Source organism: Triticum urartu, chromosome 5A (assembly GCF_056163025.1).
Source record: "Triticum urartu cultivar PI428250 chromosome 5A, HENAU_Tu73, whole genome shotgun sequence".
NCBI lineage: Eukaryota > Viridiplantae > Streptophyta > Magnoliopsida > Poales > Poaceae > Triticum > Triticum urartu.
This window is the reverse complement of record NC_141877.1, coordinates 413765420-413836906: the sequence shown is the minus strand read 5'-3', so window position 1 is coordinate 413836906 and position 71487 is coordinate 413765420. Positions and strand designations below refer to the sequence as shown.

Genomic DNA, 71487 nt, shown 5'->3' with positions numbered 1-71487 from the left:
AGGAGTGGATCACTAGACATCGGTCAAAGTAATCCTTAGTTACCTAAGAGGACTAAGGAAATATTTCTCGGTTATGGACGTAATAAATAGTTCTTCATAAAGAGTTACATCTGAAAGCACAAGTGCTCCCTGGGTGGTTTTGGTAATTAATGTCAACATATCTCTTGTTGGACTAACACTTTTACCTAGTATGTTTCAGATAAGTTCAACAATGGAGTGGCATGGACTAGAGGATGTGGAACCCCTTCAAGATGCTAAGTACAAAGGATTGGCTCAAGCTTCAAGATCAAGACTCTACATTTTCTATTTTAGTGGTCCAAGATCACATTGAGTCTATAGGAAAAGCCAATACTATCAAGAGGGGATGAGGTGTTGCTTAATGGCTTGCTTGCTCAAAGTGCTTAGTGATATGCTCCAAAACCCTCAACTACCTTCCCACATCCACATATGACCTAAACCAAAAGTCAAACTCGGCCCCACCGATTCTATCTATCCGGCGCCACCGAGTTTCAGATGTCATAGCCACTGCCACAAACCCTAGCAAATCGGTTTCACCGATAGGGATCTTGGTCTCACTGAGATGGGATTGCAATCTCTCTGTGTATGTCCATTACCAAAATCGGTCTCACCGAGTTTGAGCAATCGGTACTACCGAGATTACAATGCAAACCCTCTGGTTAGCTTATTACCAAAATTGGTCCCACCGAGTTTGTGTAATCGGTCTCACCGAGTTTGCCTGACCAACTCTCTGGTTAGCTTATTACCAAAATCGGTCCCACCGAGTTTGTGTAATCGGTCAAACCAAGATTACATTATGCCCTAACCCTAACCATATCGGTCCTACCGAGTTGCATCTCAGTCCCACCGAAAATCCTAACGGTCACTAAGTTTGCTGAATCGGTCCGACCGAGTTTAACCATTCGGTCCCACCGAGTTTGGCAAATTGTGTGTAACGGTTAGATTTTGTGTGGAGGCTATATATACCCCTCCACCCACTCTTCATTCGTGGAGAGAGCCATCAGAACATACCTACACTTCCAATACACATTTTCTGAGAGAGAACCACCTACACTTGTGTTGAGGTCAAGATATTCCATTCCAACCATATGAATCTTGATCTCTAGCCTTTCCCAAGTTGCTTTCCACTCAAATCTTCTTTCCACCAAATCCAAATCCTGTGAGAGAGAGTTGAGTGTTGGGGAGACTATCATTTGAAGCACAAGAGCAAGGGGTTCATCATCAACACACCATTTGTTACTTCTTGGAGAGTGGTGTCTCCTAGATTGGCTAGGTGTCACTTGGGAGCCTCCAACAAGATTGTGGAGTTGAACCAAGGAGTTTGTAAGGGCAAGGAGATCGCCTACTTCGTGAAGATCTACCGCTAGTGAGGCAAGTCCTTCATGGGCGACGGCCGTGATGGAATAGACAAGGTTGCTTCTTCGTGGACCCTTCGTGGGTGGAGCCCTCTGTGGACTCGCGCAACCGTTACCCTCCGTGGGTTGAAGTCTCCATCAACGTGGATGTACGATAGCACCACCTATCGGAACCACAACAAAAACATCTGTGTCGCCAATTGCGTCTGAATACTCCAAACCCTTCTCTTTACATTCTTGCAAGTTGCATGCTTTACTTTCCACTAATCATATACTCATTGCATGTTTGCTTGATATGTATTGTGTTTGTTAAACTTGTGCTTAAACTCCACTTAAACTTAAGAATATTAAAAACTACAACTTTTGGCACTTAGTGTCTAATCACCCCCACCCCCTGCTAGACACCTCTTCTCGATCCTTTCAATTGGTATCAGAGCTTTGGTTTCCATTGCCTTGGTTTAAACACCATTGGAGGAAGATGGATGTGTCTACTTTGGGGAGTCTTAGACATAGAGTGCCTATTCTTGATGGAGAGTATTTTCATGAGTGGAAAAATGAAATGCTTAAGATTTTCAATGAATATCATTTGAACAAGTACATTACTAGCGCTTGTGCACCTCATGTTGATCCTTTGCACCCTATCCTAGATGAAGATATTGACATGATTCGCAATCTTAGAACTGTTGACCTCATCATTAGAGGCTTGCCTAGAAACTTGATTAGATGTTTGCCTACTCTCAAGTGTGCCTACACCATATGGAGATTTCTTGAGGAACGATTTCCAGATTATTCCTTGAAAAATTTAGACGAAATTCTCCATAAGTCTATTGCCTTGAGTAAGATGAACTCTAGTGATCCTAGCTTTGGTGATTGTCTATTTGAGCTTACCAATCTCATGCGTGCTAAAGGAAATGTTGGAATCATTAGCGATATCATATCCGAAGCTATTAGAATTCATAAAGGTAACCATTGTGATGATCATTTATCTAATGAATTACCCTCTCTAGGAATTGATCAATCACAAGATGATGTTGAACATGGATACTATGATGAAGATGATGATAGTGACTATGATTTTGATGATGCAATGAGGCATTTTGGTCTTATGGCAAATCTTCGCGGCTACATGGCTGGAGGAAAGGAATGGGTCCTTGATAGTGGATGTACTGATCATATGACTGGAGATAAAGATATGTTCCGTGAGCTTGCTGAAAACGACGGCCCTCGAAAATATGTCACTTTTGGTGATAATTCAAAGGGTAAGGTGGTTGGCCTTGGTAAGGTGGCCATCTCACATGATAGCTCCATACAAAATGTCATGCTCGTTGAATCCCTTGGATACAATTTACTTTCAGTTTCTAGACTTGCGGATTTTGGTTTCAATGTCTTATTCACTGAAGTAGATTGCCAAGTGTTTCGTAGAGACAATCATAAAATGGTATTTACCGGTATACGTAGAGGAGATCTTTACATTGTTGATTTCACTAAAAAGGCTCAACCTAGAACTTGCTTAATTACCAAATCTTCTAAAGGTTGGTTGTGGTATAGAAGACTAGGTCATATTGGTATGCGAAATCTTGATAAGCTTATTAAAGGTGATCATATCCTTGGAATAAAAGATGTCATATTTGACAAGTATAGACTTTGTAGTGCTTGTCAAGCAGGGAAACAAGTTGGAGGAAGTCACCGCGCGAAGAACATCATGACCACAAGAAGACCACTCGAGCTACTTCACATGGATCTCTTTGGTCCAAATGCCTACAAGAGTCTCGGTGGTAACTCATTTGGTCTAGTCATAGTTGATGATTTTTCAAGATTTACGTGGGTGTTCTTTCTTGATGACAAATCGCAGGTCCAAAAGATCTTCAAAAACTTCGCTAGGAAGGCCCAAAATCAGTTTGACGTAAAGATCAAGAAGGTTCGGAGCGACAACGGAACGGAGTTTAAGAACGCAAATGTGGACACCTTTCTTGACGAAGAAGGGATTTCACACGAGTTCTAGGCTACATACACACCTCAACAAAATGGAGTTGTTGAAAGGAAGAGCCGGACTCTTATCGAGATGGCAAGAACGATGCTTGATGAGTATAAAATGCCAAAGCACTTTTGGGCGGAAGCGGTTGAGACAGCTTGTCATGCAACAAATCGCTTGTATCTTCACAAGCTACTCGGCAAGACGGCATACGAGCTCCTCACCGGTAACAAACCCCAAGCTGGATACTTTTGAGTGTTCGGCTCAAAGTGCTACATTCTTGATAAGCATCGTCGTTCTAAATTTGCTCCTAAATCTCATGAAGGTTTCCTACTTGGTTATGGCTCAAACTCTCACACTTACCGTGTCTACAACAATTTCACCCGAAAGGTTGAAGAGACGGTAGATGTGAAGTTTGATGAATCTAATGGCTCACAAGTAGAGCAATTGCCAATTGATGTAGGAGACAAAGACCCTTCGGAAACAATTCAAGACTTGTCCATTGGCAAGATTCGTCCAACAGAAGTGAAGGAGAGTACCTCGTCCGTCCAAGTGGAAGTTTCTACCTCACGACAAGGTGAACCAAGAGTTGATATGGAAGCATCCACAAGTGGGACACGCCAAGATGAAGAAAACGAGGAAGCGCACCAAGATGAACATCAACAACCTCCTTCTCCACCACGACAAGAGAACGACAACGTCAACAATGAAGAAGGCCAAGAAGAAGCACAAGATGAAGAGGATGTTTCACCCCGACCCAAGCAAAAGCTTTCACGAGTTCGAGCAAGAATTGCTAAGGATCATCCCGTCGAGCAAATCTACAATGATATCCAAACCGGGAGAATCACTCGCTCTAAAACTCGTTTAGCTAACTTTTGTGAACATTACTCATTCATCTCTAGCATTGAACCTATGAAGGTTGAAGAAGCATTGAGGATCCGGACTGGATAAACGCTATGTATGAAGAGCTACACAACTTTGAGAGAAATCAAGTGTGGACATTGGTCGAGAAGCCCGACAACAACCACAACATCATTGGTACCAAATGGGTGTTTCGCAACAAGCAAGATGAAGATGGACAAGTGGTTCGCAACAAAGCACGTCTCGTCGCCCAAGGCTACACACAATTTGAAGGTATGGACTATGGTGAGACATATGCTCCCGTTGCTAGACTTGAGTCCATTCGCATCTTACTTGCTTATTCTAATCACCATGATATCACCTTGTACCAAATGGACATTAAAAGTGCTTTTCTAAATGGCAAAATTGAGGAGGAAGTTTATGTTAAGCAACCTCCCGGCTTCGTCAATCCTAAGAAATCTAATCATGTTTACAAACTTCACAAAGCCCTTTATGCTCTTAAACAAGCTCCTAGAGCATGGTATAAATGTTTGACCAAGTTCCTTATTGAAAAAGGCTTTGAAATTGGTAAAATTGATTCTACTCTTTTTACTAAAAGGGTTAATGGAGAACTATTTGTGTGCCAAATTTATGATGATGATATCATATTTGGTTCAACTAACCCTCATTTTAGTGAGAAGTTTGGAAAGCTAATGTCGGAGAAGTTTGAGATGTCTATGATGAGTGAACTCAAATTCTTTCTTGGTTTGCAAATCAAGCAAACTAAGGAAGGTACCTTTGTCTCTCAAACGAAGTACACCAAGGACTTATTCAAGAAGTTCAATGTGCAAGAATGCAAAGGTATGACTACACCCATGCCTACTAGTGGACATCTTGATTTGACCAAAGATGGTGAACCGGTCGATCAAAAGGTTTATCTCTCTATGATTGGTTCATTGTTATATCTATGTGCCTCTCGTCCCGATATTATGCTAAGTGTGTGCATGTGTGCACGATATCAAGCTGCTCCTAAAGAGTGTCATCTTAAGGCTGTGAAAAGGATAGTGAGATACCTAATCCATACACCAAATTTTGGTATTTGGTCTCCTAAGAGGTCCTCTTTTGATCTTGTTGGCTACTCCGATTCGGACTATGCTGGAGACAAGGTTGATAGAAAATCCACTTCGGGTACTTGTCAATTCCTTGGTAGATCTCTTGTGTCTTGGTCTTCCAAGAAACAAAACTCGGTATCTTTATCCACCACCGAAGCGGAATACATTGCCGCTGGTTCATGTTGTTCTCAATTACTTTGGATGACCCAAACTCTTAAAGATTATGGGATATATGTGAAACATGTTCCATTGCTATGTGACAATGAAAGTGCTATTAAGATTTCTCACAATCCCGTGCAACATTCTCGAACTAAGCATATTGAAGTTCATCATCATTTCATTCGAGATCATGTTGCAAAAGGGGACATTAACCTTAAGTATGTTCGCACCGATAAGCAATTGGTGGATATATTCACTAAACCACTTGATGAGAAATTGTTTTGCAGGTTGAGAGGTAAATTGAACATCATTGATGCTTCAAACTTGGAGTAGGAACTCCATTTGATACATGCGGGGCATGAGCCTATGACCAATCCTCGATATTTCTCTTATGATGCTATTCATATGTCTTGGATATATTTGTACCTTGCATGTTATCTAACCCGTGTAGGTACTTGGTTGAATCTAAATCTATGAGATTGCAACTCACTCACATCTTGAGCAATCTCTACATCACCAAGTCTCTACACAATGGTGGTTGAAGACAAGGAAGCACGAAACCATTCAAACATATCCTTTGGCAAATTCTATGTTGAGTCTCATGATTGTCATTTTGGATACACAAGTGCTCTTCCTTGCAAAGCTAACCCATGTAGGTAGATGAACTCAAACTCCAAGTGGTGCTCCCAACCCTTGATGAACTACATCAACCTTGAGCAACCCGCACAAGTTCAACTACATGAGCAAGATCAACACCACCACCCAAGGTATGTTATTCCATCTTAGAGAAGCTTTACTCCAAGTCATGAGTCAAAGAAACTCGACAAGATGTGAATACATCAAAAGGCTTAAATGAAAAATGGTAACCCCATTTTGAGCTTAAACGATGAGTATGACCTATGATCAAGTGCTCTCACTTGACTCCTAAGTCAATATACTCTAACATAGGTGACTTTGTCGCCGACCATCTCTAGATGAAGTTCTAAAAAAACTTCATCTAGAACTTTTAGTTTCTTTTCTTTCCTTTTTGTTCTGCATTTTCTGCATCCAATTCATTGCAAATCTTTCAGTAAATTCCTTGCATATCCTTGTGAGATCTTACTTGTCTAGTGAGCCGAGGTGACAAGTGGTTTCACTCTAATGAACTCGGTCATACCGGTTTGTTCTCTTCGGCCCAACCGAAATCTTTCGGTGCAACCGAAGCACACAACTCGGAGTCACCGATTCCACCACAGGAAAACCAACTTGCCACTTATTCCTGATTTCTGTTTGCTCCAGCTCCACTCAATGATTCTTGTCCTCTACCAGCATCATATTAGACATGCTGCTTTGCTCTGTGACTCGAGGACCAACCCATTTGTATCACATGTCCAGAAGAGCCCTTCTTGGAAATTGATGTCAAAGGGGGAGAGAGAGATCACATCAAAGCTTAATCCTTCCTATAGGGGGAGAAAAAGAGAATACTCGGGGGGAGAGAGTTTCTCAACTAGGAGAAAGTAATATCATCAAAGACCCCTGATGCTTGGTGTTCAAGAGGAGAGATGTCACATGTCTTTAAGAGGGGAAAGACATGTTTGGTTGCTTGCTTTAGCTCAAGCTCTGTTGTTTCCTTTTTTGTTGCTCTGATTTTCTGTTCCCTATCTTCTCCCAATATCCCATGCAGATTCAGGAGGAGCAAGACATCTAAGGGAAGGAAATCTCTGATTTTATTGCATATCTTTACCTTTGGGGACATGTCTATATCCAATGTGGTACTTAGTACTCACTCTACATGTCATCCCAGTCTTGGTTCTCTTGTGGTTTCTCTTGCTTGCTCTGGTCAGTAGGTGTATCTGTGTTATTTAACCTTGTTTGCGCAGGTTCATCCCATCCTAAGCCAACTCAAGACCACAAGGTAAGTATATGCATTATAGTCATATGAATGAGAAGTTCTTGCTGATGTACATACTGTTTGCAAGAAGGACTCATGAGCATGAAGGTACATTTCTCACATTCACATCATTTGCTTTGATGCATATAGCCAAGATACATGTAACACATTGCTTACTCTGTCATGTTTACGCATTCACATGCTCCTATATTCAATATTCACATGATTGCATACATGTAGGGGGAGCCTATGCATGTTACATGTCTTTCCAAAGCTTTACTTGCTATTCTCTATATCTTTATCTAAAGCTTTGATGTATGTTGTCATCAATTACCAAAAATGGGGAGATTGAAAGCATAAGTGCTCCCTGGGTGGTTTTGGTAATTAATGTCAACATATCTCTTGTTGGACTAACACTTTTACCTAGTATGTTTCAGATAAGTTCAACAATGGAGTGGCATGGACTAGAGGATGTGGAACCCCTTCAAGATGCTAAGGACAAAGGATTGGCTCAAGCTTCAAGATCAAGACTCTACATTTTCTATTTTAGTGATCCAAGATCACATTGAGTCTATAGGAAAAGCCAATACTATCAAGAGGGGATGAGGTGTTGCTTAATGGCTTGCTTGCTCAAAGTGCTTAGTGATATGCTCCAAAACCCTCAACTACCTTCCCACATCCACATATGACCTAAACCAAAAGTCAAACTCGGCCCCACCGATTCTATCTATCCGGCGCCACCGAGTTTCAGATGTCATAGCCACTGCCACAAACCCTAGCAAATCGGTTTCACCGATAGGGATCTCGGTCTCACCAAGATGGGATTGTAATCTCTCTGTGTATGTCCATTACCAAAATCGGTCTCACCGAGTTTGAGCAATCGGTACTACCGAGATTACAATGCAAACCCTCTGGTTAGCTTATTACCAAAATCGGTCCCACCGAGTTTGTGTAATCGGTCTCACCGAGTTTGCCTGACCAACTCTCTGGTTAGCTTATTACCAAAATCGGTCCCACCGAGTTTGTGTAATCGGTCACACCGAGATTACGTTATGCCCTAACCCTAACCATATCGGTCCTACCAAGTTGCATCTCAGTCCCACCGAAAATCCTAACGGTCACTAAGTTTGCTGAATCGGTCCGACCGAGTTTAACCATTCAGTCCCACCGAGTTTGGCAAATTGTGTGTAACGGTTAGATTTTGTGTGGAGGCTATATATACCCCTCCACCCACTCTTCATTCGTGGAGAGAGCCATCAGAACATACCTACACTTCCAATACACATTTTCTGAGAGAGAACCACCTACACTTGTGTTGAGGTCAAGATATTCCATTCCAACCATATGAATCTTGATCTCTAGCCATTCCCAAGTTTCTTTCCACTCAAATCTTCTTTCCACCAAATCCAAATCCTGTGAGAGAGAGTTGAGTGTTGGGGAGACTATAATTTTGAAGCACAAGAGCAAGGGGTTCATCATCAACACACCATTTGTTACTTCTTGGAGAGTGGTGTCTCCTAGATTGGCTAGGTGTCACTTGGGAGCCTCCAACAAGATTGTGGAGTTGAACCAAGGAGTTTGTAAGGGCAAGGAGATCACCTACTTCATGAAGATCTACCGCTAGTGAGGCAAGTCCTTCGTGGGCGACGGCCGTGATGGAATAGACAAGGTTGCTTCTTCATGGACCCTTCGTGGGTGGAGCCCTCCGTGGACTCGCGCAACCGTTACCCTCCGTGGGTTGAAGTCTCCATCAACGTGGATGTACGATAGCACCACCAATCGGAACCACGACAAAAACATCCGTGTCTCCAATTGTGTTTGAATACTCCAAACCCTTCTCTTTACATTCTTGCAAGTTGCATGCTTTACTTTCCTCTGCTCATATACTCATTGCATGCTTGCTTGATATGTATTGTGTTTGTTAAACTTGTGCTTAAACTCCACTTAAACTTAAGAATATTAAAAACTGCAACTTTTGGCACTTAGTGTCTAATCACCCCCCTCTAGACACCTCTTCTCGATCCTTTCAACGTTGATGCAAGCTTTTACACCGATCCGGATGACTCTGAGTCTCAATCTGGATACATATTGAAAGTCGGAGCAATTAGCTAGAGTAGCTCCATGCAGAGCATTGTAGACATAAAAATTTGTGAAATATATACAGATCTGAATGTGGCAGACCCATTGACTAAACTTCTCTCACAAGCAAAACATGATCACACCTTAGTACCCGTTGGGTGTTAGTCACATAGCGATGTGAACTAATCACATAAAGATGTGAACTATTGGTGTTAAATCACATGACGATGTGAACTAGATTATTGACTCTAGTGCAAGTGGGAGACTGAAGGAAATATGCCCTAGAGGCAATAATAAAGTTGTTATTTATATTTCCTTATATCATGATAAATGTTTATTATTCATGCTAGAATTGTATTAACTGGAAACTTAGTACATGTGTGAATACATAGACAAAACAGAATGTCCCTAGTATGCCTCTACTTGACTAGCTTGTTAATCAAAGATGATTATGTTTCCTGACCATAGACATGTGTTGTCATTTGATGAACGGGATTACATCATTAGCGAATGATGTGATGGACAAGACCCGTCCATTAGCTTATCGTTATGATTGTTTAGTTTATTGCTATTGCTTTCTTCATGACTTATACATGTTCCTCTGACTATGAGATTATGCAACTCCCGAATACCGGAGGAACACCTTGTGTGCTACCAAACGTCAAAAACTAACTGGGTGATTATAAAGATGCTCTACAGGTGTCTCCGAAGGTGTTTGTTGGGTTGGCATAGATCAATATTAGGATTTGTCACTCCGTGTATCGAAGAGGTATCTCTGGACCCTCTCGGTAATGCACATCACTATCAGCCTTGCAAGCAATGTGACTAATGAGTTAGTTGCGAGATGTTGCATTACGGAATGAGTAAAGAGACTTGCCGGTAACGAGATTGAAATAGGTATGATGATACCAACGATCGAATCTCGGGAAAGTAACATACCGATGGCAAAGGGAACAACGTATGTTGTTATGCGGTTTGACTGATAAAGATCTTCGTAGAATATGTAGGAGCCAATATGAGAAACCAGGTTTCGTTATTCGTTATTGACCGGAGATGTGTCTCGGTCATGTCTACATAGTTCTCGAACCCGTAGGGTCCGCACGCTTAACGTTCGATGACGATTTATATTATGAGTTACCTGATTTGATGACCGAAGTTTGTTCGGAGTCCCGGATGAGATCACGGACATGACGAGGAGTCTGAAAATGGTCGATAGGTAAAGATCGATATGTTGGAAGGCTATATTCGGATATCAGAATGGTTCCAAGTGATTCGGGTATTTTTCGGAGTACCGGAGAGTTATGGGAATTCGCCGAGGGAAGTTAATGGGCCTTATTGGGATTTAGTGGAGAGAGGGAAGAAGGGCCACGAGGTGGCGCGCGCCTCCCCCCTGCCCAAACCGAATTGGACAAGGGGTGGGGGCGCGGCCCCCCTTTCCTTCTCAATCTCCCTCCTTTCGTTCTTTCCGACTCCAAAAAAGGAAAGGGAATCCTACTAGGACTTGGGAGTCCTAGTAGGACTCCCTACACTTGGCGCGCCCCTGGGAGGGCTGGCCTCTCTCCCTCCCTCCTTTATATACGTGGGCAGGGGGCACCCCAAAGGCACTCCAAGATTTGTCTTAGCCGTGTGCGATGCCCCATCCACAGTTACACACCTCGGTCATATCGTCATAGTGCTTAGGTGAAGCCATGCGCCGGTAACTTCATCATCACCATCGCCACGCCGTTGTGCTGACAGAACTCTCCCTCGTCCTCAATGGGGTCAAGAGCTCGAGGGACGTCATCGTGCTGAACATGTGCAGAACACGGAGGTGCCGTATGTTCGGTATTTGGATCGGTTGGATCTTGAAGACGTTCGACTACATCAACGCGTTACTAAACGCTTCCGCTTTCGGTCTACTAGGGTACGTGGACACACTCTCCCCGCTTGTTGCTATGCATCTCCTAGATAGATCTTGCATGATCGTAGGTAATTTTTTTGAAATACTACGTTCCGCAACAACAATATGGATCATCTAGTATACATTACTTAAGAAGCGTGAAGAGAGCAAGACTACAAAAATCCTAGCACTCAACGTTGATTGACCGATATATGAATTCCAGGCATTGCACCATAACTCCTATGTCTTTTCTAGTTGCACTTTTATGCCCAACATGGGAAATATGTACAAGTCGGGGGGGGGGGGGACTTGGAGATAATCTTGAATTTTATGCCAAGAAAAATCGCAGAGTACCCATACTGTAGTCGTAAACATGGGCAATGATTTATATAAGCTCCCCTATAGGATAATATTCTATTTTTGGCCAAAAAACCTGAACAAACTCTATAGTGAAGGGATATAATTAGTGAAAATAATGATAGCATTGTATAATTGGTTAGTGTCATTGAAACTTGATAATTGCGAGGAGGCACCAGCCAGTTTGTATGATGCAAGACAGGAAATCAAAATTTGCAGAGCCAAAAGAGAAGGATCAAGGGAGTACTAGTAGGAATATCAACAATTTTATGAGCCCGTACATGAGCCTGCGGTCTCTCAAATGACAACTATCCCAGTTATCAACCCGAAAAATATATTTGCACAAGTGTTAATATTTCAAAAGAACATCATCACAACAATGGATCTGCTTCTTTGAAATAAGCTCATTGTATTTCGAAGATGAAGCATGTACCTTGACAAAACCCTCAATGGCAATTACTACTACCCAAGAAAATAAGTAGCTAGGGAATTTTTTGTTTTTTCATAGATATTCATGACATAATTAAGTTCATACTGGTAAATCAAGAAGCGTAAAGAGAACAACACTTCAAAAATCACAAGACTCGATGTTGAGTGACGGGGATGTGAATTTTTGGCATTCTACCATGACTCCTTCCTCTTTTTGAGCTGAACTCTTATGACCCTTGGTCAGTGGCAGAAATATGTACAAGACCCCTGGGGGGAGGGGGGAGGGGAGCAGTGCCACCCGACCAACCCAACTTGGAAATAGTCATGAAGAAAATTTATCCGATTCTTCCTAGTCATCAACAATTTTATGCCAAGGAAGATCGACATTATTAAAAAGAAAATGTGCAAACAACCAAGTCACCACCATAAACCATGTTGAATATGAGACCATCATAGGTACCACGCAAAACACATTTGATCTCATAATGATATTGTAGATTGACCACCAGCCCAAATCCTTTGACAAATCTCCCTTTGATGATGTTGATAATTACTATGATAAATATCATAGTGCACCCATACAAGAAATCTTTGTAGACAATTACGCTTCAGTTACTGAGGAGAAAGTCATTTATTGCCAACTTATACACTCTCGAATTTCTAACGAACCAAACTAGAAAAGCACACCCTCAAAATATTTTTAAGATATTTGTTTAACCTGTAGATTGTACAAAACATTATCGGGATATTAGAGTATACTCAAACACATATAAATGCACTATTTATACGGCACGAACACACTCATCACCCCTCCCTTGAATTCTATTTTTCTCACCATGTTTACTTTGATTAGAGTTCAATTAAATGACCAAAGTTAAAAATTATAATAGATTTTTGAATTGTATTAAAATGACTATTTTCTCCAATATAGGTAAATTATTGATAATTTTTGAATTGTATTAAGATTTGGTAATGAAAGGAGGTATATGGAAGTACAAATATTTAGTATGAAAAAGGTTTGAAGATTAATGTTATGAAGAGTTTATACAGAGAACCTAAACTAGGATATAGAAATATCTAATACCTGATTCATATCAATAGTTTGAAGGGCCTCTCGCCGGGTAAATATGATTGCAAGGTTTTAATTTTTAAGGCAAATACACCAGAAGTACAACAAGTTGCACGTGATGACCACTTTAGTGCTTGATGTTGAAAAATACACAAAACTGGTGCAAAAACTTGTGTTTTGGTGCACGTACGGTTCAAAAGCCAGATGCGGCCGTGTACAGTGCCACCTCAACGTGACAGCGTGGCGGCGGGTCCTATTGTCAGTGGCTGGAAGCCTTTGGGCGGGCTGGAGTTTGGTCTTTTTTACAAATACCACCCTGATTTGATGCGGGCGGGCTGGAGTTAACTGAAACTCATCTATATGCGTACGCATTGCCCTGGTCTATGCGCCTCCTCTATTTCATTTCTCCTTTTCTCCAGCGATCAACTCGAGGCGGAGACGGCGCTGGCGACCCTCGAGCACAGACGGTGAGGTGATGACGGAGGAGCCTCGGCGCCGCCCGCCTGGCGAGGAAGCACCACGCTATGGCGAGTCCTTTCTGCCCTTTCCGACGCTTCTCTGACCCCTCTCTCAGCCCTGCCTGTGCCATGTTTTGGTTAGGGCAAAAGTTGTACTCGATCATGTCGTGGAGATAATTTATTTTTCGAGTTCTGAGTGTGGTATAACTAGCTATGGTTGCACAAGAGCATCGAGGCCCTGAAGATGTGATTCTTCTTAGGGTTTATCTTGGGTTTATAAAGTTGGTAGTTTTGTCATAGGATTTCATTCAAGATCGCCATGGGAAATAATTTCAGTGGTTAAATAGGACCATGAGATGTCTAGGGACATTCTTTTTCCCATATGGTTAGCAATGTGTGCACGGAATATGAGAGATTAATTCAAACTGAATGTACGCTTGTAACTGAATTTTTTTGGCAGTGTGTTAACTGAATTTTTGCACAACAGTTGAATGTAACTGAACTTTTGAACACATGAATTGTAGATAGTTTCGGTTAACAAAGATTGACAGAATAACCTATGGTTAGGGACAATCTTCTGCTCTTAAGGTTGACAATGTGTGCAAGGGATATGCGAGAATAATTCAAACTGAATGTACGCATGTAACTATTTTTTTCACAGCTAGTTACTGATTTTTTTACAGTGTATTAACTGTTTTTTTCGACAATGTGTAGTTAACCTGATTGTAACATGAATTGTAGATAATTTCAGATTAAACTATGTTTGGTAAACCAGATTGTAACAAGAATTTTATATAGTTTCAGTTAACTAAAATTTAATATGAACTCCTTTCTGGCAATAGTTTCTATTTACACTTTCAGTCAAGAATCATTTTAGATAGGTTTAGTTTACAATTTGTTTGTTTAATTGAATACACATTTATCTTTTTATTTGAAATGCATATTCATTTCTCTGTTTCCCTATTTATTGTGTGAACTGCATATGCATTTATCGGTTAGCTGAACGTGTGTGTTAACTGAATTTGCAGGACCTTTTGATGGTCTTTTTACTGTCCAGATACACCATAAAGGTTTCTTTTGTGGTAGTGGAAGCAATATGACATATCTTGACTATGAAGTGGACTTCTTTGACAATTGTGATAGTGACACTTGGTCTATATTGTGGATTGATGACTTCCTCAAGCAGTTGAGCTATGACAGAGGTGTTTCCAAGCATGACATATATTGGTGTCAACCTGGCAAGTCAGTAGCAGATGGTCTGAAGCAGATTACATGTGATGCTGACATACTGTTAATGATTGGTGCAACAATTGAGCACAAAAATTTACTCCTCATTATTGACCATGGTGATACACTGCAAACTCTTACTGGAGATGATGTCACGGCATATGGAGTTCCTGAATTGCCCAAGGTTATCACTCCAATCAAAGACAACAAGGGGAAACATAATGTTAGCTTTACAAAAGAGGCCATTTTCACAGAATTTGCTTCATCTGGTGAAGGTCCAAAACAGAAGAGAGCAAAAAGAGCTAGGAGGTTTGTTTCATTTGGTGAAGGTTGTAGTTCCTCAGGTACTGGTGTCGGTGATGAAGAAATTGACGAAGGATGGTTGAGCAGTGATACAGACCAACAAGATGCAGGCATTGAAGAAGAAACTGGTGAGGAATTTCATGACAGTGACTTTGAACCAGATGTGGGGGGTGATGACTTGTTTGATGAGAATGTGGACAAGGATGTGGATGGTCACAGAGAGAGGGAGTTCATACCAGACATAGAAGCAGAACTTCCAGAAGATGTACTTGATGACTCTCACCTGAATTTCTCCAAAGAAGAAAATGAGAAGTTAAAATACAATTTTAGAACATTTAACTCAGTTACTAATTTGAACGCACCCACCTTCAGGCTTGGAATGGTTTTTGCTAACATGAAGGAACTGAGAGTTGCAATAAGTGCCTAGAGTGTTAGAAACAGAGTGAAGTTGAAGAAGACAAGGAATACTGCAACTATATTAGTTGTAGTGTGCAAACCAGGATGCTCTTGGCAATTGAAGGCAGGCAAGGACAATAGGACAAACAACATCCTCATAAAGAAGTTTAATGGAGTACACACATGCACCAAGGCTTGGGATCTGAAGGTGTTGACTGCACCTTTTCTGACTAGAAAATTCAGAGAAGAGTTCAGAGACAATGAGAAAATGTCTCTGAAGAAATTTCAAGATAAAGTACAGGTTGAATACAACATGATTCCAAAGAGAAGCAAGCTAGGAAGGGCAAGGAGGGCAACAGTTAGGGAGATTAGGGGTGAAGATGATGAACAATACAAGTGGTTGTGCGATTATGGGCAGGAGCTTAGAAGAAGCAATCCTGGCAGCACATTTTTCCTTTGCACGAAGCAATTGACTGACGAGAAAAATAAAGTGACAAGAGACCATTTCTCCACTCTTTATTGGTCACTGGATGCTTGTAAGAGAGGGTGGCTTGCTGGTTGTAGACCCATCATTTTTTTGGATGGTTGTCATATAAAGACCAGGTACAAGGGCAACATGTTAACAGCTGTAGGAATTGACCCCAATGATTGTATATTTCCCATTGCCTTTGGTTTGTGTGAAGTGGAGTGCACTAGCAGCTGGGAATGGTTCTTGGCATCATTGAAGGCTGATCTTAATATATTCAACTCATCATCCTACACAATCATGAGTGACAAGCAAAAGGTCACTACTTGCTATTTCTCTTGACATTGCTTTCATTTGTGTACACTCGTTTTGTGACAACATTCATCTTAGTTAAGTTGTTTGCTTGGTAGGGTCTAATGAATGCTGTGCAGAAGGTATTCCCACATGCAGAACACAGATTTTGTGTTAGGCATCTATACCAAAATTTCCAAAAAGTGCATAAGGGTGAGCAGTTGAAGAATGATCTTTGGTCAATAGCAAGATCCACCAATGACATTGCATATCAGAAGAATATGGACCATATAAAGTCACATAGTGAGGGTGCTTACAAATGGGTTGAGAAACTGGCTCCAAGAACATGGATAAAGGCCTTTTTTAACTCATTCCCCAAGTGTGATATATTGCTTAACAACATGTCAGAGGTATTCAACAGGTTGGCTCCTCACTTCTCTTCCTTCGCATTCAAAAGTTTTTGCAACTAGCATTCACATTTTAGTAGTGCTAAATTATTTGTCTGCCACTCCTAATTAATTGTAGTTACATACTTGAGGCAAGAGAACTACCAGTTGTTTCAGCATTGAACAACATGCACATCAAGTTAACCAACATAATTGTTAGCAAGCAGAGAGAGTCAGACAAGTGGACAGGGAGACTTTTCCCACAGATCCAGAAGAAGCTCGACAAGTTCATTGAGTGGGCAGCTAATTGTATGGTCCAAGAAGCTGGTAAAGGGGTTTTCCAGGTAAAATCCTTTAACAACACATACTTGGTGGATCTCAACATGAACAACTGTGACTGTAAAAGATGGGAGTTGTCTGGAATACCATGTCATCATGCTGTTGCATGTGCTAGGCATGAAAGAATTGAGCCTGAAAGCTTGGTGCATCCATGCTATTCTATTGAGAGCTACAAGAAGGCCTATGCGTACAACATTATGCCATTGAGGGACAAAGGTCATTGGGAAAAGATGCATGGAATTGATGTGTACCCACCAGTGTACACTAAAGTGATGGGAAGGCCCAAGAAAAACAGAAAGAAAGATCCAGAAGAGAAGAAAGACAAGAATGGAGGGATAAAACTAACCAAGGCAGGGTCAACCATGCACTGCTCTATATGTAAAGCACCTGATCATAACAAGAAAGGTCACCACAAGCATGTTAATGACATTCAGAATGAGCAGGCAGCAAAACAAGTAGAGGAAGATTTTGATGACCCTAGCCTCATTGCTGTAATGCCTTCTTTCCTTTTCATTATTTTATTCTACAAATTTATTTCATTTAAGTACATATCAAAACTCTTATTTGCTTTGTGTTTTAACATTTGCAGAACATAAGTCCCCATAGAGTCAGGCCATGTCTTGATCCAACACAAACTCCTGAGTCTATGGTATTCATGATGTAGGAGCAGGTACTAACTTATTTACTTTGTGTTATTTTAGTCTCTGATATGCACTAACATGTCTACTTTATGTGCCTTTAGGAGAGGTTTGTATACCCACCTATCAGAGATTTTGGTCCTCTACCAGAGTCAAATTTTATAGCAAATGCTAGAGCAGAAATCCCAGGTCCGAGAGTGACAACGGCAATGGCAAGGGGTAGGGTCAGAAGAGGTGGAACTGATGCATCAGGAGCAAGAGGTGGAGCTGCTGCATCTGGAGCAAGAGGTGGAGGGCAAAATGCAAGAGTAGCTAATTTTGCAAGAGGAGCCGCCAATGTTGCAAGAGGAGGAGGGCACAATGCTAGGGGAGGAGGAGGGCACAATGCTAGAGGAAGGCACAACACAAGGGGAGGAGGGAATGTTGCAAGAGGAGATGGAGACCACAACGCTAGAGGAGCGAATGTTGCTAGAGGAGCAAGAGCTGCACCTCCTGGCTTCTACAACCTCCATTTTGGAGATGATGAAGCCAACAGAAATGAAGCAGCAAATTTCATGCCGGCTGAAGAAGAAGTTCTGATCACTCAGAATGCACCTGATGATGAATGGGCTTATGATTTCCTATCCCTGTGACGTACAGGTTGAAAACATGAAGTTCATGAATGAACTTGCTTTTCAAACACTTAAGTTCATGGATGAACTTGGCCTAAACCCTTTTATTTTCCTTTACATGTGCTGAACTTGGCAAGAACTTCAGTGACGAACTTGGAATGAACCCTTTTGTTTATCAGTATATGTACTGAACTTGGAATTTTAATGCTTTTTGTTTACCGGTAGATGTACTGGCAGACACAAGTTGCATAGTTTATTTGAAAAGATTTAAATGCTGATACAGGACACCGTCCTGAAAACCAACAAATGTCGACAACATTTAAGTTTTATTTTTTTGTGGGTTTGGAATAGATTGACCCAACAAGCTACTGTACTCGACAGACGGCGGGGCTGCGCTATTGCTACCGTAAGCAAAAAAAAATGGTGCTTTCATTCTACTACTTTTGTAGCTGGGATCTCTCTTTCTGACGATTCAGCTCTGCTTTTTTGTGCGTGCTTGCTCCATAATGATATGACCAAAGGAAGCTTGCTTTTTTGTGCATTACTCTGGGCACTTCCTACATTTCATTCATACTCTATATATCTACGTTCTTGCTTGTAATTAACCAACACAGGTCCTGCCTGCATTTTAGTGTCTATTGCACTGTCGAATCAGCCAGACAGTTACTGTGTGTACTGTTAAGATCTTTGCTCCACTATGAAGGGCCTATTGCTCCACTGTATTCTTCTTATATCATGTTTAATGTGACTGTTCTTTGTCCTGTTAATTTGTGCAAACAAAACCTGAAGCAAAACAGAGGCAAAAGACATCCAATACAAGAAACTGAAGCAACATTTCCATTCAACATTCTTAACATTCATGACAAGAAACTGAAAATGGCATCCAGTACAAGAAACAATACTACCCCGCCATCCATTACATTCCAAAGCCAAAAATCATGATAGCAGCAAAGAAAAGCATCCTATCCCTACAGTCCAGCCTCTTCTTGTTCATCCTTCATTATCTTCTTCTCCATTTTGTGCCCATCCTTCTCAGCAACCTTCTACGTTCCACTCCATTCCATTGTAGCTGGGATTAAACTGGTACAGCGACAGCCGAAAATCAAACTCGGGGAGCACATCGTCCTGAAAATCAAGAACATCTCACTTTTATTTTCACTGCACTACCCTACAAACTACTGAGACAGAGAGAGGGTGGAGAGATTCAACACCTGCGATTATTTCTAGCTCCTCCTCCTACTCGAGCGGTTCGGCCTTGCCGCCCATCTCAGCTACATCTGGGGGCCGCCACCAAATCCGCACCGCCGCCGGCGGGCTGAAAAATCCGCACCCCCATCGCCGGCCCGAAAATCCGCACCGGCGGCCTGAAAATACGCACCGCCGCCGCCGGCCTGAAATATCTGCACCACCGCCGGCCTAAAATTCCACACCGCCGCTGCCGTTGGCCAACTAGGAGGGGATCGTGGGGAATAGAACGTGATTTGGGAACCGAGAGTTATGACCTGTGGTTATAACACGAATCGGGGACTTTTTATGATAATCCACATCAAATCAGGATGGTATTTGTAAAAAAGACCAAACTCCAGCCCGCCCAATGGCTTCCAGCTACTGACAATAGGACCCGCCGCCACACTGTCACGCCGAGGTGGCGCTGTACACGGCCGCATCTGGCTTTTGAACCGTACGTGCACCAAAACACAAGTTTTTGCATCAGTTTTGTGTATTTTTCAACATCAAGCACTAAAGTGGTCATCACGTGCAACTTGTTGTACTTCTGGTGTATTTGCCTCTTGATTTTTCATGTTATAATTTCCTTCTCATCAATGTACGCAACACACGGAGATGAATACCTTCGTTGAGCACATAACAAGTGAAAGATATTAGCGAAATTTTGGTGGAATCATTATTATGTAGGTCAATATTTTCTAAAGCATACCTTAACATCAAATATATAATGTCCTGAGCAGGGGGATCATTGTTAGATTTGTTTTCCCCGAACTTTGGACATGAGATGACATATGAAAATTTCATATCTGCAAGCGTGTCTAGTTCAACTGACAATGACGGGTCGACATTGCTCTTATTTGTCCTCCCTAGGTCGCTATAGGTCTTTCATATAATCTTGTATGAGGTTTTCAAAATGAGATTACTTTACTAGCTTTCAAGAAACGTGAAGGTCAAAACTACCAAATCATCATAACTGTAACCTAATGTAATATGACCAAACAACATAAACTAGTTGATCTATTCAGCTTGATATTCCAAGGGCATATATCTTCAAAGTCAACGTAATTGTCTCCGTTTTAGCCCTTTGGACAATAATGATCTTTATTACAAGACACGAATAAAACAAAGAATAATCAAAGGCGCCTGCTAGGCGTCAACCGGCTGACTCCTGGTAAGGATCAGCCGGTTCATGCACCATCCGATTCAAAACATATGTGTCGTCTGATCTACCTCCTTCACTTGCTCATCTCACTTCCCATCTGCTCAAAGGAAAGCTTGCTCATGCGTCGTTGTCCTCGCCAGTAGGGTCACGTCTACGACAAACTCACATGTTTCAACACAACATCGCCCATCATCGGCCTGTAGTGCACTGCCGTCGACGACCTTGCAGCACGACCCTAGGATAGTTATGTTGTATGTTTGCCAAGTTCTATGATATGTATTGTATCGAGAAGGTAAACATATTATCCTATCTATTTAGCTCATGTTATGAGAAATATGTTTCTGGAGAAGTTTTCAAAAACTAAAATCCTTGAAAGTGTTTTCTCTAGGCAGAGTGGTATGTTGGGTCACTAGAATGCAGAGGTCAGAGATCTAGCACGAGAATGGATGCATGCTCAATACTTATGGGGACCACATCTCAGGTTTAAAGAGATCGATCACATTTCAATAGAACCCAATGTCTTACTGTATAACCTCGTGATATACGGCTCTGACTTTAAGTATGCGGTTGGAAACATAGCAGTGTAGGTGGGGAAAGGTGTTGCTAGAGTGGTAAGGAGGCCACTTCTAACTGACTCTGTCACAATCTTCCTTCGGATGTGCACAAAAGAGTGTAGTGACTATTGACGTATAAATTCATAGCCCACCTTTCCCCATCAGCTTGAGCTTATGAGTTCAAGACCCGGCTGACACAATTAAATTGCCGCCCATTTTCGCTCCATGTTTAGGCCTATGGAAGCCAAACGTGAGAGGGAGTGTTGATGTATAAAGGCATAACCCACATTTCCCCATCAGGTTGAGCTTTTGGGTGACAAAAGTGGTTGGTTAGGTCATCTAGGGAAGTTTATTAGAAACCTCACGAGAATGTCAGACCTAATTGATTAGTCGTGCCACTTTTTACGGCCAATATAAGCTACTAAGTTCTAAATGGCCAAAAGATCTCGTTGTCTTGGCTTTTTAAACATTTGAACCAGATACAGTGTTTGCTAGTAGTCTTCGGGGAGTTGATCACCAAGCATTCACAGGTGAAAGGAAACCGCTTAATGACTAACAGATCAGGTGCGGGTTAAATGTAGAATGGATTCACGCAGCCATATACTCCCTCTGTAAACTAATATAAGAGCGTTTAAATTACTATTTTAATATTCTAATTAAATCACTATTTTAATATTCTAAACGCTCTTATATTAATTTATGGAGGGAGTATATTGAAAAATCTAGTGTTGTAGTTAATTTGTAAGGGAATCTAGGATCGGTGTTTCAAAGCTTCAAAACTAGCTTTTCACAGAACAAACCCTAGAAGCCCTATTAGGACCTATCGTTATGCGTGTATACGTCTTTGTTATCCACCTCGATTCAATATAGCTTGCAGGTAGCCACCGTACTCACCTGTTACGTGTCATGTGAAGAATATGACTAATGAAAGGAACGTTGAACGTTGAAGCTAGGGACGCAAGCCGCCTCCACTCAACCAGCGGCGTTGGTGGACTCATCGACCTTCATTGTTGTGTCCGTTATGTTCTTATGTTTGAGTTACGAATGAATTTGACCACTGGCGACGTTGCATTAAGTATTATTATTATCATTACATTTTCGGTAGCATGTGATGTGTGATCGTACGTTTACCTCTTGAAATCTGAGTATGCTATGCTAGGGGCCTAGTACGACGTACACGGAGACTTTTGGACCCTTGAGAGTTCGGGTCATCACATAAGTCTTCTTGACATCGAGAGTGGACGATCTGCATACGGGGGCATCTGCATCCATTTTTTAAAAATGTATTTTTACGTGTTTTGTAATGTTCAAAATTTTTTATAAAAAGTATGCATACATGTTGGCAAAGGTATGTCCACGGCACAAAGTTTTGTGTAAAAAAATAATTATTTTGTCTCAGTAAAAAAGACAAATTTTACTGCTTCTAAATAGTGTTTCACAGCACAAAATTTTGTCTTTTTTGCACAGACTACAAAAAAGTTATTTTTCTGTGAAACTTTCTACACACATAGACTATGGAGATGTCCGCGCGCACCTACTTTCAGAATTTTTGACATTGCAAAATGCGTTTTTCAAAGTGAATTCATATGTATCCGGATTCATCCGTGCACTTCTCTCTTAACATCCAACAACTTGAATGGGGAGTAGAAAGCTATCGTGAATGCTTCTACTATTAAGAATCTGAGTCACGCAAGTGTGTCCAGTGAAGGGGAGGCAAGTTGGCTACTCCACCTAGCCTATGCAGCACCTGCCACTTGTGCGCCACCGCAGGCCCGGCCGGCCGGCGCCCAGTGCATATTACGTCCCTGTACATGCCTACGAAGCTCCGCCGCTACCAGACGGCGTTGTGCACAATGACAAGCTATTAAAAAACGAGGCCGTCCTACGTACCGTGCAAGCCGGGGGTGCTGAGTTAATTAGCTTCATTCATGCAGATGCAGGGACGGCAGGGTGTAATTTCCGGGTGATAAGAGCTAGCCAGTAGCAGCCTGCTGCTCTTTTATTTACCGGGGTCAGCTAGCTAGCTAGCGAAGCAGAGAGAGACACAACAGCGGAAGATCGATGGCGGGGAAGTGGGGGCAGCAGGACAACCCCTTCGAGGAGGTCGAGATCGAGGTCAACCCTTTCTCGGTACGTTCATTCTTGATGAGGAGTTTTGTCCGATACTTTCTTGGTAGAGGGAAGAACGTAAGGGAGAAAAAAAGTCCACAGGAACAACCGTAACTATTTGTCGCTTGTCAAGTAGAATGAACTATGAAGCAACAAGTTTATTACTCTTACGATGACTCTCAAATTATGTCTGTACATTTCATACTATCCTTTGTTGTAGCTCCATCTACCTAACTGTATCATGATCTGACGATATACTTTTGTATGTACGTAGCAACCACGCCCGACCCCGCTCCCTCACGAACCAGTTAACTTCTACAATGACATCGGTGCACCTGTCAATATGCCTCTCGATACGAAAAAGGTATCTCAACTTCTTCAGTGTTCTTTCTAAATTTTGGTCAAGAATAAAATTCTTCAGTTGCTTGTCACTAGCCTAACATTTTTCTGCATTGCATGTGCATGATGATGGTTTTAATTTGTCCTTTGTATTGGAGTTGTGCAAAATATCTCAAGCTTAGATAAGTGTATTTGAACATAAATTAATTCTATAAGTTTTACCTAGGTACCATCTTTTGCTGAAATAATTATCTTAACTACTCCCTCCGTTCACTTTTGTAAGACCTTTTAGACATTTAAGACAGCACCTAAAACAGTTCAATTTCAGCTGTCCTAAACGACTTACAAAAGTGAACAGAGGAAGTAGTAATCTTTCAGAGTAATAATTGTGAAGGTTTAGGAAGTGTCCTCACATCCCGTAGGAGGTCGCACGCGTATTTTCTATTGGGTAGTATAGGAATCGCCTGTGTTGTGGCTTACACGATCATCAACCTACGCCAGTAGGATTGTTACAGCAAGATTGAAGTAAAGGAAACTATAAAAGTCAAGCCCTGCACAACTAACTAACTTACTAGAGAATCCATCTAACGATAACTAGTATATTGGGGGAAATTTGAGAGTACTGACTGATTTTTCAGTTAAGCCAAATTACTTGGTTAGAACTGGAATCTGGAGTTACATTTCTTCATCTCATTAGTTAGTTTCCTTGCAGTTCCAATTCTCCATTGTCATTTCATTTATTTTTGTTTTATTTTTTATACATCACCCGCATATTATTTGATAATGCCGCCTACAAACATAGGACCTGAAGAAAAAGGAGAAAGAACTTTTGGCTAAAGAGGCTGAGCTGAACAAGAGAGAACAAGTATGTACTGTACTTGATAAAATCAAGCTTGGCTTGCCATTGCTTTTGTATTAAGTATGCAGTTGGATGTCACACGTATATGTAGTTCTATATTTTTATTTCGGTTACATTTATTACTAAGTTGTAGTATGTGTTTCTCTAATTTTATTTGTCGCTAGGAAATAAAAAGAAGGGAAGATGCTCTTGCAAGAGGTAAACTTTAACTTGATCATACTCAAATACTATATAATCAATCCCTGTGAAACTCAGCATAACCTTTTTATCATTTCTCTCTTGATCATACAAGCCGGAGTTCTTATAGAGCCTAAAAATTGGCCTGCCTTCTTTCCTGTCATCCATGTGGATATTTCAAATGATATACCCGTGCACTTGCAGCGAGTACAATATGTTGCATTCGCATCGCTCCTAGGTACAAAACCAGCAGATGCAAAAGCTATTTCAATATATTTTGATTTACTGTCAGTTCCAGAATAATCATGTTTACATTTTCCATGCAGGTTTGATCATATGCCTCTTCTGGAACTTTATATGCGTCACTGCTGTTTGGATATTAGGGGACGGTATGTTTACAGAAACTTTGTTTATTTGCATTTTTTTACGAATGTTTATTCATATTAAAAATATGATCTGAATTCATCTGTTTGTGTTGTTTTAGTTATAAATCTTCGCTGTTTTTCCTACATGCAGAGGCAGGTCCTAAGATCTGGTTCCTGGCCATCATATACATTATTACTGGAGTCCCAGGTGCCTACTATTTGTGGTATCGACCTCTCTATCGTGCGATGAGGTACTCTATTTCTCTTTCTGTTAAACTGATACAATGCCTTCAAGTAGTTACAGTGCATGGTCAAATCTCTTGCTCACCACTTGATATGATCACAATTTCACTAGGAAAGAGAGTGCTTTCAGATATGGATGGTTCTTCATGTTCTATTTTGTAAGTGTTCTGTGCAAGATGGATAACTTCGAATCCATGTTAGAGACTCGTATTCTGTACTTGTTTCAGTGGGATATCTAATGTTTTTTTTGGTGAATCTGCAGTTTCACATTTGTTTCTGCATATTCGCATCTGTTGCGCCATCGATTCTGTTCTTGGGACGTTCATTGGCGTAAGTTATCTTACCGGTTTACCTAATGCCTTTTTGTGAATAAAATTCTATTTTCCCCATAAAAAGGTAAATACTGAATATCGGGACTAGGTGTTCAACTTATTTTTCACTAGATCAAATATCATATTTTGTCCTTCTACATTTCAAACAAAGTTTCTCTCAAAACATTTTAAAGAAAGTGGTGCAGAGAGTTGTATTTTCATTGTTATGTCATACTACTTTGTAATTCTTATTTCTTAGAACTATGGCTCCACTTTATTTGTCTTCTCCTATCATTTGCAGAGGAATCTTTCAAGCACTGAGCGTAATACCATACAGTGCTACAGTTGGGGTGAGTGGATATTATATCAATGCATTTCTACCATTGTGACAAATAACCAAAACTGAAATTTGAGGGGACATGTTTCATATTTCCTGATTCAAAAATCGAATCTACCACCCCTCCGATCCATATTAACTCTCGTAGATTTAGTACAAGGGAGTAGTTTCATTAGAGATTGTTACTTCTGAACATTAGTTGTTACTTTGTCATATTCTTCAGACAAGGGCTAGTTGCAAGGATGACAAGGCTGGTTGCAGGGATAGAACCAACCGTTGGCCCCTTTGCAACATCCACACTTTGATCGAACTGAGCACTGCTATATTTTTTCTTCAGATATTCTACTTCCTCGGTTTCACCTTGTTTGTCCTGGAAGCATTGCTAAGCATATGGGTCATGCAGGTAATTAATCAGGCAAACAGCTGCACAAAATTACTTGCAGAGAAAATATTTGGCACTGAAAACCATTGCTGTAAATTACTTGCAGAGAGTATACCGGTATTTCCGCGGAAACGGGAAGGAGGCGGAGATGAGGCCTGACGCGGCATCGCGGCGTCCATCGTTTTGAGCTTCGACATCCCTGCTCGCCATGGCTCCTCCGGTCGGGGAAGAAGATCTAGCATGTGGATTTATTATTGTATTTTGTGTGTGATGACAGTCCGGGTTATAGTTGATCACAACTGCATAGTGACTTATTATTTTTGTGAATAGTATTCCTTTTTATTTATCTGATGAAAAAGAGACCCTTAGACGCAAAAAATGGAAGAAGAGAGGGCCAAGTCCATGGCTTCTGATGTTGCTAGTTGCCAGCGTGTCATTTCCAGGCCGGCAGCTTGCTGCATACCGATCGTTCGTGTAAATGGAAGATGCACTTAGGCCCTGATTGGATTGGCGTTTCACAGCGCCATACCCTTGTAAAATATACAGACCTCCATCGGTCGTTTTTCTTTCCAGGTGAAAATCAAGTGTGGCCGGTGTTATACACCTATAAAATAAATACAGATCTATGTATGAAAATATACCGATGCCAAACGGGGCCTTAGTGTACACCATTGCTATCAATTTTTTTTCCCTTTTTGCGAGGACCGTCACTATCAAGTTAGCGTGGATAGGGCGGCAAAGAAAGTCATGCTTAAGAGAGAAGAAAGTAAGAGGCCCGTTGGTGCGACGGCAATAAAAAGTAAACACCGCGGCCGGACAAAATCAACACACGGACTTCGCCAAGATTTACCATGGTTTTATACTAGATGAGTACGTGGATTATACTATCCTCGTTCTAGTTCTAGAAGTGCTGATGCATGCAACTTCGTGTGAAGGCCAACTGATCCTTGCCTCCTTGCGTAGAACAAGTCTGCTCTGCCCCTTCGTCTCTCTCCTGGAACCTGCGCTCAGGCAGAAGCAGAGGAAAAAGGCAGAAGCAGAGGAAAAGCAGGGGAAACCCAGAGAGGAGAAGCGCGCGAGGGGTGATCCATGGCGGGGAGGACGAGGTACGACAACCCTTTCGAGGAGAGCGGTGGCGACGAGGTCAACCCTTTCGCGGTAAGGTCGCCGGCGAGCTCGGGCCGGCTAGTCCTCCCCACCTATCCGGCTATCCCACCCGTTTCATCTAGCTCAGTCACCGTCTCACCGATGGCTTGGGCGGTTCTCGTCTACTTGTTCCTTTTCTTTTCTTTTTCAGTTTACCTCCTGTTTCTCCTTGAACCTTCATGAGTTGCTTCTTTTTCCCGGATGCACCCTCTGTTGGTCAATACTGCTTCTGTTGTTAGCATGCTGCTGCATGCTTGGTTTACAAATGCTCCTGCAAAACCACAGAGTACTCTCCCCATTTCTTTTTACTGCGCATATAAGTTTTATCTGAAGTCAAACTTCATAAAAATTGTCCGACTTTATAAAAAACAAATATCAACATTCACAGTATGAAATCGAGGACCAAGCGGGTGAGCTCGCTACCCACCAACGTTCGAGTCCTGGACTCGTCGCTATGTGTCTCAGGAGCTCCTTCTATAAAAATAAACCACCAAGTGATAGTCCTGGTAGGTCTTATATTTTTACCATACGAAATCAATATTACTAGACGCATCGTGAAATTAATTTTCATATTGTACTGTATACATTTTGTTTTGCACATGTTGATATTTTGTTATATAAATTGGGTCAAATTTTACAAAGCTTGACTTCAAACAAATTTTATGTGCAAAAAAAGAAATGAAGGGAGCATATTGAAAAGACAAAATGATGTGTTGCAGGACGAGAAGCAGACATGAACCTATATTTTTTCGAGAAGAAGGAAGAGAGCAGATGTTGTACCCTCGACTTATTAAATGGGCCAAAAAGAAAGAAACAAAGTGTTAGTATATAAAGTATCATATCAGCATAGAAGACTGAGTATATATACCAATTGTCAATTGCTTGCATCTATCAATCTTGAAGATCCGCAAGTCCGATCCAGTCTTCAGTAGGTGATGCGTGAGGGCATGTGTGTGTAGTGATGTGAGTGTTTACATGTGTGCGCCTACATTGTAATCGGTATTATAAACAACAACAAAGCCTAATCGGCGTAGGTTGCTCGTCTCTTTTCTTGTATCAGATAATTACGAAATACAAACCCATATTTGAGCAAGTAAGGCTTGAAATGAATCGGGATTGTATATACATTTATATACCCAACCAAGTTAGGCCCGGTGCCAACTTATATCTAGGTTTTTTTAATATTCAAATTGACCGAAGGTTTTTAAGTCCCAACCGATTTAGAAAAATAAAACTTTAGTTTAGTGAAAAGTGCAACTTACTCTTTTCTCACTTAATTACACTTTTCTAGGAATGTGTAGGTTTTTCTCTCTCTCGCGCGCGCGTGTGTGTATTATGTACATATAATCAATTGTTTATTAGGACATACTTCATTTATTTATTTGTACATATACATGTTTTTTGCGGGGATTGTGCATATATGGTTTACATACACCATGTACAAATTAGTTTGTTGATTTTGCCCTTGGAATACATAGGTGCTTCTTGTAAATGCTCAAGAGAATACTTCTTTATCGGAGAAAAAACTCAAGAAATATCCATTAATAGTTTCTTTTTGTTTTGACGTACCTCAAGAGATATGTGTGCATTCGCCAATAGAACTTGAATAGAAGTAAGAAAAGGTTGGACAAACTAAATGCTATTGGTTGGTTTGGAGGAAATCAGATTTTAGAACAGAGTAAGCTAGTTTCTTACCAACTCATGAGTTATTATTTCTTACCGGTGACATATTGAATCAATAAAGACTGCCTTTATCAAAGAAATGAGAGATAATGACTAGTTGATGTTCTGCGTGTAACTTTATCGAGTCATCATGCTCCTGTACAGGACAAGGCTACAAGAGAAGCACCGGCTGCTCAATCCAGTTATTCCGGCGGTTCACTCTATGCAACGGTGACTTGTAGTGCATAACATGTTCCTAACAAAAAAATATATAAGTGCTCTCGTCTGGCCGGTCATATCACATGAAAGTTTCATCCTCTTGATGCAGCAACCACGGCCTAGTCCTCCTAGCAGCACCCGCCTTTCGCCTCTTCCTCCAGAGCCAGCTGACTTCTACAATGACTTTGCCTCCACACACACAAACAAGGTAGTCATACTATTTGATTGAGCTTTAAATACTTTGTTTGATGTAACTTCCAAAAATGAATCAATTAAGCTCATCTTACTTGCTTGCTGATCATATGAAGGACATGAAGATAATGGAGAAGGAGCTTCTGGCGAAGGAGGCTGAGTTAAGCAGGCGAGAGAAGGTATCTAGATAACAACTGAAATAGACCGCACTGCCTTATTTTACACTCCGTATATTGATTTTTATGTAACCAGACAGTGTCCTGCAGAATTGTGGTGGAAAGTCATTAGTTGTACTGTTTACTTTTTGACACACATAAATATGTTGTTGTTGTTGTTGTTGTTGTTATAATAATAATAATAATAATAATAATAATAATAATAATAATAATAATAATATTTACTCAAACAATATATTCAAGATTGTATCCTCAATGAAGAAAATTATTGGTTCTTGATCGGGCTTAGCCCTCGAATTACAATAGTTGCCATTGCACATGGACAGATGACCTTTTTTCTTATTTCTTTTCTTTCGACAACTTAGACTTTGGTTAGTTTGCTTTCGGTTTTGTTCTTGCACTCTATGCTCATGCTCTATCAAAATAATCACTTGTCCTGCCTGGTTACAAAAAAGTTTATGTTTTTAATCTTAGACTAATACGTATATATAATTGAAGATTGGATCTTGAGTCTTGGTAGGGCATTAGTTCACGATATTAGATCATTCCCTGATATTAAAAATTTAGGTTGCTTGAGCTAGACGCTCAACATGTCTAGCGGCAACAATCTATTTAGGTAAAATTATAAAAATTTAATAGCCACATTGTGTTTAGTCATGGTTATGAAGATATAATTGTTTTGACACTTTAGGACAATTATGGAAATCTTATGGTTGTGATCATTTTATATACAATTATAAATATTTGATAGTTGTGATCTGTTTAAGGTAGTTATGTTGGTTTAACTAATATGTTCAGATATAGTTAATTCAAAAAATCTAATTATTACGATCCATAACTATAAAATGGTTCACCAAATCAATGGTCAAATGTTCTGTCTTTTTTGAAAATTTCTAGTGATCTCTCTATTTTCTTTCATATTGTGCATATAGTATATAAAAGAAATAGACGTGTTGAACCTTGGTTTGTGCCATATAGGAAATTAGAAGAAGGGAAGAAGCTGCAGCACGAGGTGGAGCTTCTGTTCTCAGTCTATTTTTTTTTCTCTCCTTTGTTCTTCCCAGTACCATCCTGTAATTTAGGGTTGTTTTTCTTCTTCTTCTTCTTTTAGTGTATTCCCTTCTTTGTTTTCAGCTGGCGTTGTCATAGAAGAGAAAAACTGGCCTCCATTTTTTCCCATCATTCATCATGATATCAATAATGAGATACCCGTGCATCTTCAAAGAACACAATATGTTGCCTTTGCATCACTTTTGGGTATGTTTTCTATGACATTTGCTCAAAATTACATTCTTCCAGCTTAATAAAAATAGAGAAAAAGCCAATAGTTTAGTGGCCATCATGCATCAGAAATAATGCGAGTTTTTACTGATTTTGGCAAGGTTAAATATTTTTTTGTCTCATGTAGGATTGATCATTTGCCTATTTTGGAACATCGTCTGTGTTACCGCTGCTTGGATTAAAGGGGAAGGTGCATATTATATAGCATACAATTTTCTTTGTAAAAATCTATATCATAAAACCTAGGTGCTATATGCATCATTAACTGAATTTTATTTGAATAGGTCCCAAGATCTGGTTTCTTGCGGTCATCTACTTTATTCTTGGTTGCCCAGGTGCCTACTATCTGTGGTACCGACCACTTTACCGGGCAATGAGGTACATTTGATCTTGTACATCTGCAACTTCCATATTGATGAAAATTTTAGATTTTTTATACATGGAAAATAATAATAGATCATTGTTCTGGGTGAATTTTTTTGTTTACAACTCATATTACAGGAATGATAGTGCTTTGAAATTTGGATGGTTTTTTCTATTTTACTTGGTAAGTAACCTATGAAGTTGATGCAAAAACAGCAGTTCACTGTATCATATTATGTACTTGTTTATTTGGGATAATAAGCTCACTATTTGTTCTTGTTGACTCCACAAAACAGGTTCATATTGCTTTCTGTGTGTATGCAGCTATTTCTCCTTCAATTCTGTTTGTGGGAAAATCACTAACGTGAGTTTCCAACAAGTACTTTTACTTTGTTGGGACATGTTTCATTATGACATTATGAGAAAAAGGAATTACACCCCTTGGTCATGCTAGTTTCTTGCTTCTTTTTGGAAATACCATAATTTTTGTGCTTTCTAGGGAAGGAATTAATCCTCGCGTTAGTCGACTTGTACAGGAGATCACAAAGGAAGCCCTCTTTAGTGTTTTGCCGGTGCCTTTGAGTTTGAGTATATTTGGCATTGGTCTTTGTTTGTTCAGTTTGTCAGTGCGACTTTCATCTTTTCTGATGTTTTTGAATTTGACCGGTATGTGTGTGCGCGCGCGCGCATGCACTATTTGTATTCTATGTTAGTGTTGGGACCCTTTTTGGGAATGCTCTGTTTCTGCAATCTTATTTTCTTCTTAATATAATGATAAACAACTCCCGTGTCAGCTCAGCAAAAAAAACTATGACAATATGTTTTAGACTTTATTTAATTACAATTGTAAAAACAAGCTTCAGTTTTTTTCACAACTCTTTCCATGAAAACAAGAACTTCATTCTTTTATACAATCCATTTTTTATGTTATGACGACACTTCCTAGTTTTGGATCCAACACGACTTGAAGCAACTATGTAAGAGAAATGGTATATTTTCCTTTACCTTGTTTATTGTTTATGCAGAGGGATTTTCCCATCGATCAGCTTGATAGGGAAGAGCGTCATAGTGGGGGTGAGTCAAGTCGTTGATTACCTCATGAGTCAAACGTATAAGTTATTTTGTTAGATAATTTGCCAATAGGAAACAATATCTTCAAGTCTTCCATAACCATCTAGCTTGCAGGTGTTCTACTTTCTTGGCTTCGCAATGTTTTTCCTCGAGTCGTCACTAAGCATGTGGGTCATTCAGGTGATACTTTCTCTTCACTTATCTCAGTACCTTTGCTTCGGTCCAGTGGATTCTGAAGAGCATATTAGCGAGCTTCTAACTGAGCACCAAAATTATCGGCTCCATGCAGCGCGTGTATCACTATTTTCGAGGAAGTGGGAAAGAAGCACATATGAGGCATGAGGCAGCACGCGCCACAGCTAGGGCAGCATTTTGATACTGAAAAATGATGCGTACATCGATATGGTTTTACTGTCACAACTTCTAAATTTAGAGGCTTGTAAGTTAACTGGCATGTAGGACTTTGGTTGTCCTATGTAGAAGTTTATGTACTTGTTTTAGATTTGTCCCCAGTTTTAGACTCTTATCAAGCTATACATATAAAGTGTGGGATTATTTTTCTGAACAATGACTGGTGCAAGAGTGTCCCCACCTGAATATATTACTCAAAAAGTTTAACCAGACTGGGTTTTGGTCAAGATTACATGAGCCCGGTGGAGGCATGAGTCTATAGTGTGAAATTCGATACAATGTTGCTGAGAGTTAAGGAGATATGGCGAGCACCACCATGAATAAATTTTAAGTCTGTATGAATCCCTGTCAGGATAACACATAAAAAACAAAATACTGCAACCATGTTCAACGAAAACACTATTACTCGGTGCATAAAAGAAGTCTCAGATGTGCCGGAAATTAATGCTGAAACATAAGATGACCACTGAAAGGAATAATTTTAACTCATGTTCAGCAAGAAATTAAGGCTAAACCAAAAGTAAATTTTCTTACAAAATAATTTGGAAGAAGATTCAAGGGTGGAAGGGGAGGATGGCGTCCAGGGCATGCAAGTAGATACACTAGAAGGAAGGATGTTGCTGAAAATGGATTAATTTGGAGAACTGTGGATGGAGAAAAAAATTCAATATTTGGGGTGATCCTTTGGTTGCTAAGATAAATATACAAATAGATCTCAAACAACAAGCCAGCAACTGAAACAAATAATTCCTAGATGGATGGTGCCACTACAGCTGAGTCGGATGGCGTCCGCCTCCGATGGGCCGCCTGCTGGCGATGCCCGGCCGTCCACTGGTGATGCCCGGTCGCCTGATGCGCGTCTCCGGAGGTGTGCGCCGGAGTCACCCCCGGATGCGCCGTCTCCGCGCCTAAATGCGCCGTCGCGTTCGGCGCAACCGGATCTTGGAGGATCCATCGACGCGGCGGTGTCTGGGGAGAAGGAGCAGGCGCAGGGAGGAAGGCCACTCGCGGTGCAGTGGCGCGTTCGCTTCACCGATCCGGATCTTGATTCCGGATGGATCGAAGGACGCCTCTCGTTTTCTGAAGTATCTCGTTGGGTGGCGTTGCGGGATATGGACAACGACATCCTTGCCGGAGAGTACCTACCGGCCAATGATATAATCGAGGTAGGTTCTCGAATTCGTCTTGATTCGTATGATGTGGTTGTCGACTGTTGTATGCAGATTGCTCAAGAGAAGGCGGTGGATCTCGTCGATCTGACGACGAACACGCCACAGGATCATCGCGTGAGGCGACCGCGTGAGGCGACCGCGGTGACTCGGGTGGTCGCGGCGAGCCGGCCGCCGATGCCGGCAGATCCCTCTGCGAGGCGAGTAGGGGGCAGGTTCTGGGCCCTGGCGGATTCGGACGACGACGACGACGACGACGGGGGCTCCGCCAGCAGATCGCCGGCTGACTACTCGCCGTCGCCCTCCGATGTGATCTACAAGGCTTTCAACCCCGGCTACTCAGAGGAGGAGGTCGCTGCGCTGGTCGATGAGATCGTGTCGGCCGATGATCCGGCAAGGTTCGGGCTGAGTGCGGCGGATAGGGTGGAGGTGGTTCGCCGGATCGTTCACCGGAGGACGGCGGCGACGGCGGTTCGGCCTTGGAAGGGGCCATTGCCTAAGGTATGCCTCCCGCCCTTAACTTTGTCCGATTTCATTCCGCAAGATGCTTGGACTAGAGTGATTTGTAAGAAGAAGAAGAGGAAGGGGAGATCGGACCTTCCTGCGCCGGCGCCGGTGAGCCGTACGCCGGCTGGGATCCGGGCGGCTAGGGTTGGTCGTTTGAATTTGCTTTTGGGCTATGATGAGTGGGCCGGCTGTGGACCTTTGCTTGGGCATGAGGCCCAACATGGGGGAGCGGACGAGGGGCAATCTCGAGTGGTCTCGACTGGGCAAGTGGCCCACGAGAACCTGGATGTGGCTCCTCTCTCGTCCGAGCCGTGCAGTACTGGCGACGAGCATGATCGTGTGCGCTGGGTCGGGGATGATCCGAACCTCGCTGGGCCTGCGACTGCGTTTGGGCCACTGTCTACTGGGTATGAGGCCCGGTTAGACGTGGAAACTAGCGCTACTACGGGAGGGGGTGCATGCACGCATCGTCCTATCTCAGTTTCGCCGTCGCTGTGTCCTAGGGTTCGTCGTTCGCCGCGTCGTCGTTCCACAGGATCGGGCCGGGCGCGCCGCATTCCCCCCCTTGGGTCGATGGCGGGGCCTGGCGGAGCTCCGCCTCCCGGGAAGAAGCCGCCTCCCTCTGGGGCGGGGCGGGCTGCGGGAGTGCCGCCACCGGGGACTGGCTCTGGTCGGGCCGCGGCGCCGCCGGGATCGGGCGTTGGCCGTGGACTGCAGATGCCCGCTGCTACTGCTCGTGGTGGTGCGTCTTTTCCTCCCGCCGCGACGGTGCGGGTGGCTTTCGGGGGCCCTGTTGGGAGGCCGCCGGCTCCAGCAGTGCTGCCTGGCGGGAGAGGTGGTCTGGGCGGCCCCGCAGCTGGTGTTCGGCCGCCTGTTCTGGGGGGGTGCGGCCGTGGCTCTTGGCCGGGGGGCTGTGCCTCCTAGGCCTCCTCCGCCCTCGGGTCCGGTGCAAATACCGCCCCCGGCTGTGTAGAGTACGGCGGCTGTGCCTGCGGCGGGCCGGGGAGCTGCGCCACCTAGGCCCCCAGCTCCTCCTCCGCATCTCGTTGCTCAACTGCCTGGGTCTACGGTTGCACCCCGAGGTCAATGGGGAGATGACGGATATGATGCTTACGGGACGAGCCAGCACCGTGGTTCTTCATCAACAGGTGGTGGCCGTGGCTATGCCTGGCAGAGTGATGGATCTACCGAGAGGCCTTTCTTGGGTCCTTCAGGAGGCTTCGTCGAGGGGCCCTCGGATCCGGGACATCGCCAGCGACAAGGGTTCCGTGGCTATCGGGGTGGTCGAGGAGGCAGAGGGGCCCGTTACCGTCCACGTCCTCCACCACCTCCAGTTGTGGTCGACCAGACGACAGCTGACGAGTCTGCCGAGGGCCCTCTCTTGCCTGGCCATGCTATGGAGGTCGTGATGGCTCTTGCCTCTGTGCAGGTTCCTGAGAACGAGGTTATGACCGATGTTTCTGCGGAGTTGTCTGATAGATCTGAGGCTGAGAGGGCTTCCAAGTGGGCGCGTAGGAAGGAAAAGATGCTTTGTTACCGGTGCGGTGACAAGGGTCACTTCATCGCGGAGTGTGTGGCTATGTTATGTGATACCTGTGGTAAGCTGGCACACGAGTCTGGGGAGTGTCCGATGCTGCGTGATCAGGCACCGTCGCTCATGATGTATGGAGTATACTGTGCTGAGTTAACTTTTTTTGAATCTCCAAATGAGCGAGAAGCTGCTGACGAGTCCACGAGTATGACCACGGGGATAGTCAAGGTTACCAGAGGAGAGGTGGCTGAGACACAGATCGTGCAGAGACTCCGGGAGTTGGCTCCTGGGAGTTCCAGTGGGACCTTGTTAGTATGGCTGATAGGATGTTCAGGGTTGAGTTTCCTTCTGTTGAGGATTTGCAGAGGCTGTTGAGCTTTGGGATGTGTAAGGTGCCGGGAACGGATGGTATCCTTGAGTTTCAGGAGTGGAAGCTTGTGGAGCCACAGGGCACGCCGCTTACTCAGGTGTGGTTGCGTTTCTCCGGGGCTCCTTCTAGGCCGCTGCAGGATGCTCGGGTGGTGGCCAGTATGGGCATTTTGGTAGGGAAGCCTAAGCGTGTGGACATGGAGTTTACCCGAGCTCATGGGATTGCTCGGGTCTTGGTTAGTATTTTGAACATTGAGTATGTTCCGGATGTGGTTAAGTGGGCTTATCAAGGCAGAGTCTATGATTTGGCTATTGAGTTTGAGGATGAGAGCCTTCTGGGTGCGCCGGCTCATGATTCTGATATGGATATGCATGAGAGTGATGGCGGAGCAGGAGTTCGGGAGTCGTCGGTCGAGGACCCTGGACGAAAGTTGTCCAAGGGGCCGGGGCCCGAGCCGGCGTCGACCGGGGATGGAGCAGTCTCACCTTCTGTGGTCCCTTCGACGACTATGAGATTTGGGTCTTTTGAGCCTCACTCTGCACCACCGAGGCTCTGGAGTGATCGAGTTGAGTCTGAGGAGGCGTTTGAGCGCGAGTTACCGGCTTTGGGTTTGGAGGATGATGTGGACACGATTCCTGGGGATCGGCCGGTGGCCACTCCCCTTCGTGCCCAGCAGACGACACCTTATCTGGAGGTGCCGCAGCTTGTTGTACCTGTTCTGTCGGGGAGTGACCTGGGGCAGGCGGCCTCGGTTTGCTCTCCTTCTGCTGAGGAAGGCGACTTGGGGCAGGTGGCTTCCGAGTTTTCCTCCTCGCCGGGAGGGGGTCTGGGGCAGGTGGCCTCGGATATCTCCCCCCCGTCGCGTCTACCGGTCGGTTGATGCCGGCTTCGCCTGCAGGAGGCGGCTCGGGGCAGGTGGCCTCGGAGCCTCCTTCTTCTCCGGTGCCTGTGCGGGTAGCTTTTCCGATGCTGGGTGGGGAGCGAGGGCAGGTGGCCCTTGGTCGGTCTCCACCCACCCAGCCCCGAGTATCGCCAGATGGGCCGCGCCACGCGTCGACTGTGTGTGCTTTGCCTATATCGGGTGAGTCCGTACAGGTGGATCGGCCTGCTGGTTGGGGAGCGGCAGGAGGCCGTACGCCGGCCGCGATCTCTCGGGAGGAGGTTATCGCTTTTGGAGGGATTCAAGATCCGGTGTCTGAGGGGCGCCGGATGAGTGGATGACTCCAAAGCCAGCCTGACGTGGACGATATTCAGCAGCGGTGCGCCATGAGGGCGGCCAAGCTTCGTGACGTCGAGGTCACTACTGGTATGTCGGTCAATATATCTAATTCCATTTTTCATTTTTTAAATGATGATATTGTTAAGAATGCAAATCAATTAGGTGTTTCGTTGGGTAGTAATGACATTGAAATTTCTAATTCTGTTAATGATCTTTTAGACCTAGAGGCTGAGCGGGCCTTAGAGATGATCCGTAATATTGCGGCTGTCAAACCTATGAGTGATTCTGAGGTTGATGCGCTCGGGGTGAGGGTGTTAGATAACTTTTGTGCGGATCTTATGCAACCTACTACTGATGAGGATGTTCAGGCCGAGTCTACCGAGATAGTGTTGGCTAGCCCGTCTGAGACTGGTTGTGAGGACCAGTTGCAGAATCAAACGATCCCCAAGCGCAAGTGGAAACGGAAGGTCTACCCGGCTTCCGCAGTGCGTAGGAGTGCTAGGATACGTACGGCAAAAAAATTCCATGATGAAATATGAAAGGAATATTCTGGAATAGCAGAGGTCTAAAGGACTTGGCTAAAAGAAGGTTTCTTGCAGAGGCGTCTGTCGAGCATTGTTTAGATTTCATAGCTCTATCGGAGACGGGTAGAGATAACTTCGCACCTCAATTTCTAAATACTCTTTCGGGAGGTACAGATTTCGATTGGCATTGCTTGCCACCGAGAGGGAGGTCGGGTGGAATCCTTCTCGGAGTTAGGTGTGATGCGCTTGAGGTTCGCGGTGTGGTGATGGGAGACTTTGTTGTCAAGTTTAGGGTGCGGTCGAAGGTTGATGGGTTTAATTGGGCTCTTGTCGCGGTGTATGGTGCTGCACAACCCGAGCTCAAGCCTGAGTTCTTGGCTGATCTTGTTCGGATTTGTGGCTCCGAGAAGTTGGCCATCCTGGTGGGGGGTGATTTCAATATTATAAGACGGCGTGAGGATAAGAACAATGATAATTTTGATGGACGATGGTCGTTCATGTTTAACACTATCATTGAAAGTCTGGACCTGAGAGAAATTGAGCTATCGGGTAGAAAGTTTACCTGGGCGAACACGATGCCAAATCCGACGTATGAGAAGTTGGACCGAGTGTTGGCTAGCGTTGATTGGGAACAGAAGTTTCCCCTGGTGACTGTCCAGGCCTTGTCCCGTGGCATCTCTGACCATACGCCTTTACTTGTCAACTCTGGTGAACCCACGCACCTGGGGAACAAAAATGTGTTCTCCTTTGAGATGGCTTGGTTTGAAAGAGATGGCTTCCTGGATCTTGTGGCCAGAGAGTGGGCTAAGGATTCAGGAGGGAGGACCGCGCTTCAGCGCTGGCAAAATAAGATTAGGCATTTGAGAAGTTTCTTACGTGGGTGGGCTAAGCATCTGAGCGGGATTTATAAGGCCGAAAAGGAAAAGCTCCTTGTCCTTATACATTCTCTGGATGTAAAAGCGGAAACCACGATACTGCTGGTTGCGGAGTTTCATGCCAAGCTAGAGGCGGAATTGCGGCTCAAAGAACTTCTTAGAGAAGAAGAGTTGAAGTGGGCGTTGCGGGCCAAGGTCCGGCGTGTTGTCTAGGGGGACGCGAACACACAATTCTTTCACATGATTGCTAATGGTAAGCATCGAAAGAAGAGGATCTTTCAGCTTGAGCAAGATGAGGGTACGATTGTAGGATAGGATAACCTAAAATTGTACATAACCGAATACTATAAGCAGCTGTTTGGCCCTCTAGAAGAGAACTGTGTGTCTCTGGATGAGTCAAGGGTTGGGGATATTCCTCAGCTTACTTCGGTGGAGAATGATATTCTGCCGGCTCCTTTCTCGGAGAATGAGGTGCTCGAGGCAATCTCGCAAATGAAGAATAACAAGGCGCCGGGACTTGATGGTTTCCCAGTGGAGTTTTATAAGAAGTGCTGGCATATCATTAAAGGGGACTTGTTGCCCATGTTTAATGACTTGTTTGCTGGGAAGCTTCATCTATTTCAGCTAAATTTTGGAACGGTTACCCTTCTTCCTAAGAAAACAGAGGCTGTGAGGATTGAGCAATTCAGGCCAATCTGTCTTCTTAATGTCAGTTTCAAAATTTTCACTAAGGTCGGAACCAATAGACTCACACAGATTGCGCATTCTGTTGTGCAGCCTACCCAATCTGCTTTCATGCCAGACAGGAATATCCTTGAGGGTGTAGTGGTCCTTCATGAAACGCTCCATGAAATCCACACGAAAAAACTAGATGGGGTTGTTTCCAAAGTGGATTTCGAAAAAGCGTACGACAAAGTCAAATGGCCATTTCTTCAGCAGGCCTTGCACATGAAGGGTTTTGATGAGGCTTGGCGACGCCAGGTAGAATCCTTTACGCAAAAAGGGAGTGTTGGAATTAAAGTAAATGATGATATTGGGCACTATTTCCAGACACATAAAGGTCTGCGGCAAGGAGATCCAATGTCCCTTGTTTTGTTCAACATTGTGGTTGACATGTTGGCAATCCTAATTGGTCGAGCAAAGGAGGCCGGTCAGGTGGGAGGCTTGGTGCCCAACCTAGTTGATGGGGGGGTGTCCATCTTACAGTACGGTGATGATACTATCATCTTCATGGAGCATGACCTGGCAAAAGCGAGAAATATGAAGCTGGTGCTTTGCTTATTTGAACAATTGTCTGGGTTAAAGATTAACTTTCATAAAAGCGAATTGTTCTGTTTTGGTAGAGCCAAGGAGGAACAGGAGGCTTATAGGCATTTGTTCGGATGTGAATTAGGAGCTTTACTTTTCACTTACTTAGGTATACCTATTCACCATCGTAAGCTTACAAACCGAGAGTGGAAATGCGTTGAGGATCGGTTTGAAAAGAAACTAAGTTGCTGGAAGGGCAAACTTATGTCGTATGGAGGCCGGTTAATTCTTATTAATTCAGTACTCACGAGTATGCCGATGTTCCTATTATCTTTCTTTGAGGTTCCAGTTGGGGTTAGGAAACGACTGGACTTCTACCGATCAAGATTTTTTTGGCAGAGTGATGAACTTAAGAGAAAGTATAGACTCGCCAAGTGGGATGTTATTTGTAGACCTAAGGACCAAGGGGGGTTGGGTATCGAAAATCTTGAGGTCAAGAACAGATGCTTGCTTAGTAAGTGGCTGCATAAGCTTTCGGGTCCGGTTGATGCAACTTGGGCGCAGATTCTTCGTAACAAGTATCTGCAGTCCAAAACTTTGTCACAGGTGACAGTGAGACCAACTGATTCACCATTTTGGAAGGGGCTTATGAGAGTCAAGGTAACCTTCTTTAATAGAACAAAGTTTATTGTCGGTGATGGAAATGGCACACGGTTCTGGGAGGACACCTGGCTGGGTGATACACCTTTAGCAATACAGTACCCAACCTTGTATCGAATTGTCCAGCGACGTGATGCGCTAGTTGCAATGGTTATGCAGTCCGCTCCCCTTAATATTCAGTTTCGGCGGGTGCTTGTTGGTGAGAGATGGGAAGCTTGGCTCCATCTGGTGCGTAGACTGATGGAAGTTCAGCTAGCGCAACAGCCCGATCAGCTAAGTTGGAAGCTTACTAGGAACGGAAAATTTACTGTCAAGTCGATGTACACCGATGTCATCAATTCCACGGTCATTCCTAGTACCAGACATGTTTGGAAAGTAAAAGTGCCTTTGAAAATCAAAGTGTTTATGTGGTTTGTCCATAAACAGGTAATCTTAACAAAAGACAACTTGGTCAAGCGCAATTGGACTGGATCTACTAGGTGTAGCTTCTGTGACCAGGACGAGACCATTAAGCATCTCTTCCTTGATTGTCCTTTGGCGAGAATTTTGTGGCGCACTGTGCAAATTGCTTTTAACATTACTCCTCCGAGTACGGTCGGGTCGTTATTTGGAACGTGGCTGGATGGGATAGAGTCCGAAACAGCTAGACATATTCGTGTAGGATTGTATGCGTTGTTATGGGCAGTTTGGAACTGCAGAAATGATTTGGTCTTTAACAGAATAACTACTATTCATTTTTGCAGGTTTTATTCCGTACTACGACGTTGATCCGTATGTGGTCCTTACTCACTCCGACGGAGGCCAGGGAGCATTTGGTTACTGGATCTGTCCGGTGGGAGATGGTAGCGCGGGATATCTTCAACCGGTTTGGTTGGCGGTCATGTAATAGGATAGGCTATTAGTGCTCCTATCTTTTCTTTTACCAGCCGGTTGTGGCCATTGTGGTTTATCTTGGTTTAGCTGCGATGCTCTTGGTGAGCTCACCTTTATGTTGTTGAAGACTTAACGACTTTGTTGAACCTATTGTTATTTATTGAGGTGGCTGTATGCATCTTTCTGATGCAGAGGCCGGGGAGTTCCCCCTTTTCGAAAAAAAACTAAAACAAATAATTATACAAGTTGCACGAATGTATCTAGACCGACTCTAACATTATGTAGACCCTAGTGCGAAAGGTACAACGGGCCTAACGTATGTGATTGTATGATACACATGATTATTACAAGATACATGTACTCAACCATAAACAACTATTAAATGAGTACAACATGGTGAAGTGCCTTTGGGGGCACATGCCCCCCTACACCTTTTGTCATGGCCTAGGTCCGGCCCTGAATCTATCCAAACAAAATCTGATCCTACGGAGATAGCCTTTTAATTAGATTTATGCAAGAACCTTCGTATGTACAAGAGCACAAGGGTCGACAATGTTATCAGACATGCTTAACTTGTTGGGAAAACGCATTTTGGAAAAGGTCTCTAGTCTGGACACTGAGACACCAGGCATCCAAGTTGGTATAGCAACCGCAACAAAAAGCAGAGTACCCATAATGTAGTCATAAGTGTGGGTGACAATTGATACAAGCTCTCGTATAGGATATCATTCACTTTTGGCCTCAATCCTAAGCAATCTGTACACTGATGGATGATAATCGGTCAAAATCATGAAAATGATGATATCATTGCATAACTGATAAAGGTACCATTAAATCATGATACTTACAAGGAGTAGGCTCCAAAGAGTTGGTACAAGTGCAAGATAACAATTGATGAAATCCATTATGGAAAATTTGCACAGCCATGAGATAACCATCAAGGCATGATTGATAAACACTGACAATTTCGTAAGCCTGAACATAAGCGGGTGATCGCGTAAACGATGGCTAACCCAATTCACAAGCTGCAACAACTATTTGCCCAAATGCCAGTATATTCAAAAGAAGATCAGTATAATAAGAAACCTTATTATCTAGAACACAATGAGTTTTCGAGATAAAATGTACCTTGACAAAACCAATGACGATAGTAACCACGGCCCACAAAAACAAAAGATAGATTTGCAAAAAAACATTCGTCATATTCTTAAGTGTCATATACAAGTGCACATTGATATACAAAGAAGCATAAAGAGAGAAATGCTTCAAGAATTCTAGAACTCGGCACCGAGTGACATAGATGTGCATTCTCAACAATCCGACATTTCAAATTTGAGTGTACATAGCTTTAGTTTTATTTTTCCAAGTCACCAATTTTAATCTCGTCAATCACCTGCTCCTCTTCTTATACATATTTATACTAAAATTTATACTTACCATACTACCATGTTAAGGATTAAAGTTTTTCTTTATTTATTTGGCATACTTAAAAACATAACAAAGTTAAATATTAATTATAGTATTTATTATATATTTGTACTTTGTAACAAAAAATATTTTTAAATTAGTTTTTTATACTTGTGTAAAGTATATATTAGATATCTCTGAAACATATGCTTTAACAAATATCATACAAGCGGTTGTACTCTTTGATTAGGAAAGCATATCCGTAGAAACTTATAGAGTACAAATTTAACCATATGTGAGGGATTGCTTCAGATATTTCTCATTTGTGGAACACCCACGTACAAATTTAATCATATATTTTCTAAAACCATATGTTTTCAGATGTACTATTCCTTTTAAAACAGATTTAATGGGTGTACATCAGTACACCTATGTACTCATCTAGCTCCGACCATGTATATTGAGCACTCATGATTGATATATCTATTTTGCATCATGTTTTCTTACTGTTATTCATAGTATTTTTAGTCTTTATTTCACTTTACGAGGCAATTCTAATGCCTTTTCTTTCTTAATTTGCAAGATAATGTGAAGAGGGAGATTGTCAGCAGCTGAAATTCTGGACCTAAAAGAGCTACAATAGAGATAGCAATTCTTCGGAGCTCCGAATGGCCTAAAACTTCAGATTTTTTATTGAATATATGAAAAAAATATTGGAATGAAGATCTACTGAAGGGGGGCAACTTGTGACACCCCTGATTCAATCGTACACTAATCATATACGCAAATGTGTACGATCAACATCAGTGACTCACGGGAAGATATCACAACACAACTTTATAAATAAAATAAGTCATACAAGCATCATATTACAAGCCAGGGGCCTCGAGGGCTCGAATACAAGAGCTCGATCATAGACGAGTCAGCGAAAGCAACAATATCTGAGTACAGACATAAGTTAAACAAGTTTGCCTTAAGAAGGCTAGCACAAACTGGGATACATATCGAAAGAGGCGCATGCCTCTTGCCTGGGATCCTCCTAAACTACTCCTGGTCATCGTCAGTGGCCTGCACGTAGTAGTAGACACCTCCAGTGTAGTAGGAGTCGTCGTCGACGGTGGCATCTGGATCCTGGGCTCCAACGTCTGGTCGCAACAACCGGGTATAGATAGGGGGGAAAAGGGGGAGCAAAGCAACCGTGAGTACTCATCCAAAGTACTCGCAAGCAAGGAGCTATACTACATATGTATGCATTGGTATCAAATGGAAAAGGGGTAGCATATGTGGACTGAACTACAGAATGCCGGAATAAGAGGGGGATAGCTAGTCCTATCGAAGACTACGGTTCTGGAAACCTCCATCTTGCAGCATGTAGAAGAGAGTAGATAGTAAGTTCACCAAGTATCATCGCATAGCATACTCCTACCCGGTGATCCTCCCCTCGTCGCCCTATGAGAGAGCAATCACCGGTTGTATCTGGCACATGGAAGGCTGTGTTTTATTAAGTATCCGGTTCTAGTTGTCATAAGGTCAGGGTACAACTCTGGGTCGTCGTTTTACCGAGGGACACGGCTATTCGAATAGATAAACTTCCCTGCAGGGATGCACCACATTTCCCAACACGCTCGATCCCGTTTGTCCTGACACACTTACTTGGGTCATGCCCGGCCTCGAAAGATCAACACGTTGCAGCCCTACCTAGGCACAACAGAGAGGTCAGCACGCCTGTCTAAATCCTATGGCGCAGGGGTCTGGGCCCATCGCCCATTGCACACCTGCACATTGCGAACGCGGCCCGCGAGCAGACCTAGCTTCCCTTATACAAGAGCAGGCGTTCCAGTCCAACCTGCCGCGTGCCGCTCAGTCGCTGACATCAAGAAGGCTTCGGCTGATACCACGACGTCGAGTGCCCATAACTGTTCCCGCGTAGTTGGTTAGTGCGTATAGGCCAATGGTCAGACGCAGATCAAATACCCAGATCTCGTTAAGCGTGTTATTTTAAAATAACCATGGACGCCGACCAGGACCAGGCCCACCTCTCTCCAAGGTGGTCTCAACCTGCCCTGTCGCTCCGCCACAAAGATCCACTCAGAGGCCCGTCGGGACAAACGTCCTTTCGGACCCAATCCGTGAATCACGCGCGGTTACTCTACAAGCCGACCCGACTTTAGCCACCACAAGTATCATATAATATGTATATAAGTATATACCCATGATCACCTCCCGAGTGATCACGATCCAATAGTATATCATGGCAGATGGACAAGAATGTAGGGCCACTGATGGTAAACTAGCATCCTATACTAAGCATTTATGATTGCATGTAAGGTATCAATAACTGGAGCAACAATGACAGGCTATGCATCATGATAGGATTAACGGAAAGAGTAACATGCTACACTACTCTAATACAAGCAGTAGAGATAAGAATAGGCGATATCTGGTGATCAGGGGGGCTTGCCTGGTTACTCTGGCAAGTAGGGGTCGTCAACAATGTAGTCGACCGGGGTACTAGCAGTGGTGTCAGTCTCGTAGTCTACCTGAGAGAAGAGGGGAAGAAACAATGAATACAATGCAAAAAGATGCATAACGATGCATGACATGACAAGTAGCGGTGCTAGGTCTGCCCTAACGCAGTAGGAGGTGACACCGGCGAAGGGGGAAAACAACCGGGAAAGTATCCCCGGTGTTTTGCGTTTTTGGACAGATGAATTGGAGGGGGAAAGTTGCGTGTTCGCTATGCTAGGGATGTGCGGCGGACGAACGGGCTGCATATCCGGATTCGTCTCATCGTTCTGAGCAAATTTCATGTACAAAGTTTTTCCATCCGAGCCACAGTTTATTTTATATTAATTTTAAAAGATTTAAATCATATTTAGTATTTACTTAATTATTTTAATTCAAAATTATCCAGAACAGGGCATGCTGACATCAGCACGATGTCAGCATGACGTCAGCAGTCAACAGGGGTGTTGACTGGTTAACTGATGTGTGGGTCCCGTTCGTCATTGACTAGACTAACTAATCATGATTAATTAATTTAATTAGTTGTTTAGTTTAATTAATCAAAAATAATAATTATTTTTATTTTTATAAAACGTTCTGGGGTGGGCCCCGGCTGTCATTGGGCCAGGGGCCCTAATGGGTGAACGGGCGTGCGGGCACGGGCAAGGCCCGAACGGGCGGAGCGGGCAAGGCCGGCGGGGCGCGGCAGGGTGGTTCGCCGGAATGGGGCGGCGCCGGCGATGTTGGGCAATGGGGGGGGGCTGCGGCTTAGGCAATAGCTGTCGCAGTAGCGGCGGGTGATGCGAAGGCGGGCAGGCACGATGGCCGCTGTGGTCGTGCACGCACGGGGGAGGAAAGTGGGGCGAGCGCGGGCAGGAGAGCATGCCGACGCGGCAGCGCAGTGGGGGCAGAGGCGGGAGGCGAAGCGCGCGAGGGGGCTAGCCGCAGCAGCGGCATAACAACAGCAGGCGGGAGGCGCGGGCCATGGCGGCCGCGGGGTGTGCGCGGGGCGGAGGTCAGGGGCGCGCGGCGTTCGGGCGAGGCTCGTGCGCGCGGGCGGGCAGCGAGCGCGGTGTGGGGGCTGGCACGGTAGTGCACGTGCGTGCGGCGAGGGGCACGGCGAGCTGGGCGACGCTGGGCAGCAGCAGCAGTGGGGGCGATGCGGGGCATGGTGAGCGCGAGGGCAGTGGGGGGATGGAGGCCAGCGGACGCGAGAAGTGTGTGCCGTGCGCGAGCAGATGGCAGAGGAGGCTCGCGGGCGAGCGGCGCCAGAGGAGCAGCCACAGGGGGCGTGGCCGCGGGGACGCGGCTGTGCGCGCGGGCGAGCGCGGGGACGCGGGGCAGCAGGAGGGGGCGCGGTGGCCGCCGGGGAGGGGAGAGAGAGGAGGGGCGTGGGCTCATGTCGGGTGCAGGGATCGGGGCAACGGGACGCATGGAGGAGATGGAGACGACGTGACGAAGAGGAGGTAGGCCGGCGATGGCGTCCGGCAAGGTAGCTCCGGCGTCGAGCGGCGTTCCGAGCGGCGGTTGCCGGCCGATGGGCGTCGGGATCGATCCCAATCCAGATCGGATCGGGAGGGGGAGAGAGCGAGTGGGGGGGGGGGGAGTGGAGCAGTTGGGCTAGGGTTTTGGGTGTCATGGGGGTGTTATGGAGTAGTGGGGGGCACTGGCCGGTTTGGGGCCGGCCTGGCTAGCAGCTGGGCCGACTGGCCCAGTGGGGGGAGTTCTCTCTTTTATTTTATTTTTCTGTTTTTATTCTTTTTCTTTTATTTATTTTATTCTCTGTTTTATTTCAATTTAAATTATTTAGGCATTTTATAAAGATGTGTTTATTACACCATATTTACATATGCAAAATATGGCACCTCCCGAACATTTTTGTTTTAACTTTTGAAAAGTTTGGTGTTTGGCATTTATTTAAACTTTTGAATTTGAAAAGTTTTGATCCAATGCGAGATTAGCAACAGTAACCGGAGTGACGTGTCATCATTAGCAGAGTTTTACTATAACTGAATTATCCGGGCGTTAAAAAACTCCTCCACTATAAAAAAATCTTGTCCCGAGATTTAGGAGGTAGAAGGAAACAGTGCGGGGTATTCATCACGCAGGCGATCCTTGCGTTCCCAAGTGGCATCATCTTCAGAGTGATGCAACCACTAGACCTTGAGGAATTTGATCGCCTTCCGACGTGTGCGGCATTCAGCTTGGTCGAGAATGCGGACCGGATGCTCTTTATAGGAGAGGTCCTCTTGCAATTCGAGCACTTCATGATCCACTGCCCGGATTGGTCCTTGAAGCAACGGTGGAGCTGTGACACGTGGAACACATCGTGAACCTAAGAAAGGTTGGACGGAAGCTCCAATTGATATGCCACTTTTCCACGCCTTTCGAGAATAGTGAAGGGACCGATATAGCGAGGAGCTAGCTTGCCCTTAATCCCGAAGCGGTGAGCACCCTTCATTGGTGTAACTCGAAGATAAGCCTTTTCGCCAGGTTGATAGACCATGTCTTTGTGATGACGGTCATACTGACTTTTCTGATGTGACTGAGCAGTCTTGAGATTCTCGTGAATAACGCGGACTTGTTCTTCGGCCTGTTGGATAATATCCGGACCGAAGAGTGGACGTTCCCTAGTTTGTGACCAGTTCAGAGGGGTTCGACACTTTCGTCCACATAACACTTCGAAGGGGGCCATCTTTAGACTAGCTTGATAGCTATTATTATAAGAGAACTTGGCATACGAAAGAGATTCCTTCCATTTCTTGCCGAAGGAAATTACACAAGCTCGAAGCATGTCTTCAAGAACTTGGTTGACACGTTCAACTTGACCTTGCGACTGAGGATGAAACGCAGTACTGAACGACAGATGAGTTCCCATAGCTTCTTGGAAACTTGCCCAGAATCTTGAAGTGAACACGCTGCCACGGTCTGAACTGATAACCAGTGGAATACCGTGAAGTGAAACAATTCTGGACATGTAGAGAGTTGCAAGCTGGCTAGCAGTGATTGTTTCTTTGACCGCCAGAAAATGTGCAACTTTATAAAGCCACTCAATGACGACAAGAATAGCATCATTACCTTTCTGCGATTTGGGAAACCCACTGACGAAGTCCATTTCAACATGATCCCATTTCCATTCAGGAATAGTGATAGGTTGTAGAGTTCCAGCAGGCCTTTGATGTTCAGCTTTGATACGACGGCAAACGTCACACTCAGCAACATATCGAGCAATGTCTTGCTTCATATTAGACCACCAGAATCTCTGACGGATGTCTTGGTACATCTTTGTACTACCAGGATGGATAGATAGAGGCGTATCATTAGCTTCTTTCATAACCTCCTGTGTCATATCATGGTTTTCCTCTAAACATGGCACCACTAGGCGGCCCTTGAAGTACAAGATGCCATCATCAGCAATAGTGAAGAACGAGGGCCTTCCTTTAGCGAGGTAGCGCTTAATCTTGTGGGCTTGAGAGTCATAATTCTGTAGCGTTTTGATGCTTTCCACGAGATTAGGTTTAGCAACCAGGGTATTGAGAGAACCCTGGGTAACTACGTGGGGGTTCATCTTGCGGCACTCGGGGGAAGGAGGAGTGAGTGCACCCGGAGGAACTATATGGAGGTTCAGCTTTCTGAATTCTTCAACAAGCGAGGGCTGAACCTTGTGAACCTGGAGGTGGTTGCAGTAGGACTTGTGGCTCAAGGCATCAGCCATTACATTAGCCTTGCCTAGGGTATAGGATATACCCATGTCAAAGTCTGCAACAGTCTCCATCCATCTCTGCTGACGGAGGTTCAGGTCTGGCTGAGTAAACAGATACTTCAGACTTTGGTGGTCGGTGAAGATCTTGCAATGATTACCGAGAAGGTAATGTCGCCACTGCTTCAGTGCATGAATGACATCAGCAAGCTCGAGGTCATGAACTGGGTAGTTTTCTTTATGAGGGCGCAGTTGACGAGAGGCATAAGCAATCACGCTGCGCTCTTGCATTAGGACACAACCTAATCCTTGATGGGAAGCGTCGCAGTAAATGACGAAGTCCTTCTTAGTGTCAGGTGGAGCAAGCACTGGGGCAGAAGTCAACTTGTCTTTGAGTGCCTGGAAACTTTCTCGACACTTGTCTGTCAATTGGAACTTGACGCCCTTATGCAACAGGTTAGTCAGAGGCCTGGCGATCTTGGAGAAGTTCTCGACAAATTGACGACAATAGCCGGCGAGACCGAGAAAACTTCAGACTTGCTTGACATTCTTCGGAGGAGTCCAATCGAGAATAGCTTGGACTCGTTCAGGGTTGACGACAATACCATCCTTGGAGATGAAATGCCCAAGATAGGTTACTTCGGGGAGCCAGAATTCACACTTGGAATACTTAGCGTAGAGTTGATGCTCTCGAATCTTTTCCAGCACAAGACGAAGATGTTCAGCATGTTCTTCTTTGTTCTTGGAAAATACAAGGATATCATCCAGGTAAACCACGACGAACTTGTCGAGGTAATCCATGAATATGTAGTTCATCAGACGAGAGAAGGTGGCTGGAGCATTCGTTAAGCCGAATGACATGACGGTGTACTCGTATGATCCATATCGAGTCACGAAGGTGGTCTTTGGGATATCCTCTTCACGAACACAGATCTGGTGATAACCAACCTCAATTTGAGTTTGGAGAACACCGATGAACCAGCCAATTGATCATAAAGGTCATTGATCCGAGGGAGGGGATATTTGTTATGAATAGTGGCTTGGTTAATAGGACGGTAGTCTTGGACTAATCGGTTCGTCTCGTCCTTCTTCTTAACAAAGAGAGAAGGTGCTTCCCAAGGAGAGCAACTAGGGAGAATGAAACCTTTGCTAAGAGATTTGTTGATTTCCTCCTTAAGCTCAATAAGTTCATGTGGCGGCATCTTGTAGGGTCGTTTGGCTATAGGGGTGGTGCCTGGTCTCAAGTCGATGATGAATTCAACAGCTCTAGCAGGGGGAATCCCTGGAAGTTCTTCCGGAAAGACGTCCTGGAATTCGCGAATGACGGGAATGTTTTCAATGCCCTCGAGTGGTGCAGCGTTCAATGCATTCAAGGCATAAAGCCATGCTTCGGCATTCTGAACTAGATGAGCCTGGTAAATAATTATTTCATCAGAAGGGTGGGGCAGATGGACGGTCTTAGTGGCGCAAACTATAGAAGGAGTATGCACTTTCAACCAATCCAGTCCCAGAATGAGATCAATGCTACATGACTTCGGTACGATGGGAGAGACAAGGAATTCCAGTCCTTCGATTTCAACAGGGACGTCGTGACTAACCATAGAGGTTTGACATTGGCCCGCAGGAGTGTGTACCACTATCGCAGTGTTCATCTCTTCGTATTTAATGCCATGCATGAATGCAAACTCAGCTGATATGAATGAATGCGATGCTCCTGTATCAAATAAAACGGATGCTGGTACAGAATTTACGAGGAGTGTACCCATCACAGTAGCAGGCTGGTCTAGAACTTCAGTCAGATAACGTGGTTGGCATGGACACGACCATAAGACTTGTCATTGTTGTTGCGGGGCTGGTTGCTTCCACGGCCAGGTGCAGGGAGGGCCAGTTGATTCTGGTTCTGGTTGCATTCCCTAGCACGGTGTCCTGGTTGAGCACACCTGAAGCACAGACCATTATCGGGAGTGGGAACAGGAGCTCGGGGTGGTGGAACTGGAAGTCTTGGCTACCTAGTTGGTGGGGGAGGCAGACGCGGTGCAGCATAGGACTGCCTTGGAGCAGGTGGAGTTGGCTGGTACATGCTGTTGGGAATCCATATCCTATGCTTCTGCGAGGACGGGCCCGAAGATGAGCCTGTGTCACGGTTGCGCCTGTGAGAGCTCTGGTGTTCCTGCAGACTAGTTTCGACACTGATGGCCTTGTTCACCAAGGTAGTGAAATCAGCAAAGTCATGCACTAGAAGTGCGAGCTTGATGTCAGCTTGAAGGCCATCACGGAATTTCTCCTGTCTGCGTGCATCAGTTGCAATGTCTTCTTCAGCATAGCGGGACAAGTCCAGAAACTCCCACTGATAAGCTTCCACAGTTTTGTTGCCTTGGGTGAGGTTGCGGAACTCGCTCTTCTTACGGTCCATGACTCCGTGAGGAATAAAGCGGGCACAGAAAGCAGCTTGGAAGTCTAGCTAGGTGATGATTGTTCCAACTGGCAGAGTACGCCTGTGGCTGTCCCACCATTGAGCAACGGGTCCTTTCAGGAAGAAGGAAGCAAAGGTGACATAGCTGGCAGGGGCTACATCAGCAGACTCCATCTCATAGGTGATGTCACGGAGCCAGTCATCAGCATCCAGAGGCTGAGTTGAAATGCGATAGACAGTTGGGTTGAGGCGCATGAAATCCTGCAGAGTCACTTGGGCTGGCTGCTGGTTCATATTGGGGCGAGGAAACTGAGCCATAATATTCTCCATGAACTGGCGATTCAGCTCAAACTGTTGCATCATACCAGCTGCTACCTCTTGAGCACTGCGTTGGTTTTCCTTGAAGAGGAAAGGATGATGCAGCAAAGTAGCGTAAGTATTTCCCTTAGTTTTTGAGAACCAAGGTATCAATCAAGTAGGAGGCCACGCACAAGTCCCTTGCACCTACACAAACAAATAAAATCCTCACAACCAACGCAATAAAGGGGTTGTCAACCCCTTCACCGTCACTTACGAAAGTGAGATATGATAGATATGATAAGATAATATTTTTGGTATTTTTATGATAAAGATGCAAAGTAAAGAAAGCAAAATAAACGGAAAAGGAAATAGCTTGTTGATGGAAGATTAATATGATGGAAAATAGACCCGGGGGCCATAGGTTTCACTAGTGGCTTCTCTCGAGAGCATAAGTATTACGGTGGGTAAACAAATTACTGTTGAGCAATTGACAGAATTGAGCATAGTTATGAGAATATCTAGGTATGATCATGTATATAGGCATCACGTCCGAGACAAGTAGACCGACTCCTGCCTGCATCTACTACTATTACTCCACACATCGACCGCTATCCAGCATGCATCTAGAGTATTAAGTTCAAGAGAACAGAGTAACGCTTTAAGGAAGATGACATGATGTAGAGGGATAAACTCATGCAATATGATATAAACCCCATCTTGTTATCCTCGATGGCAACAATACAATACGTGCCTTGCTGCCCCTACTGTCACTGGGAAAGGACACCGCAAGATCGAACCCAAAGCTAAGCACTTCTCCCATTGCAAGAAAGATCAATCTAGTAGGCCAAACCAAACTGATAATTCGAAGATACATGCAAAGATAACCAATCATACATAAAAGAATTAAGAGAAGATTCAAATATTGTTCATAGATAAACTTGATCATAAACCCACAATTCATCGGTCTCAACAAACACACCGCAAAAGAAGATTACATCGAATAGATCTCCACAAGAGAGGGGGAGAACTTTGTATTAAGATCCAAAAAGAGAGAAGAAGCCATCTAGCTAATAACTATGGACCCAAAGGTCTGAAGTAAACTACTCACACTTCATCGGAGAGGCTATGGTGTTGATGTAGAAGCCCTCCGTGATCGATGCCCCCTCCGGCGGAGCTCCGGAAAAGGCCCCAAGATGGGATCTCGTGGATACAGAAAGTTACGATGGTGGAATTAGGGTTTTGGCTCCGTATCTGGTAGTTTGGGGGTACGTAGGTATATATAGGAGGAAGAAGTACGTCGGTGGAGCAACGTGGGCCCCATGAGGGTGGAGGGCGCGCCTGGGGGGGGGGGGGGTTAGGCGCGTCCCCTACCTCGTGCCTTCCTGGTTGATGTCTTGACGTAGGGTCTAAGTCCTCTGGCATGTTTGTTCGGAAAATCACGTTCCCGAAGGTTTCATTCCATTTGGACTCCGTTTGATATTCTTTTTCTGCGAAACTCTGAAATAGGCAAAAAAAAAGCAATTCTGGGCTGGGCCTCCAGTTAATAGGTTATTCCCAAAAATAATATAAAAGTGTATAATAAAGCCCAATAATGTCCAAAACAGGATATAATATAGCATTGAACAATAAAAAATTATAGATACGTTGGAGACGTATCAAGCATCCCCAAGCTTAATTCCTGCTCGTCCTCAAGTAGGTAAATGATAAAAACAGAATTTTTGATGTGGAATGCTGCTTGGCATAATTTCAATGTAATTCTCTTAATTGTGGTATGAATATTCAGATCCGAAAGATTCAAGACAAAAGTTCAATATTGACATAGAAATAATAATCCTTCAAGCATACTAACTAAGCAATTATGTCTCTTCAAAATGACATGGACAAAGGAAGTTATCCCTACAAAATCATATAGTCTGGCTATGCTCCATCTTCACCACACAAAGTATTTAAATCATGCACAACCCCGATGACAAGCCAAGCAATTGTTTCATACTTTTGGTGTTCTCAAGCTTTTTCAATCTTCACGCAATACATGAGAGTGAGCCATGGACATAGCACTATATGTGGAATAGAATGGTGGTTGTGGAGAAGACAAAAGGGAGAAGATAGTCTCACATCAACTAGGCATATCAACGGGCTATGGAGATGCCCATCAATAGATATCAATGTGAGTGAGTAGGGATTGCTATGCAACGGATGCACTAGAGCTATAAATGTATGAAAGCTCAACAAAAGAAACTAGTGGGTGTGCATCCTACTTGCTTGCTCACGAAGACCTAGGGCGTTTTGAGGAAGCCCATCATTGGAATATACAAGCCAAGTTCTATAATGAAGAATTCCCACTAGTATATGAAAGTGATAACATAGGAGACTCTCTATCATAAAGATCATGGTGCTACTTTGAAGCACAAGTGTGGAAAAAGGATAGTAGTATTGTCACTTTTTATTATATTTTTTGGGCCTTCTTTTTTTATTTGGCCTTTATCTTTTTTGGGAGACAATACTCTATGAATGATGATCATAACACTTCTATTTATTTATAACTCATTGATTGCAACTTGATACTAGAACAAAGTATGACTCTATATGAATGCCTCCGGCGGTATACCGGGATAGCAATGATGCATGAGTGATTTGTACGAAAGAATTATGAACGGTGGCTTTGCCACAACTGAAATGTTAACTACATGATCATGCAAAGCAATATGACAATGATGGAGCGTGTCATAGTAAACGGAACGGTGGAAAGTTGCATGGCAATATATCTTGGAATGGCTATGGAAATGCCATGATAGGTAGGTATGGTGGCTGTTTTGAGGAAGGTATATGGTGGGTGTATGATACCGGCGAAAGGTGTGCGGTATTAGAGAGGCTAGCAATGATGGAAGGGTGAGAATGCGTATAATTCATGGACTCAACATTAGTCATAAAGAACTCACATACTTATTGCAAAAATCTATTATTTATCAAAGCAAAGTACTATGCGCATGCTCCTAGGGGGATAGATTGGTAGGAAAAGACCATCGCTCGTCCCTGACCGCCACTCATAAGGAAGACAATCAATAAATAATTCATGCTCCAACTTCTTCACATAACGGTTCACCATACGTGCATGCTACGGGAATCACAAACTTCAACACAAGCATTTCTCAAATTCACAACTACTCAACTAGCATGACTCTAATATCACCATCTCCATATCTCAAAACAATTATCAAGTATCAAACTTCTCATAGTATTCAACACACTCATAAGAATTTTTTTATTAATCTTGAATGCCTATCATAATTAAAGCAAATTACCATGCTGTTTTGTAGGACTCCCAAAATAATCTAAGTGAAGCATGAGAGAACAATAGTTTCTATAAAACAAATCCACCACCGTGCTCTAAAAGATATAAGTGAAGCACTAGAGCAAAAACTATATAACTCAAAAGATATAAGTGAAGCACATAGAGTATTCTAACAATTTCTGAATCATGTGTGTCTCTCTCAAAAGGTGTGTACGGCAAGGATGATTGTGGAAAACTAACAAATAAAGACTCAAATAATACAAGACGCTCCAAGCAAAACACATATCATGTGGTAAATAAAAATATAGCTCCAAGTAAAGTTACCGATGGAAGTAGACGAAAGAGGGGATGCCTTCCGGGGCATCCCCAAGCTTTGGCTTTTAGGTGTCCTTAGATTATCTTGGGGTGCCATGGGAATCCCCAAGCTTAGGCTCTTTCCACTCCTTGTTCCATAATCCATCAAATATTTTACCCAAAACTTGAAAACTTCACAACACAAAACTTAAAGTAGAAAATCCCGTGAGCTCTGTTAGCGAAAGAAAACAAAACACCACTTCAAGGTACTGTAATGAACTCATATTTTATTTATATTGGTGTTAAACCTACTGTATTCCAACTTCTCTATGGTTTATAAACTATTTTACTAGCCATAGATTCATCAAAATAAGCAAACACCACACGAAAAACAGAATCTGTCAAAAACAGAACAGTCTGTAGTAATCTGTAGCTAACGCAAGTTCTGGAACCCTAAAAATTCTAAAATAAATTTCTGGACGTGAGAAATTTATATATTAATCATCTGCAAAAAGAATTAACTAAATATCACTTTACAAATAAAAATGGTAGCAATTCTCGTGAGCACTAAATTTTCTGTTTTTTACAGCAAGATTAAAAGGACTTTCCCCAAGTCTTCCCAACGGTTCTACTTGGCACAAACACTAATTAAACACAAAAAACACAACCAAAACAGAGGCTAGATAAATTATTTATTACTAAACAGGAGCAAAATGCAAGGAATAAAAATAAAATTGGGTTGCCTCCCAACAAGCGCTATCGTTTAACGCCCCTAGCTAGGCGTAAAAGCACAGATAGATCTAGGTATTGCCATAATAATAGGATAGATCATTAAAACTCATTTCATATTCTGTACGTTTGGCAGCAAGTTTTCTTTGAGGCAAGCAAAAGTAATCAAAAGGGCTAAATTTAATGGGACAAAAGTCCCCAAGATCAACTTTAGGAGGTATAGGTTCCTCCTTCGGCCCTTCGTATTGCACAACCAATTCATCATTATAAGCATTCTTTTGATAGAACTTTGTGAGCCTATACTCGAGAGAATATCCTAGCTCATTATTTTGACTAGCCAAATCATTATTAAGTTTAGAAATTCTATCAACTAGAACATTGGTAGGAACCCTTTTTCTAAGATTTTCATTGAAAGCAACATAGTCTAGAGATTGAAAACACATTATTTATTCTTGATCGAAGAGAATAGCCTCTATAGGAGGACGGCCAGCGTCCACCCTATAATGCACAAAGATTTCTTTGGCCTCTTTTATTATAAATCTAAACTCATGAGCCAAAAAGATAGTAGCGGCACGCTTAACAGAGGAATGCTCAATATTAGAAAATTCTAGGAAAATCCTTTGTATGCAAGGATGCATGTGCATAAATTGTATTTCAAGTTCAACTACAAGCATGGTGATAGCTTCCGCAAGACTACTAGTTCTATGAAGAATAGAACTACCCATAGAAGGCAAAGCACCGACACAAGTAAAAAAATCTTGGATAACTCCTTTTCCAATAATATTACCACTACCAATTCAGAATTTTTTTGTATGTAAGATAGGGGGTTCTTCAGCAGGAGCATCAAAATTTTCCATGATATCATTATTGTCCATATCGACAATAATTTCCCCAATTTCAGACATAACGACAGAAAGTGCAAGGGGCAAAAAGAGGCAAATAGAGAAAGAGAAGGAGGACGAAGAGAGAAGGCGAATAAAATGGCAAGGGTGAAGTGGGGGAGAGGAAAACGAGAGGCAAATGGCAAATAATGTAATGCGGGAGATAAGGGTTTGTGATGGGTACTTGGTATGTTGACTTTTGCGTAGACTCCCCGGCAACGGCGCCAGAAATCCTTCTTGCTACCTCTTGAGCACTGCGTTGGTTTTCCCTTGAAGAGGAAAGGGTGATGCAGCAAAGTAGCGTAAGTATTTCCCTCAGTTTTTGAGAACCAAGGTATCAATCCAGTAGGAGGCCACGCGCAAGTCCCTCGCACCTACACAAACAAATAAAATCCTCGCAACCAGCGCAATAAAGGGGTTGTCAATCCCTTCACCGTCACTTACGAAAGTGAGATCTGATAGATATGATAAGATAATATTTTTGGTATTTTTATGATAAAGATGAAAAGTAAAGAAAGTAAAATAAATGGAAAAGGAAATAGCTTGTTGATGGAAGATTAATATGATGGAAAATAGACTCGGGGGCCATAGGTTTCACTAGTGGCTTCTCTCGAGAGCATAAGTATTATGGTGGGTAAACAAATTACTGTTGAGCAATTGACAGAATTCAGCATAATTATGAGAATATCTACGTATGATCATGTATATAGGAATCACGTCCAATACAAGTAGACCGACTCCTGCCTGCATCTACTACTATTACTCCACACATCGACCGCTATCCAGCATGCATCTAGAGTATTAAGTTCATAAGAACAGAGTAACGCTTTAAGGAAGATGACATGATGTAGAGGGATAAACTCATGCAATATGATATAAACCCCATCTTGTTATCCTCGATGGCAACCATACAATACGTGCCTTGCTGCCCCTACTATCACTGGGAAAGGACACCGCAAGATTGAACCCAAAGCTAAGCACTTCTCCCATTGCAAGAAAGATCAATCTAGTAGGCCAAACCAAACTGATAATTCGAAGAGACTTGCAAAGATAACCAATCATACATAAAAGAATTCAGAGAATATTCAAATATTGTTCATAGATAAACTTGATCATAAACCCACAATTCATCGGTCTCAACAAACACACCGCAAAAGAATATTACATCAAATAGATCTCCACAAGAGAGGGGGATAACTTTGTATTGAGATCCAAAAAGAGAGAAGAAGACATCTAGCTAATAAGTATGGACCCGAAGGTCTGAAGTAAACTACTCACACTTCATCAGAGAGGCTATGGTGTTGATGTAGAAGCCCTCTATGATCGATGCCCCCTCCGGCGGAGCTCCGGAAAAGGACCCAAGATGGGATCTCGTGGATACAGAAAGTTATGGCGGTGGAATTAGGGTTTTGGCTCCGTATCTGGTAGTTTGGGGGTACGTAGGTATATATGGGAGTAAGAAGTACATCGGTGGAGCAACATGGGCCCCATGAGGGTGGAGGGCGCGCCTGGGGGGGGGGGTATGCGCGCCTCCCTACCTCATGCCTTCCTGGTTGATGTCTTGACGTAGGGTCCAAGTCCTCTGGATCATGTTTGTTTCGAAAATCACGTTCCCGAAGGTTTCATTCCGTTTGGACTCCGTTTGATATTCTTTTTCTGCGAAACTCTGAAATAGGCAAAAAACAGCAATTCTGGGCTGGGCCTCCGGTTAATAGGTAGTCCCAAAAATAATATAAAGTGTATAATCAAGCCCAATAATGTCCAAAACAGGATATAATATAGCATGGAACAATAAAAAATTATAGATATGTTGGAGACGTATCACCAGCCATGTACTCAGGCAGTGGTGGGGGATGGCCACCACGACCACCTGGTCTAACCATCCTGCTAATATATAACAGGGGTAGTTCAACATTGAGAAATTTGCAAGGACAAGAATCATTCATGATGAAACATGCATAATGAAAGGAACACGATAGATACTACATAGTAGTTGGCATATCTTACAAAAGGGATCATGCATAGAGTTCGATACATAGAGTTCAGTACACAGACAAAGAACATCATAGGCGGCACACAGGCTCGCGACGAATGCATCTAACACTAACAAGCAAGCCTACATTAGTCCCATGAGGAACTGTGGAGGTAGGTGTAGCCGGACAACTGGTAGTGACGCGATGGGAAGTCCTCCACGTCAGTAGCCTGGGGTCCACGGATACACTAGTGCAGGACCCGACGCGCAGGTGGCAGAAGAGGACCAAGTGCGGGAGAGTAGCCTCCCACATCTGGCCAGCCGACACCCTGGGGCATCACGGTCCTGGCAGGGTAGATCACAGAACGCGACAGATCACCAAATCAGACAAGAGGGGTGCAACAGCGTCATAGCACGGTACATGTGCTGACGGGTGGTGTACAACTCATGGCGGAGAGCTCGATTAGCTCTATCCAGCCCATCAGCATGCAGAACCAGGTTTTGATGGTAGAAGGGCTCTCGGGTGACAGTGGAGTAGGCAGCAGTGTAGTACCCCTCCGCACCAACATCGGATGCGATAGCAATGTGCCTGAAAGGGGAGGTCTCCAACTCCCGATACTCTCCATGAAGACGTGTCAGAGCAGCATAAGCAGCATCGTGGACCGCCATGTCGATAGTCACTTCAACACCATGAGCAGTGTGTAGCATGGTAGTGGAGTCATACTCCCGAGAATAGAGGTGGACGATGGCACGGTACTGCTCCTGGTTAAAGTCCTGGTACTCCTCGTAAACGGTGTACTCAGGGTGCCAGCGATAACCCAGATAGGTCATCATCTCAACCAACACGGCAGGTAATCCTGAGGCACCAATGGCCGTTGTGTGGCGCATGACGTATCTCGTGGGTTCCATCTGAAAACAAAGATGTTTCAAAGGAGTCAAATGACAGTGTGGATAATGTTCAATATACAACTCCAAGGAATAGCTAGGGCTTATCCAACTTTTGGGTGAACGTGGTCACGGGATCCTAATGTTAGAGTTAGTAATTTCGTTTAACCCGAGTAGAAGAGAGTTCAGAGTCCCAGAGTAAGGATCGAGGAGTAAAAGATCCTAATACCCCCCAAATGGCGACATGGGCCCGTAAGACACATAGCCATGTTAGTAAAAAGTTTTGTAACGTCTAGACTCGACTTTGGCCAAGGAGTGTGGAAGGGGGATTCCTAAAGGTAGTCGGCTCTGATACCAACTTGTGATGCCCCCGATTCAATCGTACACTAATCATACACGCAAACGTGTGCAATCAAGATCAGGGACTCACGGGAAGATACCACAACACAACTCTACAAATAAAATAAGTCATACAAGCATCATATTACAAGCCAGGGGCCTCGAGGGCTCGAATACAAGAGCTCGATCATAGATGAGTCAGCGGCAGCAACAATATCTGAGTACAGACATAAGTTAAACAAGTTTGCCTTAAGAAGGCTAGCACAAACTGGGATACATATCGAAAGAGGCGCAGGCCTCCTACTTGGGATCCTCCTAAACTACTCCTGGTCGTCGTCAGCGGCCTGCACGTAGTAGTAGGCACCTCTAGTGTAGTAGGAGTCGTCGTCGACGGTGGCGTTTGGCTCCTGGGATCCAACGTCTGGTCACAACAATCGGGTATAGATAGGGGAAAAAGGGGGAGCAAAGCAACCGTGAGTACTCATCCAAAGTACTCGCAAGCAAGGAGCTACACTACATATGTATGCATTGGTATCAAATGGAAAAGGGGTAGCAAATGTGGACTGAACTGCAGAATGCCGGAATAAGAGGGGGATAGCTAGTCCTATCAAAGACTACGCTTCTGGCAACCTCCATCTTGCAGCATGTAGAAGAGAGTAGATAGTAAGTTCACCAAGTATCATCGCAAGGCATACTCCTACCCGGTGATCCTCCCCTCGTCGCCCTATGAGAGAGCGATCATCGATTGTATCGGGCACTTGGAAGGGTGTGTTTTATTAAGTATCCGGTTCTAGTTGTCATAAGGTCAAGGTACAACTCTGGGTCGTCCTTTTACTGAGGGACATGGATATTCGAATAGATAAACTTCCCTACAGGGGCGCACCACATTTCCCAACACGCTCGATCCCCTTTGTTCGGACACACTTACCTGGGTCATGCTCGGCCTCGGAAGATCAACACGTCACAGCCCTACCTAGGCACAACAGAGAGGTCAGTAGCCGGTCTAAATCCTATGGCGCAGGGGTCTGGGCCCATCACCCATTGCACACCTACACGTTGCGAATGCGGCCGGCGAGCAGACATAGCCTCCCTTATATAAGAGCAGGCGTTCCAGTCCAACCTGGCGCGCGCCGCTCAGTCGCTGACGTCAAGAAGGCTTCGGTTGATAGCACGACGTCGAGCGCCCATGACTGTTCCCGCGTAGTTGGTTAGTGCGTATAGGCCAATGGCCAAACTCAGATCAAATACCCAGATCTCGTTAAGCATGTTATTTTGAAATAACCACGAACGCCGACTAGGACCAGGCCCACCTCTCTCCAAGGTGGTATCAACCTGCCCTATCGCTCCGCCACAAAGATCCACTCAGAGGGCCTTCAAGGCAAACATCCTTTCGGACCCAATCCGTGAATCACTCGTGGGTACTCTACGAGCCGACCCGACTTTAGTCACCACAAGTATCATATAATATGTATATAAGTATATACCCGTGATCACCTCCCGAGTGATCACAACCCGATAGTATAGCATGGCAGACGGACAAGAATGTAGGGCCACTGATGGTAAACTAGCATCCTATACTAAGCATTTAAGATTGCATGTAAGGTATCAATAACTGGAGCAACAATGACATGCTATGCATCAGGATAGGATTAGCGAAAAGCAGTAACATGCTACACTACTCTAATGCAAGCAGTAGAGATAAGAATAGGCGATATCTGGTGATCAAGGGGGGGGGGCTTGACTGGTTGCTCTGGCAAGTAGGGGTCGTCAACAACGTAGTCGACCGGGGCACTAGCAGCGGCGTCAGTCTCGTAGTCTACCGGAGAGAAGAGGGGGAAGAAACAATGAATACAATGCAAACAGATGCATAACGATGTATGACATGACAAGTAGCGGTGCTAGGTGTGCACTAACGCAATAGGAGGTGATACCGACGAAGGGGGAAAACAACCGGGAAAGTATCCCCGGTGTTTCGCGTTTTGGGGCAGATGAATCGGAGGGGAAAGTTGCGTGTTTGCCATTCTAGGGATGTGCGGCGCATGAACGGGCTGCATATCCGGATTCGTCTCGTCGTTCTGAGCAACTTTCATGTACAAAGTTTTTCCATCCGAGCTACGGTTTATTTTATATTAATTTTAAAAGATTTAAATCATTTTTAGTATTTATTTAATTATTTTAATTCAACATTATCCAGAACAGTGCATACTGACGTCATCATGATGTCAGCAGTCAACAGGGGTGTTGACTAGTCAACTGACGTGTGGGTCCCGTCCGTCATTGACTAGACTAACTAATCATGATTAATTAATTTAATTAGTTGTTTAGATTAATTAATCAAAATTAATTAAGTTAATTATTTTATTATTATTTTTTAATTCTTTTTTTATAAAACGTTCTGGGGTGGGCCCCGACTGTCATTGGGCCAGGGGCCCTAACGGGTGAACGGTCGTGCGGGCATGGGCAAGGCCGGCGGGGCGCTGCAGGGTGGTTCGCCAGAATGGGGCGGCGCCGGTGATGCTGGGCAGCGGGGAGGGGGGGCTGCTGCGGTCGTGCACGCACGGCGGAGGAAAGTGGGGTACGCGCGGGCAGGAGTGCACGCCGACGTGTCAGCGCAGTAGGGGCAGAGGTGGGAGGTGGGGCACGCGAGGGGGCTAGCCGCAGCAGCGGCAGAACAGCAGCATGTGGGAGGCGCGGGCCATGGCAGCCGCGGGGTGGGCGCGGGGTGGAGGTCAGGGGCAGGCGGCGTTCGGGCGAGGCGCGTGTGCACGGGCGGGCGGTGAGCGCGGTGTGGGGGCTAGCACGGTGGTGCGCGTGCGCGCGGCGAGGGGCACGACGAGCGGGGCGACGCTGGGTAGAAGCAGCAGTGGGGGCGACGCGGGGCGTGGTGAGCGCGAGGGCAGTGGGGGGATGGAGGCCAGTGGGCGCGGGCAGTGCGTGCCGTGCGTGAGCAGGCGGCAGGGGAGGCTCGCGGGCGAGCGGCGCCAGAGGAGCAGCCGCAGGGGGCGTGGCCGCGGGCGCGCGGCTGTGCGCGGGCGAGCGCGGGGACGCGGGGCAGCAGGAGGGGCATGGTGGCCGCCGGGGACGGGAGAGAGAGGAGGGGCGCGGGCTCACGTCGGGTGCAGGGATCGGGGCAATGGGGCGCGGGGAGGAGATGGAGACGACGTGACGAAGAGGAAGCATGCCGACGATGGCGTCCGGCGAGGCTCTGGCGTCGAGCGGCGTTCCAAGCAGCGGTGGCCGGCTGATGGGCATCGGGATCGATCCCGATCCAGATCGGATCGGGAGGGGGAGAGAGCGAGTGGGGGGGGCGAGTGGAGCGGTTGGGCTAGGGTTTGGGTGTCGTGGGGGTGTTATGGAGTAGTGGGGGGCACTGGCCGGTTTTGGGCCGGCCTGGCTAGCAGCTGGGCCGACTGGCCTAGTGGGGGGAGTTATCTCTTTTAATTTATTTTTCTGTTTTTATTGTTTTTCTTTTATCTATTTTATTTTTTGTTTTATTTAAATTTAAATTATTTAGGCATTTTATAAAAATGTGTTTATTACAACATATTTACATATGCAAAATATGGCACCTCCCGAACATTTTTGTTTTAACTTTTGAAAAGTTTGGTGTTTGACATTTATTTAAACTTTTGAATTTGAAAAGTTTTGATCCAACGCGAGATTAGCAACAGTAACCGAAGTGACGTGTCATGATTAGCAGAGTTTTACTGTAGCTTAATTATCCGGGCGTTACACAACTGATGTCCATAAGACAACAAGATGCGCCCACAACAGCCCTTGATACGTCTCCGTCGTATCTATAATTTTTGATTGTTCCATGCCAATATTCTACAACTTTCATATACTTTTGGCAACTTTTTATACTATTTTTGGGACTAACATATTGGTCCAGTGCCCAGTGCCAGTTCCTGTTTGTTGCATGTTTTTTGTTTCGCAGAAAATCCATATCAAACGGAGTCCAAACGGGATAAAAATGGACGGAGATTTTTTTGGAATATATGTGATTTTTGGGAAGTGAAATCAACGCGAGACGATGCTCGAGGGGCCCACGAGGCATAATTCGCATGGCCATATGGAGCAGATTGAAAGCTATGCCCCTGGCCGTCAGGTCAGATGTGGAAGTTTGAACTACACGGCTGACATCCGCGGAGACTTGATCTTCGATGGATCCGAGCCACAACCAAGCGCGCCGCACTGTCACGATGGGCATGACTTAGCTCTACCACCGAACAGTGCCCTGGAGGCCGCGCCCGCAATAGATCCGACCCTTAGCTTGGAGCCAACTGCGCCGATCGAGGGCGGGTGGCTAGACACCACCTCGGGGGCTGTAGTCTCAACGACGATCGAGCCAAACACCAGCTTTATCCTCTGCGAAGCCCATGACTCCAAGGTGCCGGACCCTGCTCCGGACTCCGAACCCTCTGCGCCCTTGCCAATCGAATCTGATTGGGCACCGATTATGGAATTTACCACCGAAGATATCTTTCAGCACTCGCCCTTCGGCGACATTCTGAATTCACTAAGGTCTCTCTCTTTGTCAGGAGATCCCTGGCCGGATTATGGCCAACAGGATTGGGATGCGGACAACGAAGAAATTCGATGCCCACCCACCATCCACTTCGTAGCCACTGTCAACGATTTAACCGACATGCTTGACTTCGACTCTGAAGACATCAACGGCATGGACGACGATGTAGGAGGCAAACAGGAACCAGCGCCCACAGGGCACTGGACAGCCACCCCATCCTACGATGTATACATGGTGGACACACCCAAAGGAAACGACGAGGACAAACGGGAGGACGCAACGAAGGGTCATTCCTCCGAAAAGCAGTCAAAGCGGCGTCGTAAGTGCCGCTCCAAGCCCCGCCTCGACAGAGACAGCGGTCATACAGACCCAGCCACAGAGCAGGGTGAGCCGGCGAACGATGAACATGGCATCGAGCAACCGTCCGAACAAGGAAACTTGGATAAACAAACCGCACAACCCGTCCCCGGCGAAGATAACAGTCTGGACGACCTCACGCCGGACAAGTTCCTAGAGCAGAAGAACCTCCACAAAAGGCTCATCGCCACTGCGCGTAGCCTGAAAAAGCAGAAGCGGAAGCTCAAAACTGCGGAAGATGCACTCAGAATCAGGTGGAGCAAAGTACTCAACACCGCAGACAAATACGCGACAGTCGCCACACAAAAAGCTACCCGAAGCGAAAGCTCCTGCCTGAATTTGATGAGGAGGCCTTAGAACCTCCGCAATCAACAAATAAGGAAGCCACCCAATCGGATAAACGACCCCATGGCCAATATAGAGCGGCAAGAGGCGCCGCACACAAGCCAGCACACGACCCACTCAAGGATTCGCATCAAAAAGATGGCCCAGCCAGATCTATCTACGGGCCAAGAAAGCAAGCTTTAGTAAGCAATGCAACACAACAAACATCCGAACACTACGGCACACCCAAATATAGGGGTGCCACACACCCCCTATGTTTCACCGATGAGGTGCTGGACCATGAATTTCCAGCGGGATTCAAGCTCGTAAACATAGAGGCGTACGCCAGAACGACAGACCCTGGAGTCTGGATTGAGGACTATATCCTCCATATCCATATGGCCAGAGGAGACGACCTCCACGCCATAAAATACTTACCCCTCAAGCTCAAAGGGCCAGCCCGACATTGGCTTAAAGGCCTTCCCGAAAACACCATTGGAAGTTCGGAAGAGCTCGAGGATGCTTTCCGGGCAAATTTTCAAGGGACCTATGTCCGGCCTACGGATGCAGACGATTTAAGTCATATAACTCAACAGCCCGGAGAGTCAGCCCGGAAACTCTGGAACATGTTTCTTACTAAAAAGAACCAGATAGTCGACTGTCCGGACGCCGAAGCCTTAGCAGCTTTCAAACACAGCGTTCGAGATGAATGGCTCACCAGACACCTCGGCCAAGAAAAGCCAAGAACTATGGCCGCATTAACAAGCCTCATGACCCGCTTTTGCATGGGAGAGGACAGCTGGTTGGCAAGATGCAGCACCAGCGACAATAAGGCTCAACTTTCCCCATCTTGAATTATACTTTGTTTACTTAGTACAACATATATTTCACACGGCTATTCTTCTTTCAACTAAGTTCCTCTCTTTTATAGATGAACATCGTGCTACACCCTTCTAGGACACGGCGCAACGGAGACACAGGCGCAGACGTGCAGCAGGGACCCGTCCCAAGGATTCTCTTTAGATTAAGACCCTGCGTAAACCTTTTTCACTTTATCTTGTTGATGCACATCCCCGGATTCACAGTATAACCGAGGAGGAGGCTGGCGTCTTGGCATGTGGCCACGTCAGAATTTCGCACGTACCTGGACACCAGGGGCTTATTATCATGGTCACTGCTCAGCCTGTTTTTATAAAGACCGAATACCTTAGGGAGTGTTCGGCGGCGCGAGTTTGGCCTTATATGCATCAGCTCCGAATCATGTCTTTGGTCAAATGTTGGGTTTGTCCGGCTCCTGTGTTTTTCTGCCTTACGTTCCGCTATATCGGCTAAGGCGGCACCAGGAGAACTACTGCGATTGTGCCCCGGTTCAGCCAGGCGAGCACCTCAGTAGAGAAAGCCGAAAACTGACTGTCATGATATAGCGTAAGACTGGTCAACCACTCGATGACCTATCGGAGTCTTCGGGATTCCTCCGCATTAACGAAGGGCCGTTTCCCGGCCAGGCACACACGCGCCCCTAGTTCGGGCGAGCGTGGCGCCACTAGGGGCTATATAGTAGCCCCCCTGTCAAACTCCTATGGCTAAGTGAAAGTGATAAAGCATTATAGTTCGATTGCCTAGTTCGCTGCGCTATCACCTCCTTCATGCACCAAGACGTTGGATCAAGTGTGAGAATGCGCTTTCTGTGAACACCCCCGCATTATATGCGTGGGGGCTGAAGCCGACGACTGCCATCTTTCAGATTATATACACATATACCTCAATGGCCGCACAGGAGGCATTATAATACTTGCAGGCACAAGTATAAAAAGCTTCTACAATTCATCAAAATATTGTTTTACAATAATACACGTTATTCGAACATAATATCCTGCGAGCACTGCGTCTCTATTGAACGAGCGCCTTGCAGAACTTCCTGAAAATAGTGCTCAGCAGGTATTCGGCCTCCGTACGAATCTTGGGATGCAACAGCGGCGGCCTCCATCTCCGCCCAGTATGTCTTGACACGGGCAAGGGCCATCTGCGCACCCTCTATGCATGCTGACCTCTTCATCGCATTGATATGCGGCACGGCACCAAGGAACTGCTGCACCAAGCTAAAATAACTGTTCGGCTTTGGCCTTTCCGTCCACAGATGATTAACGACATCCTTCATGGCGAGTCCGGACAACCTATTCAGTTCAACCCATTCGGCCAAACGATCGGTCAACGGAAGCGGACGCTCCGGATTGTTGAATTGTGACCAAAAGTGCTTCTCCACTTCGCTATCTTTCTGATCTCGGAAATGTTCGGCCGCATTAGCGGCACTCGCAGCTAAATCCAGATATGTGTCCGCCGAACTCCACATCGGGTCCAATGGAGCGTATTTAGGATCTCCAAACTTCATCCGCAGCATAAAGGGCTTTCCAGCCGAGATATCTCCGGCCTAACGCAACTCCTCCTTCATCGCTCTCATCGCAGAACAAGCATCCTTTGCCGTTGTAGTGGCCTTCTCCAGGTCTGTCCGCTCCGCCCGATCTTCTTTTTCAAGAAGCTTGCAGCGGTCAGCAGCATTCTTTAACTTTACAACCATTTTGGCCATTTCCTTCTTGCTTCGGCAGTGAGCAGCCTGTTCGGCTTTCAGCTCTTCAATTGCCTTTACGATAGCCGCATCACTTCTCCTGGCTTGCTCCTTGGCTCGGGCAAGTTCCGCCCGAAGGCTCTCCATGGCAGCGGCCCCATCTGCATCAAGCGCACACGCTGTAAGATATTGGCATCAAGCTCCTCTTACCAGGTGTCTCCAGAGAAATTACATACCTTGTGCCTCGTCAAGCTGCTTGTTGACAAGCGCGATGTTGGCATCTGCCACATCAAGTTGCCGCATTAGCTCGGCAAATTCATCAGTCCGGCTAGCCACCGGACACTTCGCCACCTACATAGGAAGGCGACAAAATTACACCTGGGACTATGATCCTCTGCGTGCTGTCGTCTTCGACAACACACAGAGCCTCAGGGGCTACTATCTACACAGGGCGCAGCTTATATGCGGAACTGTTAAAAGGTACATCACCTCGTGTACCTCAAAACCTATCAGTAAACTCCTGGCGGCCTCGTGCAACCCGCTTTCAGTGGACGAAATCCTTTCAATTGCTGTACCCATCAACGTACGGTGTTCCTCTGAGATAGACACCCGCCCTAACAGATCCTACAGTTCATCCGACCGAGCACCAGGCGGTGCCGGACTCGTTCGATGGCCTTTTTCAAAGACCGGACACGGATGGCCTTGGGGGGCCATATGACTGCCTTCCGGCCCCGCCGGATTCGGAGAAACCCTCCGTGACGATACCTCAGGATCGCCCGCCTCGTAAGGCGGTACGGCAGGGGGAGGCGTTCCGCTCTCCATCATCTCCGGAAGAAGATCCCCCGAAGATGAGCTCTGCTGAGAAGGGCTGAGATCCGAACTACAAGGTAAAATTTTGGTTATTTTCCTTAGAAATAAAACAAGGATTTCTCTCATTTTAAACCTCCCCTCTCTACTTATGACTCGGTGGAGGGCTGATCCCCTTGAGGGAATAGTACGGCCGAGGCATCCCCCGGCATAGGACCCTCTGGCGAAGATTTCTTCCCCCGCTTTGAGACCATGGACTCCGGGTCTTCAGAGGCAGTGCTCTTCCTCCCCTAAGTAGAGGAATTTTCGATTCCTCCTTTCCAGATAGTCTCCTTCGGGGAGGCAGCAGCTTCTTTGTCCCCCCCTTCGCTTTCTTCCAAAGGCACGATCTCCAGCATCCTAGTTAACACGGGATCCGGCGAGGTCTCGGGAAGGGGGGCCGGACACCTGATTAACTTCGCCTTCGCTACCCACTCCTGTTTCAAAGACAACTCTTTTAAGGGTGATGTTGTGATAAATGAACGGATGGTGTGTCCGGGCACAGGGCTACTTACTTGAGTATCCGGACGATTGCAGCTCAGACCTGCGTCCTCCGTAGAATCCGGACACACTACTTGTGGTCCGAAGAACAATTTGTACATTTCCACGGGCGTCATGCCAAGAAAATGTTGGAGAACTCGTGGTCCCTCTGGGTTGAACTCCCACAGGCGGAGGGGGCGACGTTTGCAGGGAAGAACTCGGCGAATTAACATAACCTGCGTCACCACGACCAGACTGATGTCTCTTTCTAGGAGATCTCGGATGCGGCCCTGCAACAGGGGCACGTCCTTTGCCGACCCCCAGTCCAACCCCTTATTGACCCATGACGCCAGTCGTGGCGGGGGACCCGAGCGGAAAGCAGGCAGCGCCACCCACTTGGTGCTCCTGGGAGCTGTGATATAAAACCACTCTTGTTGCCATAAGCTGAACTCCTCTTGAAAAGAGCCCTCGGGCCATGGAGCGTCAGCATTCTTGCTTATAACAGTGCTTCCGCACTCCGTGTGCTGTCCCTCAATCATCTTCGGCTCTACTTTAAAGGTCTTAAGCCACAGTCCGAAGTGAGCAGTAATACGGAGGAAGGCTTCGCACACGACAATGAACGATGGGATGTGGAGGATGGACTCCGGGGCTAAGTCGTGAAATTCCAGCCCATAATAAAACATGAGCCCCCTCACGAAGGGATCTGTCGCGAAGCCTAGCCCTCGGAGGAAGTGAGCCATGAACACCACGCTCTCACCAGGATTGGGAGTAGAAATAACCTGCCCATGAGCAGGCAGCCTATGCGAGATTTCGCCGGTCAAAAACCTGGCCTCTCTCAGCTTTAGCACGTCTTCCTCCGTGATGGAGGAAGGCATCTATCGGCCTCGAAGGTCGGAGCCGGACATCGTCGAAGGTCCGAAGTGCCTGAAATCTGGGGCCTTGGGTGTTGGAACTCGAGGCGAAGGGCGAATTCGATTGAGATCAAAAGAAAGGAGTAAGGCCTTGGTCTCTTTATAAGAGGTTGAATATCAAGAGCCCTCCCCGTGACCGTTTGGGACTCGCCTTCGATCGAGAAGACACACCAACGGGCATGATTGGGTTACCCACATCCGTATTGATGAGAATCTCGTAAATAAAGGGGACACGATCTCTGCTTCGACAAGACGTGCCAAGGAAACCGCCTCGCAAAACACGCTGAGGTGGGACAGTAAAAACGGTTCAAATAAAGGCTTGGCTGTGGCGTGATGACACGCTACGGAATACGTCAGCAGATTAGAGTTGTGTAAATATTATTCTCTCTATGGCAGTATGTGGAACTTATTTTGCAGAGTCGGACACTATCCTTGTGTTCAAAATCTTCTATGAAGTATTCGGAGGAGGAACCCACCTTGCAATGCCAAATACAATCTGCACGCCGGACTCGTCGTCATTGAAGCTGGTTCAGGGGCTACTGAGGGAGTCCTGGATTAGGGGGTGTCCGAATAGCCGGACTATAACCTTTGGCCGGACTCTTGGACTATGAAGATACAAGATTGAAGACTTCATCCCGTGTCCGGATGGGAGTTTCCTTGGCGTGGAAGGCAAGCTTGGCAATACGGATATGTAGATCTCCTCCCATTGTAACTGACTCTGTGTAACCCTAGCTCTCTTCGATGTCTATATAAACCGGAGGGTTTTAGTCCATAGGACGAAGGACGATCATACCATAGGCTAGCTTCTAGGGTTTAGCCTCTTTGATCTCGTGGTAGATCTACTCTTGTACTACCCATATCATCAATATTAATCAAGCAGGAGTAGGGTTTTACCTCCATCGAGAGGGCCCGAACCTGGGTAAAAACATTGTGTCCCTTGTCTCC

General features: G+C 44.8%; 3 protein-coding genes, 1 long non-coding RNA gene and 2 pseudogenes across 11 annotated transcripts; 5 read left to right on the top strand and 1 right to left on the bottom strand.

The window, feature by feature from the left end:
- Nucleotides 1-14657: 14657 nt before the first annotated feature.
- LOC147971661 (uncharacterized) lies at nucleotides 14658-18275 on the top strand (annotated as a pseudogene).
- Nucleotides 18276-19068: 793 nt separating this feature from the next.
- Nucleotides 19069-19876, bottom strand: LOC125556092 (uncharacterized). Its single transcript, XR_007304998.2, has 2 exons — nucleotides 19466-19876; nucleotides 19069-19379 (listed from the first exon to the last, which is right to left on the bottom strand). It is a non-coding gene; the product is annotated as an uncharacterized LOC125556092 (long non-coding RNA).
- Nucleotides 19877-23036: 3160 nt separating this feature from the next.
- On the top strand, nucleotides 23037-26935 carry LOC125507067 (secretory carrier-associated membrane protein 4-like). Its single transcript, XM_087522822.1, has 12 exons — nucleotides 23037-23327; nucleotides 23581-23670; nucleotides 24448-24510; nucleotides 24669-24702; nucleotides 24797-24919; nucleotides 25008-25070; nucleotides 25198-25297; nucleotides 25402-25447; nucleotides 25552-25619; nucleotides 25902-25950; nucleotides 26275-26340; nucleotides 26426-26935. Exons 1-12 carry the CDS (start codon nucleotides 23259-23261, stop codon nucleotides 26504-26506), a joined length of 852 nt encoding a protein of 283 aa, XP_087378948.1. The 5' UTR covers nucleotides 23037-23258; the 3' UTR covers nucleotides 26507-26935.
- A 143-nt stretch (nucleotides 26936-27078) lies between these two features.
- Nucleotides 27079-32997, top strand: LOC125509308 (secretory carrier-associated membrane protein 4). 8 transcript variants are annotated; one of them, XM_048674253.2, is made up of 14 exons: nucleotides 27079-27189; nucleotides 27283-27477; nucleotides 29293-29358; nucleotides 29456-29554; nucleotides 29655-29717; nucleotides 30693-30726; nucleotides 30849-30971; nucleotides 31123-31185; nucleotides 31280-31373; nucleotides 31497-31542; nucleotides 31655-31722; nucleotides 32384-32432; nucleotides 32544-32609; nucleotides 32719-32997. In XM_048674253.2, exons 2-14 carry the CDS (start codon nucleotides 27409-27411, stop codon nucleotides 32803-32805), a joined length of 927 nt encoding a protein of 308 aa, XP_048530210.1. In that variant the 5' UTR covers nucleotides 27079-27189; nucleotides 27283-27408; the 3' UTR covers nucleotides 32806-32997. The 8 variants fall into 8 exon arrangements, with proteins under 8 accessions (XP_048530210.1, XP_048530212.1, XP_048530213.1 ...); XM_048674255.2 differs by having other exon boundaries at nucleotides 32537-32609; XM_048674256.2 differs by lacking the exon at nucleotides 31497-31542 and having other exon boundaries at nucleotides 31683-31722.
- A 625-nt stretch (nucleotides 32998-33622) lies between these two features.
- Nucleotides 33623-35489, top strand: LOC147971660 (uncharacterized). Its single transcript, XM_087524061.1, has 2 exons — nucleotides 33623-34631; nucleotides 35020-35489. Exons 1-2 carry the CDS (start codon nucleotides 33623-33625, stop codon nucleotides 35487-35489), a joined length of 1479 nt encoding a protein of 492 aa, XP_087380187.1.
- Nucleotides 35490-35498: 9 nt separating this feature from the next.
- Nucleotides 35499-38175, top strand: LOC147971659 (uncharacterized; annotated as a pseudogene).
- The last annotated feature ends 33312 nt before the right edge of the window (nucleotides 38176-71487 follow it).

What these genes read in the sequence shown, in the direction of transcription:
- LOC125507067 (XM_087522822.1), top strand. Translation starts at nt 23,259, where the DNA reads ATGGCGGGGAAGTGGGGGCAGCAGGACAACCCCTTCGAGGAGGTCGAG. An exon ending in TGCCTCTCGATACGAAAAAG is followed by an intron (nt 23,671 to 24,447) that starts GTATCTCAACTT and finishes CTACAAACATAG; the next exon opens with GACCTGAAGAAAAAGGAGAA. An exon ending in TGCATTCGCATCGCTCCTAG is followed by an intron (nt 24,920 to 25,007) that starts GTACAAAACCAG and finishes TTTTCCATGCAG; the next exon opens with GTTTGATCATATGCCTCTTC.
- LOC125509308 (XM_048674253.2), top strand. Translation starts at nt 27,409, where the DNA reads ATGGCGGGGAGGACGAGGTACGACAACCCTTTCGAGGAGAGCGGTGGC. An exon ending in TGCCTTTGCATCACTTTTGG is followed by an intron (nt 30,972 to 31,122) that starts GTATGTTTTCTA and finishes TGTCTCATGTAG; the next exon opens with GATTGATCATTTGCCTATTT. An exon ending in GGAAGAGCGTCATAGTGGGG is followed by an intron (nt 32,433 to 32,543) that starts GTGAGTCAAGTC and finishes TCTAGCTTGCAG; the next exon opens with GTGTTCTACTTTCTTGGCTT.
- LOC147971660 (XM_087524061.1), top strand. Translation starts at nt 33,623, where the DNA reads ATGGCGTCCGCCTCCGATGGGCCGCCTGCTGGCGATGCCCGGCCGTCC. An exon ending in TGCGCCGGCGCCGGTGAGCC is followed by an intron (nt 34,632 to 35,019) that starts GTACGCCGGCTG and finishes GCTGTGTCCTAG; the next exon opens with GGTTCGTCGTTCGCCGCGTC.